We start from the raw sequence: 72089 nt of genomic DNA on the forward strand, positions 1-72089 counted from the left end.
CTGTTCCCCTTACACCAAGTAAGACGCGGAATTCCTGACCCCCACGAAATTTCGTGTGCAGTGCTTAGCTAGGAAGAGCATAACAATATTTTGGGACACACAACTTACGAAATTCATGCCAAACAAGTTGTGCGTAAGTCCTATACCACCAGCATTAGGTCACTGCGAAATCGTATCAAGAAAAAAAGCAGCGGCAAAGTATCGGTTGTGTAAAACGTATAAGCTACAACCAGGGAATGAGAATTCCACGAACAAAATAACCCACCGTGCAATCGAGATCTTGCTTCTGGTGACTATTTCCGGTCTCGAAACCAAAACAAAAGTTTCCGTTGATCAAGAGAACAGTAGTGACTGATTGGTTGAGTAGACAAAGTAGCACTTATATTCTGAGGTGATCCGATACCCTCGAATTAAAATGAAAGTATTTTTCCGGTTTTTTTTTTCTTTTTTCGTTTTCGAGTATGCATCGAGGTTAAAATGGGAATGTTTATAAACTATAAAAGTTAAGATTGTCCTTACATGAGGGTACACCTGTGGTTTGTAAACGTAGATTATCTTTTACTTCAGTCGTGTTTGTACCTTGATATAATGCTATAATATTTTTTAGTCTTTACACATAGTGCTTACTCACATTAGCAAGAAAACTAAATAAAACTAAAGTCTGCAAAAGTAAATAATGTATTCTATTATACTTCATTGCATTGTTACAAATCAGTTCATTTCATTCTCAAGATGATGTACAAAAAATATAACAAACAATTTGATATAAAAAATGAGTCTCATATTTTTATTATTTAGACACGAATATTATTTAGAACAATTATAAGAACGTTCTTTCGTGCAACGTTCAAAATAATTCAACATGCTACGTGTAGAACCAACATTAGCAAGCGAAAGCGAATAATATTGATTGAATGTATTACAAAATCCCTATTAAACCATATCTCATAATTCATACATCGTTACTACCAAGCACCTTCACCAGTTTTAGATGTCTACCTCTGCACTCCATTGGACTAATTTTCTTTATAATTACGTAACCTGTATTAAACAGATTTAATATATTCTGGTTTTTACTTATACGAATGTTATATTACCCATTCTCTGTTGATCATATTCTTTTTTAAATGAACTATTTTCTTCACATGAATAGATGTTAATTAAAGTTTTGTATTTGCTGTTAATTCCAACGTACACTTTTCAATCAAATATTACAACATATCCGTGAATTTTAATACAAGTATGAGAAAAAACATTTTTTTTTTCATATATTTGAGAACTATAACGTTGTACAATATTGCTCAAGAAGATAAGGATGGATATAATGTACATGCTATTGTCAATAATTAAAAAAAAAAAAAAAAAAAGGCAAAATATCTTGATTTTTCATTAGCAATACCAAATAAAATTCTGAGTTAAATATGCACGAAATGTACTTATAAGGACAAGCATGTAGGTGTGGTTTCGTATCTCTTCTTACCTACTGCAACTTTCCGTTACCTTCAACACTGGTTTTACAATACGCGGATACAAATATTATTATTCTATAATTTCTTTGTGAGTTCAGGAACAGCTTTGAATAAGTCTTCGACAAGTCCAAAGTCTGCCACCTGGAAGATGGGTGCTTCTGGATCTTTATTAATCGCTACTATTGTCTTTGAATCCTTCATTCCTGCCAGATGTTGAATAGCTCCCGAAATACCAACAGCAATATACAGTTCCTACAGAAAAATAAAGCATACGCTAGTTATATTTCCAAAGTAATGTATTTAAAAATAAAGTTCCAAAGAGTATATACATATATCTAAATATCACTAATTAATATTCTCATGTATTTTTAATTTTCTTTCTCCTCTTTTATTCATTTCAACTAACGATTCCTTGTTTTCTCCCACATTCTAACCAATCAACCAACCTGCCCTGTGAATCCCCCGAACTGACAACAGAATCATGATACTCTAGAACACTGGTTTCCAACCGGAGTGTCACAACATCATGATATGTCATGCAGTCTCATAGTGTGTGTATCGCGAAATTTTGTAATTTAAAAGTACCATTTAATAACTATTAAACAATTGATATCAGTATTGAAACAGAGTGCATCAACCAACCTCTAGAGATAGCGACAATACTTAGGTACTACATATGGGGTCACACTTTACACAGACTTACAGTCTTACTATTATAATTTACGTTAATAAAAATAATCACGTGACGATGTCGTGGGCGTTCAGAAAAATGTGGTTACTACAAAAAGGTTGGGAACCAATGCTCCAGAAGTCAATTTAGCGCCAAGTTTGACGTTCCTCGGTACCTTCACTTTCCTTTAATACGAATATTTTCTTCTTCCCACATCTTCCTCTTGCTGTCTGATGAAACGAAAACGAAAGAGCTTACAGCATACTTTTATTCATGCCTATATTATAATCCTTCCCGATAAACACCACCTTTACCAAGACACTTCTGTGTCGGGTGGGGAGGATTGCGTGCTACAGTGAAATTTAGAGCTATGTCGGTGGTAGTTCACTACCAGAAAGGCCACCCCTACAGAATTGATTTAAATTGAGTAGCCAGACGAGGAGTGTTCTGGGAGAAGGCAGCAGTTCTCCAGTAGGCAAGATACCGGAAATTACAGTGACTGGTACAGAAATTTGGACACTAGTTCCAGACATGGTCAGAGTGACTTTAACGGCTGGAATACTGCGGGATGGAAGGCATCGAAAAACCACCATAAATAGTTTGCTGACAGCAGAGAGAGAACATAAGTACATTGGTCTTTCACAGATCAAAATATAGTTCCGGAGGTAAAATATCCCCCCATTCGGAGGATGGCTTGGGAAGGATTATTGAACGAGAAAGTAACAAGGTGGAGAAGATAGATAGAAAAAAAAAAGAGCAAAAAGTTTAGGATAGGGACATGGAATATACGCGCCATGTTACAGGAAAGGAAAATAGAAAGAAAATAGAAAATCTTAAAGAATAAATAAACAAAAATCTAGATTTAGTAGGAGTTTGTGAAGTTAGATGAGACGGTAATGGGGTGTTGAATAGCGAAGAATATTGAATGTTTTTACCCGGGTAATGAAAAGGGCGGTCATAACGGTTTAAGGATTTAGTGGTGATACAGGCATATACACCGACAACTTCTCATACAACTGAAAGTAGAGAAAATTATGAGAAAATAGAAAAAAATATAGAGGAAGAAGACAGGCATGTGTAATTGTAATGGGAGATTTCAATGTAGTTGTGGGAGAAAAAGAGGAAGGTACTGTCGTAGGGAAATATGTGAAAGAAATGAAAAGGGAGAGGGACTGGTCAATTTTTGTAGACAGAATTCACTAATAATTGGGAACACGTGGTTCAACCAGCAGAAGAATAGAAGACATAGATGGAAATCCACAATAGACGGTGGAAGACATCAGACAAACTATGTTATGATTCAGAGCAGGTATCAGAATAGTATCTAGAACTTGAAGACCCTTCCCAGTGCTGACATTTTCTCTGATCATAACCCTGTTCTGGCCAAAGTGGATATTCAACTGAAAAATGTAGGCACAAGATGTTGAATGCTGAAAAGTTAAAAAACGAAGAAATCTTTCCATTGGAAAATTCGACGAAAAATACTGAAATGAGGAAAAGGATAGGTGTGAGTAGTAATAGACGGTCGAAGCATATTAAAATTTGCATACAGCAGGCTGCATTAGTAGTAGCAGGATACGATGAACACATAACGGGTAAGTCATGGGTCACAGAACAGATGTTGCAGAAAATAAAGGAAAGGAAGAAGTGGAAACAGTTGATAATGAAGAGGGCAGAAAAATGTACAGGATGTTAAACAACGAGTTGCAAAGGGAAACAGACAGAGCAAGGGAAGAATTTTACAAAAGAAAATGCGAAATCATAAAAAAATTAGAGAAATAAAATTCTCAAAAAATACATCTATGTGTATTAAAATTTTTTGTTATTGAAAATAAAAGCAACAGGATAAGTTTCTACAAAACAAGTAAATTCACTTTCGAGGAAGTGAAATTAGAATAGTCTTCAGCTTATTCAAACCATTAACTATCCTTTAAGTAAATCTTTGATTCAATTATGTAAAGAAACAATATACAGTGCATGAAGGTCTTCCTCCAAGACAGGTTTTAAATTAATTCAATTCATAATTCTGTATTTTGTTCAATTCATGTTTCCTTTTGTGTCATTGCCTTAATTAGAACTCAATGTAACTTAATATCAATAATAACTAGCCGGATCTAACAATCTTTTGTTTTCTACCGAGGATTCTATAACCAATATTTATTTGTTTAGGTCATTCTGGAAACTCTCTTTCAAGAGTAAATGTTCCCGTTGAATATTAACATGGTAATATAAGTAATATCTCTCATCTTTGAATTTTATTCACTATTGTTATTTTAAGATAACGCAAGTAACCCTTCATTTTAAAGTTACGAAACATTACAAAGAGTACAGAAATATTAGAAAATGTACAGTCCGCAGCAAAAAACCTCCAACACGAGCATGTAAGTTTATTTTGAAACTACGCCTAACAGCGCAGGGAATCAACATAACGTCTAAGTGGCACGAATCACGCCAGGAGAAACCTCGACGTCCTCCCCTGCACACTGGGATAGATAAGATACCAATCGAATTCATTAAAAATATGGAAGATAGGGGCAAGAACGAATTGTTCCGACTCTGCAATGAAATATATGAAACAAGAAAATGGTCGAAGGATTCCTGAAGACGATTATGATACTAATGGCTATAGTGTCGAACCCAAAGAGATGTGAGGATTATAGAACTATTATTCTCATATCTCACGAAGCAGAAATTTTCCCTGAATTCTGAACAAAAGTTTGTATAGAAGAATAAATGAAGAAGTTGAGGAGAAACAGTTCAGGAAAGATAAGGGCACAAGAGATGCAATTTGGTTTATAGGCAGGCAAAGGTTTATAGAAAAAAGGAAAGAGGTGTATGTGGTATTTATTGATCTAGAAAAGGCTTTTGATAGCGTGAATTGGGAATTGTTATTGGAAGTTTTGAAAAAGGGTGGATTGAAATGGAAAGATCAAAGACTCATAAGAAACTTATAGGTATATCCTTTAAACGCCTACTGACCCAACCCTGCGTCATGTCTTTAAACCATCATAGCTCAGCCACTAATTAAGGCACGAAGTCAATTTTGGTATCAATGTGTTTGCGAAGGATGAAGCTTTCCACGGATGTGCATTTTATGTATGTGGAGGGTACCAATACGGAGGGAGGGGAGCTTAAAATTAGTTTTTTTTATAAGTTTTTGGGGGCATCCCCCTCCCCTTGGGGTATAGTCATAAAAATTGGCATGTGAAATAATGAAATAATCCACTACATGCTAATACCCTACAAAAGTCTTGTTCGTTATGTGTGTAGAATAGGAGAAGGACATAGCTGACCAATTTTTTTAAGTCATTTTTTTTAATTTTTTCCAGACTTTATGTTTCTTCTTCTTCTACTAATATAGCGGGAATTGCACAAGTGTTACTTCTTTCGAATCTGTGATCCGTAAGGTTTCCAACGATGTATGAATGACGACTCTGTGATTATTAGGGGGAGGGTCACCAGGGCTGACAACGTGAAGGTCTGCAACCGCCCTTCAAAAATGATATACATGGAGTTTTTATTAGGAATTTGGTTCTGAAGTTTTATCTCGCTTTGTATTGCAGTAATGACTACCATTTTTGCATATTATTGTCACAAGTATATTGTCTATACATGAGCTTCATTTTGTCAGTGTACGGTGATTGAAAGGATTGCCAGGGTTTCCCATTTTTTTCATATTCTTTCCGGAATTTTTCACTTTCTTCTTTTTCTGCGAATAGAGTGGCAATTTTAAAGTGTTACGTTGTTGGAATCTGTGATCCATAGGTTTTCCAACGACGTATGAATCATGACTCTGTGATGATCAGGGGGGTCACTAGGGCTCCTAACGTGAAAGTCTACGATTTTATTAAAATCCCTGGCCGGCGTTTACAGGTTAAGAATAAATATATATGAAGTAAGTATTAGAAAAGGGGAGCAAATGACAGAGAGTGCAATTAGAAGGGGAATTCGAAAAGGATGCTGTCTCTCCCCTACATTATTTAATATCTATCTAGAAGAGATAGTGAACAAGACCGTACATAATGAAGACGCATTTCAGTAGGAGGTAGAATAATTAGGTGTATACGGTTTGCAGATGATGTGGTGCTTATTGCGGAATCTCAAAAGAAAATCAATAAGATGTTAGAAACCCTGAGAAAGGGGTGTGAAAAATCATCATCTTTCTCGCCTCAACTATAGGTTAGCGGGCAACATGGAAATTTTAAAACTTTTCTCTCCCTTGGGAGAGCTGTTTTATACTTTGGTAAGGTTTGATTTCCTCTCCTTCGTAACTGCATCTAGATATTCTATTCTTGGTCTTCCTCTTTCCTGTTTTTTTTTTCCTTTCCCTCTATCAACACGATGACGCAATCGGAGTGCCGAATAAGGTAGCCGAGCATGCTGTTTCTTTTTTTCCTATTATCATCATGATCTGTCGTCCTTCATTAGCTTCCTTTAGTACTTCTTCATTCCTTTTCCTTTCGGTCCTGATATGCGCAGCATTCTGCGCCAACACCACAATCCAAATGCTTCCAGCTTGGATATTTCAGCTACTCTCAATCTCCACGTCTCTGATCCGTAAAGCGCCGTGCTAAATACCAGGGTCTTAAACAGTTTTCGAACGTCCAACGACACATTCCTTGATGTTAGCAGTCCTCTTTTTCTATTCAATGCTTGTTTAGCCTGCGCTATTCTTAAACTTACGTCTTTTTCACTTCTTCCGTCCGAGGATATCAGACTTCCTAAACAGGGGAACGTGTGAAGAATATAGGATGAAAATAAATGTGAGAAGGGGAACGTGTGAAGAATATAGGATGAAAATGAATGTGAGAATGACAAAAGCCATTGTAATCAGAACGACGTGAGCGTTGTCAAATACAGAAGTAGGAGGGGAGAAAATTCAACAGGTGTCTAATTTTCGATACCTGGGTAGTATTATTAGTGATATGAAGTGTGAATGTGAAATAACAGCAGGGATAGAAATGGCGAAAGAAGCCTTTAGGAGGAAGAAAAGTCTGTTTTTGTGGCACCCTGAATAAAGAGTTGAGAAAAAGACTAATAAAATGCTTCATGTGGACATGCCAATAATGGAGTATTGTACTGTAAAAGTCAGAAACATGGACATTACCCAAACATGATGAAAAACAACTTGAAGGTTTCGAATGTGGGTGTGAAGAAGAATGGAGAAAATTAGGTGAGTCGAGCGGAAAATGAATGAGAGGGTATTAGAAATGGTGGGGATTAAAAGAACAATTTTAGGCATTATTAAGGAGAGGAAGAGAAGCTGGATGGAACACTGTTTGAGAAGGAACTGTATCATGAGGGACGTGCTAAAGGATATGGTGACAGGAAAGAGTGAGAGGGAGAAGGAGACTACAATTAATGGATGCTAAGAAAACAGAAAAATCGTACGTGAAGACGAAGAGGTTAGCAGAAGACCGTGGAGCATGGAACCTTTTCAGTTGCGGCAAATGACCTGCCAATAATGGCAGAACACACATGATGATTCCTAGTGAAAAGTTACTTTACTGCACATGTTGCCTGCAGAGATACATTGATATTGCAGAAAAAGCAAAAATAATCACATTAACAATAAGTAACGTGATTCCTTACTTTTGCCGTCTTCACATATTAAATAGTATTATTATCTCGGAGTCCTAACAATCTCTCACTGTTTCTACACATTTATTTATAAAATACTGCATTCACCACTTTCTTCTTCCAATATGATCACAATATACAATCATTTAAATAATTGTATGTGCACTTTCATATCAATAAGTAAGGAACAAAATCTGACAGTTGATCTGACTAAGACTCGTTAACAAATTGCTAGCAAATGTATCGTTAGCTAGGGCTTTAGAATTAATGTTCCACAAACAACAGAAACTTATGTCGACAGTAGCTCAATTATCAGATCATCCGTCAGTACGCTAGAAATCTCTCTAGGTGTGTGTCCTCGCCTTCTATTTCAACAATCGCAATATATTTTATAATTTTGTAAGGTTACCACCAATAAAATGCACACTTTTAATGTACTATACAAACGAACTTTTATTATAGCTATAAACAAATGCTTTACACGCTTTTACACAGAATATTTTGAAGATTTGATTTGATTTTAAGTATAGCGTCCCTTTCAGCAGCGAAACTATACGAGACGTGGACCTACAACTTAACGTGGGATTCGGACCACATGAGCTCCTTTTAAAAGTTGACAAGTGAAGAATGGAACCGGTAATCACGAAAAATAAAAGGAAACAATCGTAAAGGCCCTACAAATCTTTAGTGAAGTTGTTATAATTTATATACATAATGGTTCACTATGGTCCTCCTGCCAACAGCATGAGCAGATGTCTTCTCCCGTCAACTGACGACGATAAAATTGATTTTTTTTTTTTTTTAAAGAAGATGATGGAAGAGTCATACCTTATGTTATTTAGGTCACGTAATCGCGGAGGACACTGAATAAAATTGTATGTAATTCTGCCAATACCAAGTCAGTCTACGGAGTCTATTGTTGCGTGGTTTAAATTATCCTGGTTACTAATTTCATCCTTTACTTGACAACTTTTGAAAAAGACTCAGCAAGAGTCTGAAATATACAATCGGCACCTTAAAATGGTAAGAATTTGTTTTCTTTCTCTCTCTCTGTGTGTGCTTTCTTTCCTTTTCTTTGTCGTTACTTCAATCACAAAATAAACTAATCTAATATTATTACTAACCATCTCATTTTACTTATGCGACATAAAAGCTAATATTCAGATAACAAAATATGTTATCATTCAATTTTGTACTTGCCCTTATTTACTTATTTATCGAACTTCCAAATACAGCCTACGGGGTTAATTTACCCTAGAATAATCAACGATTACGAACAATAACAAGAGTGAAAAAGAAAGTGGTGGCTAGCTGGCGGTTTGCCTGATGTAACTGGGGAACTTAAAGTTACCGGATTCGAACACGGAACCTCTCGACTATGAAGTAAAACTGCTAGTCACTAGCCAAAGTATGTTGACATATATTTGATGTGTATAACTATTTAACGATTTCTGTTTTACGCAATATTAGAAAAGTCTCGATTAATCTGCAGTAACCCTATACATTAAAGGAATATGGACTAAGCTTAACAACAGACCAATAATTTTGTATATGAAATACAATTATTACGGAAATATTACGTGAAGCCGAATGTTTAAGGGTTATAGTCTCTGTATCTTCATAACTAGCTAATCTGTAAGGATAGCCACAGCATAGGAAAGCCAATTAACCCTTAAAAAAAAAAAAAAAAAAAAAAAAAAAAAAAAAAAAACCTTATCTCTACTCTATAATCATAATCCATCAATGTATTTTCAAATACTTAATGCTGACCATAACAAAGGAAAATAATAAAAGACACGAAATACAGATACATTATGAAGTGTGACAACTTTATAATGGAATTTAACTAAACTATCTTGTGAATGTTTACTGAAAATGACAGAAATATATATATATATATATATATATATATATATATATATATATATTTTTATTTGAGTCCAGAATAAAGGCTTAAACTATCCTAAATTGTTAAATATGTGCAGGTTGAGCATTGATCAACTTGGTCCAACACGTCCAACAAAATGTACCATTATTTTTGTCGCTGGCATTGAGCTATGAAAGTGGTTTCTTAATAAAATAAAAACGATTCAATACTGCATTACTTAATGAGATTTTAACCTGTTTATTATTTTAAATTCTTGAATAGAATGATATGTGATATTTAAATAATTACAATGCTGAATCTGAGAAATCCATGTACAAGTCTGCACTTCATGTTTTGTCATGACAATTTAACTCTTACTTTTTTCAGAAGTCACCCCAAACTCGTAAGCTGAAGAGAAGATAAATGGTTTCCTCTTTGTGGTGAAATAGTTAATGCGTATAGCCTCGGATTCGGTTCCCACTGGGGGTACTTACCTCGAATACAAACATGAGTAGTGGTATAGTAGAAAAAAAAACAAAGATAGAGAGTTTTCTCTTTTTAGCTACCTATAGTGCAGTACTGGAAGGTAACTTACCGGTGCAACAATCTTTCCTGTTTGTCCAACCTGAAGATCATTTGGAACAAAACCTGCGTCGACTGCTGCCCTTGATGCTCCCACAGCAGCATTCAATTTGTCAGCAAGGTCATAGAGAAGCTTGAAGTTTTCACCGGACTTCATTCCACGACCTATTAATAAAGGATACACATAGAATTCAATATAAAATCTCACAGCAAAGTAGTTTAATAAGAAAAAGCAACCACGATAAACAATTAACCATATCATGATTAAAGTTCGTCGTCCTATTTCAGCACTGAGGTCATACGAGATAGACCTTACTTCTTAAAGTAGAATTCGAACCACTATTTGGGTTTGTACGTATCCAAGACAAGCACTCACATCGGGATCGAACTCGGAACCAAATACACAGAAAATGCACGTATTAGCTACGAAAAAGCACCTATGAAGTTAAAATAGAACATATTCATATTTAACATACATAAACTAAAATTTGTTTGTAAACTAAAACGCGTCTTTTTAAGCAGTCTATTGACATAAATATACTACGTACATGTTCTTCTTTATAATAATTCGTTACAAGTTTAATTTTATAATTTTAAATATAGGAATATATGGATAGTAACAAGGGAAACTAGATCAAATACAATTTTTACGAGACTGAGTTGTGAATACGAAATTACTGGTAATGGTGTAATTTTTTACCTGCCACAGTAGACCAGCTTTCCTATTGATTAAATAAACACAACTGGATGTTAGTGTGCCAAATTATTATTTTTATTTATTTATTTTTATCTTTTTTGAAAGACAATAATAGATCAAAACATTTCTAGTCTACTCTGCCGTTCATACACATTTGGTCTAGTTTGCATTGCTAATATCCATATATCAATGAAACAATTAACTGCTTTAACCAATATGTTTTATACACACAAGTTGTTTTTGCCTAGTAGATACTTATTATTTATTGAGACGCATCAAAAAATAATAAAATGTGTTTAATAAGCAAGCTTAGTCGGAATCGTCGAACATGTAAGTTTATTCTCTAGGTTTCAACGTTAATTTTCTTTCAAGTTTATAAATTTGGCAGAAAATACACACTTCTAACGATTTTCAATGAATCAAAAATGTAAGGATGCATTGAACATATTACAATGATTCGGATTCTACCTTAAACTGTAGGTCCGTGTCTCACATAGCCTCGGTGAAGAAAATGACCTCTAAACTTCAATAAACAACAAAAATGTAAAGAGAAATATGAACACCTAGAATTCGAAATTTGTTATTACCAAAAGAAAACGATCAATTAGTTTTTGAAATATATAGCAGATGATTATATTCACAAATATATGTCTTCAGGAAACATGGAGATGAGTGATGGAAATACAATTTTGGTGATATGTTTTCTACTTCCTAATAAAAATATTTTCTGCATTTCCAGCAGGCATTTATCTTTACTTCTTTATTACAATAATTCCATATTATAATACTAAACTGATCTAAACAATAGCATTCGTTTAGCAGTAACATAACATCTAAGGAAAATTTCACTGACTAGAAAAAGTTCACTACATCAGGTTCCAAATACAATAAAATAAACAAACAAACAAACAAAAAAAAGCTTCTACATAAATTTCGTTGCACTGATTCGCGCATGTAAATAACGAACTATAATAAAAACTTGAGAAGTTAATTAACACAACACACAGTCAACTAAATTTAACTTTGATGAAAATTCTGAATCGAAGAGCTTCTACTACAAAATAACTTGCAAATTTCTGGTTGTACTTCCTAAGTACGAAAGTACCTTTTTATGTACAATCAAGGTAACTGAAAAACTTTTCAAGAATGTTTGGTATCTTAAATAGAAGTGTACAAAGAGAATCTACTACGGTCTTCAGGTTACCGTTCCGGTGCTTTAACCACACCGCTCTTCGATCACATCAAAGCAAATACTTTAAATATTTAGTATATGCTCAAATACGCAAATAACTAATGACTAGAAAGACAAATACAAATGCCATATATTTTAAAATATTAGTACCAGTGGCATACGCAGAATTTCGTCAAACACTAAATTTCATTTCCTTTTAGAATAAGCATGACTCGTATATAAAACACACCTTATATCGTAAATGTTTATTTTTTAACAATGTCTTGCTCAAGGGAAGTTAAACTCCGAGTCATACGCCACTGATTGATATTTTATTTGAATTTCATTTAGCTGCAACGCAGTTTATACATAACATCTGAAGTAACTGAAATGAAACTAGCACGCTGAGCTCTTAAGAAACGCTCGAAGGATAAAAATACATCCTTCAATGTCCACCATAAACTCCAATTTAAGACACCGAAATTAATTTCAATACACAGTAAAACCTAAACGAGCAGCTCTTAATAATAGACACAGCTTCGTACTTTTTCTCTGGAAAAAATGTATGTATTATTACAATTCAGAACTCTTCCCTTTTACGGACACACTTAGGTAAGGATATGGATAGACTACTTTTCTTCAAAATATGATAGTAATCTCTTCATAATGGAGAGGAATCATTCTTCGTTCATACATATTTAGCACAAAAAATCTGTGCACTACGTAAGCTTGTCTTTCCCCTACAAAATGTCTTTGTCAAATCAGTGACCCAGTGAAACACTACACAGAACAGCTGCAAGCTGAACTTGAAATTATTATTTCCTTCGTGAACAACATATTGCTCAGTTTCTTTACTTTTATTATAGTCAGTATGCGAATTAAGGTTTTTTCAGAAAAACGACACGTACTTGTAAAGAAGATTACCACACACGTAATATATATTGAAGTACACGCCCATATAGACATACTTAGCGATAGTTTATTTATAGAGAACGATTTTCCCCTCATCCCCTCATTAATTTTTACACTTGAGTACATTATTTCAAAATATTAGCTTTTATTTACATATATAGATACCTATCATAGGGCTCATAGTGGTCTGGGCTCTTGTAAATAGTTGAAAAGTGACCACAAATACACGAAAAAGTGACCAAAATCTCATCAGGAAGTAACTTTAAACCTTGATGCCAAACTTGGGCATAAGTTGAATTTTACATTTTTTTCAACCAAATGGCTAGATCATGGCTGAAATACGTAGTGTTTTTAACATGTTAAGATTAAAAATTATTTTACTTAAGTTTGTCAACTACTAAAAAAAATTGGATTACTTGTGTTTAGAGGTTCATTATTGAGTTGATTTTAGTTTAGCGTCCCTTTCAGCAGCGAGGCTACATGAGACGTGGACCTACTGATTAACGTCGAATCCGAACCACATGAGCTCCCGCCGGGAAACGAACCCGGGTCTCCCAAGCCAAAGGCGCGTACGCTAACCGCTTAGCCACGGAGGAGCTCAAGAGGTTCATTATTAATTATATACTTTGCACGGTTTTGTATTTCAACTTTAATCTGGATGGGGTAAGGCCAAAATTCTATATTTTCATTATGTCCAATGATACAAAATTAAAGTAATGTAATTAATACATAGCATCTAGATTATCATTAAAAATTTTGTCTTGGTACCACATGATTGGTAAACATGGGTATGGCTTCTACCAACATTCCGCATACAATGAAAAGTAAACTCTAAACAGGTAATATATGCCATTCTCCTTTAACACAATAAGATCAAAGCAAATAATATGGATTACGTTTATACTTTTATTATGAACTTTTAAAATAAATTACAAATGTTAACTAAAAATGCAGTTGCATACAAAATGACATAAAAAGCAGTAACAAGAACGTACGCTAACAGATTTTCATATTTTCACATAAACTTAGTCTTTCTTCATAAAGAAGTGAGTTATTAAGGAGGACTTTTTCTTATCCACCATTTTCTGCAAGTCATCGGTCTGTTTCTGTTCATCTTGCAAATCTTTCCTTACTTTCTTCAACCCCTCCAACATACCTTGCGCAAAGTATACTTCAGTCACGTCCTTTCTCTTCACAGCTGTTTTCAGACGTTCAAAAGCCTGAAACAAAAGTTCATTTTCTGCTTTTCATTTCATATCCTCTTCTTTTTTCTGTTGTAGGATTGATTCCATGTTCTTAATGTCCCTTTTTTCCTTTGTAAATTTCTCCATCACTTCTCTCTTTGTTAATGTTTTGTTTCATCTTTTATTCTTTACTTCTTTTTGAGCTTCCTCCTTTCTTAGGTTTTCTAAGTATGCTTTGTAGTTACGGTATGCAGACTTAGCAGATGTAAGAAGCTTCCGAGTAAGTGGAACCAATTCTGGCCTATTTCCGAATTTCTTTATTCCAGACATTATATTTAACTTAGCATTGAGAGTTCTCAAAGCCATGAAATATTCAAATTCATCACCTACTCTTAAGAAGAACATACAAGAAGCATAACACAAGACAAATATGATGAACCACACAAACACACACACACACAACGTTGAGCGGAGCGTTAACTATTACGAGAGATAACTAAAAGACTATTATGATAGAAGAAAGAATAGACACAGAAGAGTTCTCAACCCCACCTTGAGAGCTTAAGCATCCACCAACCATCCACTCTGCTTTAGAAAGAATAAAAGCTGAAGTGAGAATACAGCTGACTGTTTCACATGTGGCAGCAAGTACTTAAGCTTTCAGAAGAGTAATGAGTAACAAGTTTCTGCCTTTTTCATTTATTTTTATAATATTTTTCTTAGAAAACTGCCAATGCAAAACATAAATCACACGAAAAAGTCATCTTACCTCCAAAAAAGTAACTTTTAGTGACAAATTTGGAAAAAAAAGAAAAAGAAAGTGACTTGCTATGAGCCCTGCTATCAATTTAGTGGAAACATTTGAGAAAAGTGCAACTTGCCAGATTAAATATGGTATTGGTCCACCTATCGCCCTCAAAACAGCTCTGATGTGACGTGGAATGTAGGTCAGCCAAAAACAACAACAAACGTTCAATTACGTTCAGCTCCGGGAATTGGTCGGCCCAGAGGTATTTAACTTAATCCTGATGTTCCTCAAATCATGTCGCAACAGCTCTAAATGTGTGAGTAGGCACATTATCATCCTGAAATATGGTGTGATTGCCCAGAAACAACGTCTGGGCTATAGGTTGCACATGGGCTCCTAAAATGGCGATATACTGAAAAGCAGTGACGCAACCGGTTAGTATCAGTACAGGACGCACAGAAAATCAGGATATTGCAGCTCACAGCATTACAGAACCACCGCCATGTTTCACGGTTGGATGGAGACACTGTGGCTCATACGCTTCTTTGGGCGTTCGCCAGACACAAACATGGTTCGTAGTTTAAAATAAGGTGAACGACGACTCATTTGGCCATATCACACGTTTATAGTCATTAGAGGCCCTTGTTGCATGTACGCAAAACCACAGGTGTCCTTTGAAAACGTTTTTTGTTTTGGTTTGATTTAGTGTAACGTCCCACATTTATACCTACTAGGCTAAAGGAGACGTGGACCTACTGATTCTAGAGGAATCCGAACCACTTCGGTCGTTCAACTGTACCCCCACCGGGAATCGAACCCGGGACCACGCGAACCGAAGTCAAGAATGGTAGCCACTCGACCAAGCGGGGGTTCTCTTTTCAAACGTGATGGTTCCTTAGCGGTTCCGCCCGTACAATCGGACCCCGTATGTACATGTCATGTAACTCGTGGCGGAATGTCACTGACATGGCTGTGCTGCTCGAATTCATCCGTCACTTCCACCGCAATCGCACAACGGTTTTGAGTGACAATCTGCTTCAATACTCGGCAGGACCTGTCACTGAAGGTTTTGTTCCGACCACTTGAGAATGTGATTTTACCACGGATTTTGTAGGCTGTCATCACCTTGGACTCTATTCCTCGCAACAGAGCTAATACACATGCCACCTTCGTCTCGCTCGCATCACATAACTGAGAGACAGAAATCAGTGTGTTTGCCCATTTTATACTATCACCTTCTGCTCAGTTCACTGCACACTGGAGTTTTACTGATCCTTACGTAGTACGGAGTTTGCCCTAATACATTACCAAGAACAGTCCAGCGCCGCGGTCGCCACCTGACCGTTGCCACTCCAGACATCTAATGTGTTTTCATTAAATCTATAAGTATCTGTATAACTACAAGATATTTGCTATATACTTTATACAATTACCATATAAGCTGTGAGTAATCTAAACTCATGTAACCTCTCTGTAAGTCACCTCTCATTAACGGACAAATAATCAGTTCCACTGGTATCCGTTATTCAGAGGTTTTACTATATTTTATTATATCTTATTATATAATTCTTAAACTTTACCATAAAACTTACCTCCACTTATCACTTTCTTAGCACTTGTTAGTTCTGGACGGTCACTTTTACTAAGTTCTTGGCCAATAAATGTTGACAAACTTGATTTATAATCCCCAGCTGGTGCCTGCTCTACAGCAGCGCTACCTCCAGATGTAGCTAAGGCTTCGAAACTTGTGCCTCGCACTGTTACAACTTTTACTGGATCCTTACATTTCAATGTCAACACTGCATTACCTACAAATAAATATCAAGAACCGTGGTAAAATAAGTGTTTTTCTTTACAAATATTTTATCAAATTCGTATTTATTTTCTCAATAGCAATCTGATCCATGTACACTTACTTACTTGGCACTGTGATTTTATTTTAAAAAATACCTCGACTACCGTGCAAAATACGTAACTTGGCTTTAATGTACAACCCAATATTTACTAAGTTCACTAATACATCACACAATGTATGTATTGTGTGATGTATTAACACATTCTAAATATATTAATGTATGTTATTCATCACAGAAACGTTTTGTTTAATAGAGTTACCACAAAATCTAGTATTAGCTTTTCTCTACAATTCGGAAACCTTTCAATATTTTCTTCGAAACTAATGACGTACGATTTACTACACTATTCTTTAATAATAATAATAATAATAATAATAATAATAATAATAATAATAATAATAATAATAATGACGACTTCAAGTGTCAAATTTTACCCATAGACACACTGCTTTAACTTGTAGTTTCTACTGATACTGGCATTTCTTCATGAAGTTATTGATAATTTCTTCCCCAGTTCTTGTCAAGAGTACCCTCATCCATCACTAAATTTGAATGTTTGAACCTCGATGTTTTATATTACATTTTTTTCTACTTATGATAACGATTTCCTAATCATCTTTACCTCTTTTAAGTTGCGTATATTGACGTATTTTGATAGGCCAGAAATCGCAGAAGCTTGATCCTTCACATTTGTGTCCTTTTATTCTTAAGTCTTTTTAGACACCCCAATACAAGAACTATCACGCTGACAAATAGCCTGGCAAACCCTAGCCTGGTACAATGTTAAGAAAGTAATCTTTATAATCCGAAAAAGGCTTTTCAATGATAGGCTCAAACAGGTGATTTGCAGCTAACCTGAAAACTCCAATTTCTTTTCATAACTTTGTTCAAATCAAGTGACAACTTAAGTCAATAAGGAAAAGAGATTCCATTTATTCTTGGACATTGATGCGATTTCATTGTCAGTTATGATGTACCGTACGTCGTAAGCCAATAAGCCAACATGATCATAGAGTAGAGAGCTCGGGCCATAGAGTAGAAGAACGGTCTCGAAAAAAAATGTCATTTTTTTCAACGAAGTATCTTGTACTTCGCAGCGTGACTGTTTTTACTATATACTGAATATCACGTGACATTTATTCTTCATTCCACTCCGGATACATGACAAATTTCTCTCACTTGCTCTTAAATTTTACAAGTTACCCTTAGTTTCCCCTGAACAAAATCAAATTATTTTGCTTTGGATCTTTGTCTAATCCTTCTTAAATAAAGTACACAATTCTATTTTATTGATCCAGGTCAAATAAGTAAAAATCATCAGGAAGATAAAAGGAAGGAAATATTGATATACCAACAACTTGCAAATTCTTAATTTCATGTTACATTTCCTGATTTAAAACCTCAACAATTCGCAAAAGAGCATGTACTATGTAATTAATTGCACATAAATATTATCAATTACCTGCATATATGGTTCGAACAAACGTATCTGCATCTTTAATATCAATTACATCCGAAACTGGTGAAACATCCAACTTCGCTGCAACTCGAGGTAACAAGCTTTTACCAAACGCTGTAGCTCCAGCCAAAATGTGAGTAAATTTAAACTGATTTTGACTTGCTAGAATAAGGGGTGTTAAGCTCTCTGGAGTAAAGCCCTTGAAAGCGTCACTTTCAGCTACTAGAACCTTTGACAATCCAGGAGCTTTAGCCACTTCCTCTGCAATCTAAAATGTCAAGAAAAGAAAAAATATAGTAGTAACTTACATACAACTACAATTTTTTTACAATATATTTCTAATTAAGCGAATAAGTGCATCAATTCAGTAATGCATTGTTTTACGAGGGCTGCTGGAAAAGGTTCTGCTACTACTAACTGTGGCTTTAATGTTCTGTTATTATAAAATTCGGAAGAACAGACATTTCTATGTTTAAATTATCTTTGATGGTATGTTTAAGCCTATTTGTTTAGTATTTTACACAGCAGTTTGCGTGGACACTTTCGGACAATGATTTCTTATGATTTTAAATGTAGTTTAACACCAAATCAATGCATCGAGCAACTTCATTTGGCTTTTGAGGGTGAAGCACCATTCAATAGGAATATGCACAATTGGTTTTCTGAATTCCAATCGGATTACACAATTCTCAATGATGAATTTCATGAACATAGTCCATTCCCGTCTGTTGTTGCCAATAATATTGATGTTGTGTGTGAAATGACAGAGAGTTGGCATGCGATATATATATTGTAAGATTCAGGCACCCTGAACACTGATATGAAAGCAATACATAAGATTTTGCATGGTCACCTGAAGTACGGAAACTTTCAAGCATCTGGATCCCACAAATTTGACCGAAATTTAAAAACAGGCTCGTGTCGTGTAAAGAAATGTTAAAAAACTCACCTGAGATAAATCAAAATTGGTGTTCTAGATCGTTACAGAGGATGGAACGTGGATCTATTCATACGAACCCAAAACTAAATAGCAATTCACTATCTGGGTGTTTCAAAGTGAGATAAAATCAACAAAAGTTGTTCGTTCGAGGAGTGTTGCCAAGCAAATTACTGCTTGTTTCTTCGGTTATATCGGACATGTGGCAATCATAGCTTAGAAAATAGAAGAACTGAATTGTACTTTTGAGTGGTGTACAATTTGTTTGCCAGAGATGATCAATGAACTTGTGTAAAGCAAACCCAAATTGTTGCAACATTCTTCACCATTACGACACCAGTTCCAACTCAGCACACTAAACTGTTGATTTTTTGTCTAGTAAAAATATCAAATTAATAATTCATCGTCCCTACTCACCTCATATATCATCTAATGATTTTTTTTTCTTTGTTGTTGTTGTTTCCACACATGAAAAGTAAGATATGTAGTGAGACACTTGTGTTGTGACTGGCGCACCTGTTACACTCCAAACAGCGATTTCTGAGGTAACAGCCTCAGAGTGGAAAGAAGGCTTTCAAAATTGGTTCAAGCGTATGTGAAACACTATCGATCTTAAAGGTGAATACTTATAAACAATAAAGCCATTTCCAGAATTTCTTATACCTTTTCTCATATTGAGTACAGAAACTTTTCCAGCAGTTCTCATATGCTGTACAATTAATATTGTTACCAACAAGAGAAAATGTACATCTATATCCACCTTTACATTTCGCATAACAATTAGCTCTTCTGCAAATAAGAACATGTGTTACAATAAGTCTGCAACACATTTGTAGAGAGCAAGAAAGTGGATGTGCTGTGTGTGTTTCAAATGGAATAGTTTGCACAATAGATGCACTGCAAATTTGACAGGAGGTGAAATGTTTACTTCGACAAGTATTACGAGGGCTGTTACATAAATTCTAAGCCTAACCAAGAAATATTAGAACTAGACATGTAATACTTTTAAGCCGTATTTACTAAACCTTCCTGTGTCATAACAAGTGCGTATTAATATCGACTTTTATTCTGTTGTTACAGGTCTCAGAAAGACAAGAGTGAGCAAAGTTTGACCAAATGAAGAAACTGAAGACCAGAGCTGTTATTGAATATCTCCACAAGAAGGTTTAAAGCAGCAGGAGATCCATGCCGATATGGTTACCAACTTAGGTGGTAATGCCCCTTCATTGAAGATGACACTCGATCAGGAAGGTCCGTGGAAGTACTAATTCAGAAGAACATTGTCACAGTACATGGAATCTTTATGAATTATCATGAGGTAAATGATCATCAAGCAGATTGCTGAGACAGTGGACTTGTTTACTGTTAGCGTTGACCGAATTATCACTCAGTACCTGGAAATGAGCACGACTTCCGCGAGATAGGTGTCAAAATTTTTGACACCTGACCAAAAGCTCATCAGATGCAGCATTTCAAGGGACAATCTTCACCTCTTCCTGACAAATCCAGATACCATTCGCACTTGATTCATAACAGAAAATGAGTCTTAGGTCCACCATTAAAAACCAGACTCCAACGAAATTCCAAGCAGTGGAAACACCCCTCAATTCCCACCCTCTGAAGAAGACAAAATCAGCATCCTTAGCTGGAAAAGTGATGGCTACAGTTTTCTTGGATTCGGAAGGGATAGTGCTGGTGGATTTTCTTCCAAAGAGGCGAATAGTGACTGGGGAGTACTCTGCAGGTATTCTAGGACAGCTGCGTGATAGTATTCCGCAGAAACCTCGTGGGAAAATGGCAGCAGGTGTGCTTCTCCGTAAGACAACACCCCTACCACAAGTCGGTCATCGCAATGGCAGCAATTCACGGTTGCGGCTATGGATTAGTCCTCCGACCCCCCTTTTTTTTTTTTTTGCCTGATTTGGCACCTTCTGACTTTCATCTTTTTCTAAAGTTCGAAGGTTTGATGACGTCATACATAACGTAGATGAAATTTTACACGCCTTGGATAAATCATTTTTTACTAGCGGCATCAACGCCCTTGAACATCGATGGGCAAAATGTGTTGACTTGTCAGGGGACTATGTTGAAAAGTAACACCATCCATAAACTCTCTGCTGCTCCGTTTATAAGTAGGCTTAGAACTTTTGTAAGAACCCTCGTATTTAGTATAGCTCGTCAAAATTTACTGGATGAAAAAAAAAAAAAACCCTAGATATGCAACACTTACTTAAATGAGTATTTTTTTAAATTAACGATCTTATCAGATTGTTAAAAAAAAAACTGTATACACATTTTTAAAAACATGTTATACACGCGATACGTTTCAATTTGCATTGGCTACAGGTTTAACGTGTAATACCATCATCCAGCAACATCAACAGATGACGTTAGTGTTAATCGATGCACTGCAATACAATCAGCTCAGAAATCGCATAAATGGTATAAATATGGTTGTAAGTAGCGAGCACAATTAGTTTTCTCGCCGTTCACCAAACTCCACTTAGGACAGAATTTGAAACAATATATAAAAATGTTTCCTTTAAATGTGAAATTTGTCGGTTGCGGGGAGAAACGACATTGAAAGCTTTATTACTGTCTTTATACAAGGTATCTCTAAAGTTTTCAACAGATATTAGATTGTTCTAGCTTGCAAACGGTTACTCATATTTGAATAAAATGTATAACATTTAAAAGAGGAAGTGAAGTTCATACACATACACACATATCATCTGATTTCAAAAAGGTTGTATTGGCTTTAAAAAACAATGCAAATTGGTTACAAAATACGAAGTAACTGTAGTTCACAAATTGAATATAGCCTCTTCCAGTCGCATGGCACACATGAAGTTGATAGCTGAACTCTTCTATTTTTAACAGCGACGAGTGTTGGTGAGTCGACTGATAGTAGGCACGAGATGTCACTAGTGTGCGCCGCTCCTTGACATTTCCCGCTAACCAAGCAAAACTTTTAATACTCCCTACTGGCGTTTCATTTAAATACGATTACGCGTGTTCAAGCTGTAACCCTTTAAAATCGGCTGGAGATGTATATTACTTTTGAACAGCCGGATGGATAAGAAAATTAATAAATGAAGAGGGCGTAGGAATCAGAAAATTCAACATACTCATTTGCACGAACTCAGTATGTCTAACACACGAGCAGAGAGCTGGAGCTTCCTTTGAATTAACGGACGAAAAAGACATGATACTTGGTATAAGGAGATTTTGTGTATCAGAAAACACGTTTTGTTATTAACTTTCAAGAATTGAATATAGATCATTTAGGAGACAGGAAGTAAAATATTTACCCAGAGCATCAATATATATATAAGCACGAAAGTACACTTACAGGACCAACTTTAGTACCAGCTACTAGGACAGTAACATCTCCTCCAATTTTCTTAGCCGCTGACAAGGTGTTCAGAGTAATAGGAGTTAATTTTTCATCATTGTGCTCTGCTATGACGAGAGTTCCTTGGAACCTCTTCAGAAGAACAGAAAGCTATAAAACAGAATGTATATTTAATATAAGCGACTACATAGACAAATAATATTATTATTATTATTTCAAAAATGAAAGGAAATCTGCATGACTCAACAAAAACATATTTAATGTCGTAGTTTGAGAATATCAGCACTAAATTATCCTCACGGGCAAAGTACAGCAATGCATATAAACATTTCTAAGTTTCAATAATTACACATATATAAACTAGCAATTTCCTAGTAACGAATAAACACAAACAGTACTATACTATACCTATTCTGTAAGTGACATATTCATATTATCCTACACGCTAAATGTGTCAATATACTAGAAATAATAGCTTAAGATGATATTCGACGCACATTTAAATAGTTAAAAAAAAGAATTACCTATAAGAATCCTATTATCCTACACGCTAAATGAGTCAATATACTAGAAATAATAGCTTAAGATGATATTCGACGCACATTTAAATAGTTTTAAAAAAAATCGAATCACCTATAAGAATTCTATTATCCTACACGCTAAATGAGTCTATATATTAGAAATAATAGCTTAAGATGATATTCGACGCACATTTAGTTTTTTTTTTAAAAAAAAAAAAAAAGAATTACCTATAAGAATCCTATTATCCTACACGCTAAATGAGTCAATATACTAGAAATAATAGCTTAAGATGATATTCGACGCACATTTAAATAGTTTTAAAAAAAAAAAATCGAATTACCTATAAAAACCCTATTATCCTACACGCTAAATGAGTCAATATACTAGAAATAATAGCTTAAGATGATATTCGACGCACATTTAAATAGTTAAAAAAAAAAAAAAAAAAGAATTACCTATAAGAATCCTATTATCCTACACGCTAAATGAGTCAATATACTAGAAATAATAGCTTAAGATGATATTCGACGCACATTTAAATAGTTAAAAAAAAAAAAAAAGAATTACCTATAAGAATCCTATTATCCTACACGCTAAATGAGTCAATATACTAGAAATAATAGCTTAAGATGATATTCTACGCACATTTAAATAGTTTAAAAAAAAAATCGAATTACCTATAAAAACCCTATTATCCTACACGCTAAATGAGTCAATATACTAGAAATAATAGCTTAAGATGATATTCGACGCACATTTAAATAGTTAAAAAAAAAAAAAAAAAGAATTACCTATAAGAATCCTATTATCCTACACGCTAAATGAGTCAATATACTAGAAATAATAGCTTAAGATGATATTCGACGCACATTTAAATAGTTTTAAAAAAAATCGAATTACCTATAAGAATCCTATTATCCTACACGCTAAATCAGTCAATATACTAGGAATAATAGCTTAAGATGATACTGGACGCACATTTAAATAGTTTAAAAAAAAAATTGAGACACCTACAAGAATCCTAAGTATATTTAGAAGAAAAAATATATAATAAATGCAAGATACGAAACACACAAAGAGTGGAAGTGACTGACTGGACAGTAAGTCGAACCCGGGACCTCCGGCATACCACGCCGATGCGTTAACCATTACTCACCGAGTCCGTTTCCCAGAACAGTCTCTCACTCTCGAGGTCGGTGCTCTCATCTCGCACCATGTAGGTTGGACAATCCTGTGTCCATATACGGAGCACATTTTGACGGTTGTGATTTCATATATACTAATGAAAGGAGGGAACAACCAGACACAGGACTGTCCAATCCAGCTGGAGTCTGTGGTACAACCCATGTGACTAAAGATTAGAGCACCGACCTTGAGAGTGCGCGGCTATTCTAGGAAGTGGACTGGGTGGCGTAGTGGTTAACGCATCGGCACGGTTTACCAGAGGTCCTGGGTTGGAGGCCTGGTCCAGTCAGTCACTTGTTCACTCTTTATGTATTATGGAATTCGCACCTATAGAAGATTCCAGTGTGTAGAAACATCGCATGTTTCGTCTTTCATTAGTTCACATTATGTAGTTAAGAAGATTCAAGACGTTTTCTAAATTAAGAAAATATAAAATTCCTTTTACATACATTTGCAAATGTAAAGTTCAGCAAAAACAATCAGTTTTATTTATTGGAGAAATTTGCAAAAAATTCTCACAAATAAGAGGGCCCATTTAAAATATCAATAAGCAAATAACACAAACTGCGATTTTCAGTGTCAAAACTGTTATGAGTTCACGTTATGGTTTCAAGTAACACATGTCCTGTGCTGTAATATTTTTGTCCGCAATTAGTCACTGTACAATGATGATGACTTTTGTTACTTTTTCGTTTGTTTGATGCTTCATTTCGTACAATTCAATCAATTTCCCCGTAAATTTTGTAATTTTGGAGAAACATTTACGGACCTTCATTTCTTCACATGTTCCGGTCTTTCTCCAAAACTAAGTTAATATCACTCGCGCGATATTTTATATATTAAAAAAAAAAATCGGGTAAGCTTCATAGTACACGCTCCAGCTGCGTATCGATAGGACCGCTTTAAAAAGTACACCAGACTAGAGTAGAGCACGGTAGGATTGGGTCGGGTTAGTTCCAGTTTAGGAAATTGTTTGAATCTATTTCGTTAAAGTTAATGGAGCGTAATTTCTCGCTTCTGCAAAAGGATCCTACTGGAACAGCGCTGTAAAGTTTATCCAAAGTCACTTTTGGTGCGTGTTAGCCTATTATTTAGTTACGATATTTCAGCAAAAAGCACGTGCGTAACTAAGACTATACTGTAGATTTTCATAATGTGTCTCAGTTTTCAGTGTAAAAGTTTCATAGTGTGAACCGGTTTTGGTCCAATTTCAGTTTATTTGGATGGCATTTAGTATCTTCCTCAAATCCATCGATGGCCCCAGAGCAAGCACTATGACTTATAGTGAGCCGTTGAAAACGATTACTGAGAATGAAACCTAGCCTAACCTAATGACTACCAAGTGAGACAGAGTCATAACCAAGTGATTTGGGAAGAAACTAAATAATATCCGTTTATCTAAACATAGATTCATAAAATTTAAGTAAGAAATGTGTTATTTTATGTCAGAAGACCAATGTATAAGCACTCAAAATATATTGGGATCGAACTTCTCACGCGTATAAGGCAGAAATATCAGATAACAAGTAGGCTCTTTGTAAGCAACTACGATGAAGTAAAATGTTTTGAAGCTAATGTACGAAGTGAACATGCGTAACCTTAGATGTGTCGCAAAACAGTGTCACTTATTATTTTCTTCTTCGTCATATGAAGTGTATTTCCACTATCCTCGTTTACGTGCATACCCACAGTCGCTCACGCACCTGCTCCTAACGGACGCAAACCCACTCAGAACCCTTGCTTTGTTGCTGCTCGGATAGGTAGCATTGGTGTTCTCTAGTGCCTACCTAGCACAGGTTGGTTCATGTTTCGAGTTGGGCGTCCGTTTCCAACAATTTTTTTTTTTTTTTAATTTATAGGAAAGATAAGGATTATTTGATCGTTTGTATGCTTGATAATATATAAAGGTCTCGAAAAATCTGTTTATTTGTTATATATAAGCGGTTATAAACATGGGACTATACGGCGAGCGGAGGGACTACTTGGCGCAAGGTAACCGAACAGCTGCATTGTGGGAAAGTAACGAGCATTTATGTTATCAACATGGGGAATATACAAGGGCGATGAACTAACAGTTTTACCATTTGTGAGGCAATACGTTGATAACGAGCAAAATCTTTTTAAAGTTTGTGAAGGGCACGGATTAATGAACCTAATAACAAATTGCAGAAAATGTGGGAAGAAGACAACAGCGAAAAAACGTGGCGAAAGCGGACGCCCAACTTCGGAATAAATGCCCATGTTTCTCGCACTGTCGTATTTATGACATGTCCACAAGATGATTTACACTCAAAAATGGGTAAGCTCTACAACTGAATCTACACCTAGCATTCTAACTTCTCCCATAAGAAACACTTCCTAAGGCTTAAACTCCTTATGAAAGAAATTAATCACGAATGTAAGTATGTTTACCTAAAATAGGAGTGCATGCCTGTTTTTCAGTCTGAAAAATCAGGTAATAGTTAAGAACAGCTACTTCTCATCTCCCGTGCAGGAGGATACATCTTACTGTTGCACTACCTAAACACACTAAGTACAAGGGCAAGAACTCAGTCTATTACCTACTTTTTAACATCCTAGATAGTCAATGAATAATTCCTGAAAGTATGGCGTTTCTCGTCCTTCCCTAAATGGGAAGTACGGCTACTTAACTATAACCAAAAATCAAAGAGTGCTACATATTGCAAATCTTTCGAAAAATTAGGAAATTTTCTAGTGAAAGAACTTTTCTTGGCCTATGTTTAGCAGAAGGGGTCCAACTCTTTTCTCTAAAAAATGTTACAATGTTGGTAATTTCTGTTCACATTTTGTTAGTTTAGGGTAGTTATTTTATGTTATATTAGCGTAGGTATCCCGCATAATTTTCCAAAAAATGATAGAATTTCTCTTATTTCTACTATTAGGTTAGTTCAGGTTGCTTAGTTTAGGTTAGATTTGGTTACGTTATGTTACGTCTACGTACTTGCATCATTCATTTCTCCTGTAAATTTTGTGTTTTTTTACGAGCTTCTGGACCCCTTGTACTACACATACTCCCTTTCTTGTTCTGAAGAATTATTTCTCCTGGTGTCTTTTATTCTAACGCACGAAACTGACTGCTAAGTACAAAGGCTATACACAATATGTTTCATCAATGTAAAGGAAATTACCTAAATTATCACACTCGTACTAATGAATGTAACCAGCAAGACAGAATTGCATACTCACCTGGCGAGATTGAGATATTTGCTTTGAGCAAATGGAGAACATTATATGATATATAAACTAGCGTAAACAATCGAAAACCCTCTTACATTAGTATTTCCAGTTACGACCTAGTCAAATACACGTCTTAACAATTTTGTTTGACCCTTGGCACTTCACATCCTTATCTCTCTTGCATTAGTCAGCAGCAGAAGACTTAAGATATCACACTTTTCTTTCCAACTTCTTCTTTTTCTTCTAATCACTATGTTGTAGTAAATGTCCGAAAACTGCAATATGCGTGGAGAATAAACCATTGGGAGAAATTTCGGTGCAAAATGATTCAGAAATTTTCAATAGTTGAGCAGTTTCCTATGTATCGCAATCCAACGAGACCAAGGACTTCCAAGCGGCTTATTTCTTTACGGTTTACGTCGATGCAACTCAAAATCTATTTTTTACTTTGCAATAATAGCATGTTGCAAGTTTTGAGAACGTTACGCTCTGCAATTTTGCGAACGCTATTACGAAATGAACCCTCAAGTTAAATGCAGATGAATACGAAAAAGCTATTAGCAATGAAATTGTTTAACTATTCACCGAGTTATAGACGACACCAGTAGCATACGCAGAAATTCGTAAGGAAGGGAATTCAAGCTTACAAGTAAATAGAACGTGAGGTGTTTGTATACCTATCTTAGTATGGTAAATGTTTTTTCTTCCAAAATAACTTGTTGATGGGGGTTGAATACCCCGAAGTCCCAACTTGTGACACTTCTCCTTGATCTGATACATGACTACCTTGGAACATTATTCCGCACCAGTCTTCTCAAAAACCATCATATAGTAACGCAGTGCAAAAATTGTAAAAATCAATTGTAACTGCTATGCCGATCATCGCAATGAGTTTGGTTTGTCTAAAGATATTCCAAGAAGAAAAGTAATAACGTTAATAGAAGATATCGTTCGATTATTTGGATATAATTTTAAAAAAGTACTATAGCCTAACAACTTTATCAGTATTATTATCTGGAATGGTTATTATTAAGGTCAGGGAGTTTATGTTATAATATATATTTATTTTACAAGGAAACCGGATAATGGGGCGCAATCTTCGCCTGTGTGAAGTTGGCCCCCCAAAAGTTTGGACGACACGAGATATTTATTGGGCCAGAAAGTACTTCATTTGGGCTGTTTGGGCTAGCAACTTTTAGCGTTTGGGCTACTCTGGAAACAAAGTTACAGCCTCACAAAGTTTGAGGGGCCAACTTCACGTTAGCCCCCCAAGTGTTTGGGCCAGACGAGATTTTTATTGGGCTAGGTAGTACTTCGTTTGGGCTGATTGGGTCAGCAACTTTCAGCGTTTGGGCTATTATAGTTTCCGAAATATGGGCTATTAAGCTTTTTGAAAAGTGATTTTCCTGCTACTTTTGTCGGGGCCAACTTCACTAATATGATATTTCTGACAAACATATTTATTGGAATTTACAGTACTTTGTGTCCACTAGTAGTTTAGGAAGTTTCAAGATTTGGGCTGTTTTCGAAACAGAATTAGAGCTTCACAAAGTTTGTGGGGCCAACTTCACATTAGCCCCCAAGTGATTGGAGATTAAACCAGACGAGATTTTTGTTGGGCTGGATAGTACTTCGTTTGGGATGATTGGGTCAGCAACTTTTAGCGTTTGGGCTAATATAGTTTCCGAAATATGGGCTATTAAACTTTTTGAAGTGTGATTTTCCTGCTTCTTTTGTCGGGGTCAACTTCACTAATATGATATTTCTGACAAACATGTTTATTGGAATTTACAGTACTTTTTGTCGACTAGCAATTTAGGAAGTTTCAAAATTTGGGCTGTTTTCGAAACAGAATTAGAGCTTCACAAAATTTGGGGGGCCAACTTCACGTTAGCCCCCAAGTGATTGGGCCAGACGAGATTTTTATTTGGCTGGATAGTACTTTGTTTGGTCTGATTGGGTCAGCAACTTTTAGCGTTTTGGCTATTATAGTTTCCGAAATATGGGCTATTAAACTCTTTGAAAAGTTATTTTCCAGCTTTTCTTTCGGGGCCAAGTTTACTAATATGACATTTCTGACAAATACGTTTACTAGAATTGGCAATACTTTGTGTCGACTAGTAGTGTAGTAAATTTCAAGATTTGGGCTGTAGTTGAAATAGTTGGACCTTCACGAAGTTTGGGGGGGGGCTACGTTCAAGCCCTTCCAAGTGACTGCACCTGACGAAAATTTCATTGGGCTGGATAGAACTTCGTTTGGGGTGATTGGGTGATCAAGTTTTAGTGTTTTGGGCTATTAATATTTGGTCTGTATTTCAAAGAGGTTAGACCTTCAGATATTTTGCTGCCGGAAATTATAGGTTTCAATGTAATAAGTAGGGATTTTTTTTTATCTTATAAACTGTTTGGACTATACATCGGTGGAACACCAAATGGTGAAGAAAGATGCAATGTTCCACACATTATGCAAGAGGTTTTGACACAGAATTTCGTCATAATTAATATCTACGATAGTACTAAATTTACATTTAGCAGAGGTTGGAAGTGGTCACCCAAAACCATTAAAATGATTCCGTGCGATTTCGCACTGTATAGTTTCACACAGTGCTCATTATCGAGCAATTTCGCACCGTCTTCTTTATCGGATTAATCATTCTGCAGGTGTGGTGCATTCTCACACGGTCCACCTGTCAATCATGTGATTCATCCTGAAACCGCTTTCACTATAGGGGCAGGGAGGACAGAAAAATGTCAACTAAATAAGAACAGAAACTGAGCAAACACAATTTAAAAGAAATATGAACAATTGAATTAATACTACCTCAATTGACCCGATGGCTTGAGCAGGCTGGGTTGAAATGAGTGCATCGGCTCGGTTTGACTAGGCTCAACTGAGCCCATGGCTCGAGCCGGCTCGGTTGGATGAGTTGTAAGCTCGGCCAACTTCTCGGTTCAGCTCGATAGTGAATGAGCTGTGACCTGAGCAGCTCGAGCCGTTGACAGCCCTAAATCCGGGCCAAGCATTTTTGAACATGTTTGCCCGATGCCCTATAACATTTAATGATTTTTGGCTCGAGCTCGAATACTTGCTTCTCCGGAACTCAAACCGAAAAGCTCGTAAACGGTGTCATTGCCTCCTAGACTCGCCTTGGATTTTGGTATTCAGATATAAACCGCCTGTCTTTCCTCTTTATATGCTGTGTTGTTAATAATAATAATAATAATAATAATAATAATAATAATAATAATAATAATAATAATAATAATAATAATAATAATAATAATAATAATAATAATAATAATAATAATAATAATATAAAGGAGACTAGTTACAATACTGTATGCTCCTTGAGACTCCATTGGGAATCAAACCTGGAGCTTTTGCATCAAACACAGGTATATATTATTCACGTATTCACGAAAGGCTTACGAATGAATGGATATAAAAATTATTTGGACATAATTCTTCAAGGTTTGACGTAATTCAATTATGTATGTAGTATATATAATTTTCACCAGTGTCTTATTCATAGGTCAGATTACCGTATATAACCAAACAATTGTAAAGTTATTGCTTTTACACTTTATTAAGACAGTAAATTGTTTTCCAGTCTAAATTTAGGAGATTAAAGCTTATAACTACTTACACAAAATTAGCGCTGTCAAAAATTCAGATTCACAAAATTCGGATTTAGAATTTCAACTGAAAGCGAAATCCGAATGTCCCATAATAAAATGTCAGAAACCGAAATTAGAGTTTCGGATAATGAAATGTCAAGAACCGAAAACGGACTTCGGATAATGAAATGACGAAAGCCGAAATCCGGATTTCGTATAATGAAATACTAAAATCTGGATATATGCGTGTTGGGCAGCATTAGGCAAAATCTTATGAAAAACAATTCCAAATTGTATTACATAAAGACGAAGAAAACATCGTATATTTGAGTATATAGTGACTGGTATCATAATCTATCTCAAATTAGTTGGCAAAAGTATAATCTCCATTATAAATAACATTTAAAGAACTAAAAAAAAAAAAAAAAGAGAGAGAGAGAGAAATTGCACTAAGTAGTAAAAGTATTTGTCACAAATATCACATTAGTGAAGATAACCCTGACAAAAGAAGCAGGAAAATCACTTTTCAAACAGTTTAATAGCCCATATTTCGGTAACTATATTAGCCCAAACGCTAAAAGTTGCTGACCCAATCAGCCCAAACGAAGTACTATCCAGCCCAACAAAAATCTCGTCTGGTCCAAACACTTGGGGGACTAACGTGAAGTTGGCCCCCCAAATTTTGTGAAGCTCTAATTCTGTTTCGAAAACAGCCCAAATCTTGAATCTTCCTAAACTACTAGTGGACACAAAGTACTGTAAATTCCAATAAATATGTTTGTCAGAAATATCATATTAGTGAAGTTGACCCCGACAAAAGAAGCAGGAAAATCACATTTCAAAAAGTTTAATAGCCCATATTTCGGAAACTATAATAGTCCAAACGCTAAAAGTTGCTGACCCAATCATCCCAAACGAAGTACTATCCAGCCCAATAAAAATCTCGTCTGGCCCAAACACTTGGGGGGCTAACGTGAAGTTGGCCCCCCAAATTTTGTGAAGCTCTAATTCTGTTTCGAAAACAGCCCAAATCTTGAAACTTCCTAAACTGCTAGTCGACACAAAGTACTGTAAATTCCAATAAACATGTTTGTCAGAAATATCATATTAGTGAAGTTGGCCCCGACAAAAGTAGCAGGAAAATCACTTTTCAAAAAGCTTAATAGCCCATATTTCGGAAACTATAATAGCCCAAACGCTAAAAGTTGCTGACCCAATCAGCCCAAACGAAGTACTACCTAGCCCAATAAAAATCTCGTCTGGCCCAAACACTTGGGGGGCTAACGTGAAGTTGGCCCCTCAAACTTTGTGAGGTTGTAACTTTGTTTCCAGAGTAGCCCAAACGCTAAAAGTTGCTAGCCCAAACAGCCCAAATGAAGTACTTTCTGGCCCAATAAATATCTCGTGTAGCCCAAACTTTTGGGGGGCCAACTTCACACAGGCGAAATCTTCACGTATCAGGTGAAAACCAGCTGAAATAAGCAAAGTTGATAGGACATATTTTGACATATTTTCCACATTTTCCAATTTGGAAACTTTTTTTTTTTTTTTTTTTTTTTACTTTTTTAATGATAGACATATTTCTATATATGTATTTTGGAATATAGTTGCACAAAATTGATAATTTTTAAAACTTTTTCTTATATGCCTTCTGTCAAAGTAATAAAATCCGCGTTCTCGCTGTGGTCGATAGAACTTGCATCAGACTATGCGAAACGCATTTGGCTTTCTACCAGGTTAAAATTTAGTACGGGATAAATAATACCGCCTTGCTGTATAATGCCGAAAATCGCATAAAACAAAAAGCTCTCTGGTCATTGTTGAACGTGCGCACGACAATCACAACTGTTTTTTTCTTCACTTTTTTCCTTCTTAACAAAAACAAACAAATTAGCATTTTGTGCTGAAAAATAGTTATTTTTACCTCAGTGAAAATCAACAGTAGTTTTAGCCAGGCGTGCAGCGGAGCAACAGCAAGTGTAGAGAATGCCTCCTGTGAAGCAATATGTTTCGTTGAAGTTGAGAGCATACGTTGCGGAATTTGGGAGCGATGTGTTCTCTACAGATGACAAGATATTGTTCTGTAAATTTTATGAATCCAGTGTGAGATATTCGAAGAGATCTTCTGTATTGCGACATTTAAATGCGACGAAGCATAAAAGAAATGTGTGTAGGAAGAAAGCGAAATCACAAACGCTACTTCAACATGTGACATCGTCCCAAAGCAGTCGAATATCCCCTTTCTCCAAGGACTTGTGTAAAGCATTTATCGCATCTCTCTGTGGAAGTTGGAAAACACTAATCTTCGTGAGTTTTTGGTGAAGTACTGCGACAAGGAAATCCTTCATGAATCCACACTTAGGAAGGCCTATGTGGAAAATGTCTATAGTGAAACTATGTGTAACATCCGGCACAAAGGAAAAAATAAAAATTTCTGATTATTAGTGGGCGAAACGACAGACTGTTGCGGACGTTATATAGCCAATGTTGTGCTTGGCATTTTAGAACCGGAACAGACTGGAGAAATTTTCCTTGTGCATGTTCAGCAGTTGAAGATGGTTAACCATTCTACAATCGCTGGCTGTATTGGAAACGCAAAGCAGGTGGTTTTTCCAGAAGACGTTCGTTGTGACAGGCTTCTCGTACTTGTAATGGATGCAGCTAGGTATATGGTGAAAGCAGGAAAAGCCTTGAAAGTTCTATATCCAAGGGCGCCGATCCTGGGGAGGTCGAGGGTTCCCGGGCCCCTCAAAGCTCATGTGAGCCTCTAGTGTATTTATGAATATACAATATTTGGCATAATTTGAATGCAATTTGCCTTAACATCCTCATACATATACCTTCTGCGTCTGAGTGCCCCCCCCCCCCAATTTACAGAGTAATCGGCGCCCTTGTCTATATCTCAAAATGATCCACATTACCTGTCTGGCACACTGAGTCCACAGACTATGTGAAAAAAATTAGAGCAAGGTAGATTGCTTTGTGTCAAATATGAAGAAAATTTTCTTGAAGTGTCCATCACTACGCCAGGCCCTAAAGGAGACTGCTCCGGATATTGCTTTGCCATCACAGTCGGTGGTGACACGGTGGGGAACATGGTTTAAAGCAATTCAATATTACTGGGCCAATCTGCCTATTCTTGCCGAAATAGTTGCTGGATTTCAAACTGAAGATGCAGCATGTATTAGTGTTGTTCAGGAATTGCTTAATAATATTAAATTAAAAGATTATGTGTACATTTCTGCAAATTTTGAGTTTCTGGTGTCATCCATTGAGTGATTGGAGACAAATGGTCTCAATGTGCAAGACTGTCTTGAAACCGTAGAAGATGTTAGAACAAAGTTGTCAACAGCAAAGGACATAGCAGATTTGGTGAAAGACAAGTTCACTGCCATCCTGAACAATCATCCTGCATATGGCACTTTCATCAACATCGCCGCTGTTCTGAGTGGTAACGGAGAATTAACTCTCAAAAATGTTGAGGAAGATTTAACACATGCTGACAGTGGCGTAACTGAGAAGCCCGCAGGGACTGCAATGCGGGGAGATCCGCAGGGTTTGGGGGCCCACCGCGAAGCAAATGTCATGAACTACGGGCTACAAAAAGTGAGCTGAGTGCGGAATATCCATTTCCCTGAACAACATTATTTACTTTAGAAAAGAAAAATATGCTCTAGGTGAAAATTCATCCATTCTAGCAACATCAGTTAAAAAACTCATCTTAGCACTCGAAGGTTAAGGGAAAATAAGTTTTGCCTTTTTCGGTGAGTATTCATTTTAATTGTAATTTTATTATATTCCATGGATTTATTAATCATTGTCTTCTACAGTAGGAAGGGGAGTATGGAAAGGGCGACCCAAAAAATAATCCTGCGGGGGGCCCGGCATTTTTGTGTTACGCTACTACCTGCAGATACAGTATGTTTGAGGTTTGCTCCTTTGACTTCGTGCTATATGGAAAGTACTCGTACATTCTCACGCTACAAGTCGCTGCTTGTAGATAATAGGCGAAGTTTCACAGAAGAGAACCTGGAGAAGGTCTTCGTATCACAATGCAATGCTTAAAATTACTTTTGCCTATTGATTTGTCCTATCTTTATTTTTCATTTTCAAGTTATAGCATAGTATGACATTGAAATATATACATTCTCTCCATTTGTATATATATATATATATACTATGCGATCAAAAGTATCCGGACACCTAGCTGAAAATGACTTACAATTTCGTGGCGCCCTCCATCGGTACTGCTGGAATTCAATATGGTGTTGGCCCACCCTTAGCCTTGATGACAGCTTCCACTCTCGCAGGCATACTTTCAATCAGGTGCTGGAAGGATTCTTGGGGAATGGCAGCCCATACTTCACGGAGTGCTGAACTGAGGAGAGGTATCGATGTAGGTCGGTGAGGCCTGGCACGAAGACGGCGTTACAAAACATCCCAAAGGTGTTCTATCCCTTTCCGGCTTTTTGGGCTATTTTTTAGATTTTCAGTCAAGCAGCACACTGCATCGTCATTATTTAACCTAGGATCATGGATTATACCTCATTCTCTTCAGAATAGAGCTGGCTTTCAAATGGTATCATTTGCATGCCCATACCATATACCAGGAGAGGGAAAATTGATGTCGAAGGGAAAATTCTGAAGGGATTTTTTTGTCCAACTTTGGGCCCCCCTGCCCCCCCTGTGTGAACGTAGAGACCTCCAAAAAATCTGATAAATAGTACTTGGTAAACTAAATGCGTGTCCCAAATTTCAAGTTTCTATCTTGAATAGTAAGGGCGAGAGAAATTTTATCAGGAATTCCCACAATGCCCAAAATTACCGCAAAACACCATGATCTCAGGGAAAAAATTTCCTGAGACATCCCTAATTACCCTAGGGTCATGTTTCGCCCATCATTCTCTTCAGAATAGAACTGCCTTTCAAACGGAATGACTCATGTGTCTCTATCATGTATGTAAGGCGGGAAAATCCCGAAGAAAGGGATTTTTTGGCCTAAAAATCCCTTTTTTCAACTTTTGCCCCTCTGGACTCACCCTGTTTTTACGCAGAAATCGGAAAAAATCTGGTAAATACTACTCGGTGGACTGAATGTTTGTGCAAAATTTCAATCTTCTACGTGAAAAATAGGCCCGCCAAAAAAATGTACCGACCATGTCCCATTTTTACCCTATACAGAAGTATATTTTGATAAAAATTCACTGAGACGGCCCTAATTATCCTGGAATAATAACTCGACCGTCATTCTCTTCAGAATGGAACTGCCTTTCAGACGGTATGACTCACGTGTCTCCATCATGTATGTGTGGCGGGAAAATCATGAAAATCGGGATTTTTTGGGTCTAAAATCCCTTTTTTCAACTTTTTTCCCCTCTGGACCCCCAATGTTTTAATGCAGAGATCTGAAAAAATCTGATAAATACTACTAGGTGGGCTGAATGTTTATCAAAATTTCAATCTTCTAGGTGCAAAAATAAGCCCGCCAAAAAAATAAACCGACCTTGTCCCATTTTTCCTTATATAGAAGTATATTTTTAAAAAATTCCCTGAGACATCCCTAATTACCCTAGGATAATAATTCGACCGTCATTCTCTTCAGAATGAAACTGCCTTTCAGACGGTATGACTCACGTGTCTCCATCATGTATGTGAGGCGGGAAAATGACGAAAAACGGGATTTTTGGGGTTAAAATATTCAAATATGTGCAAAATTTCAATCTTCTACGTGAAAAAATAAGCCCGCCAAAAAATAATGAACATAGGCTTCATAAGGGAAAATTTATATTTCAAAATTATGACGTCATCACCTCCTATGTCTGGACGCAGGACGGTCTGAAACCATACGTAATGTCTTCAACAATGTCTGTGGACTTGAAAAACAAAAAAAAGCCGGACGAAAAAGCTCAAATAGAAGAGAAATAACGCAATGTACCATGAAAAACGCGCATGGTACAAATTGTACCATAAGATCCCCAAAGGGCTATAGGATTCAAGTCAGGACTCTGTACTGGCCAGTCCATTAAGGGATGTTATGGTCGTATAACCACTTCGTCACAGGCTGTGCAGTATGAACAGGTGCTCGATCGTGTTGAAAGATGCAATCGCTATCCCCGAATTGCTCTTCAACAGTGGGAAACAAGAAGATACTTAAAACATCAATGTAGGCCTGCGCTGTGAGAGTGCCATGCAAAACAACAAGGGGTGCAAGCCCCCTCCAAGAAAAACTCGACCACACCATAACACTACCAGCTCCGAATTATACTATTGGCACTACACACGCTGACAGTTGACATTCAACGGGCATTCGCCATACCCACACCCTGCCATCGGATCGCCACATTGTGTACCGTGATTCGTCACTCCATACAACGTTTATCGACTGTTCAATCGTCCATTGTTTACGCTCCTAACACCAAGCGAGGCGTCGTTTGGCATTTACCTGCGTGATGTGTAGCTTATGAGTAGCCGCTCGACCATGAAATCCAAGTATTCTCACCTCACCCCTAACTGTCATAGTACTTGGAGTGGATCCTGATGCAGTTTGGAATTCCTGTGTAATGGTCTGGATAGATGTTTGCCTATTACACTTTACGACTCTCTTCAACTGTCGGCGGTCTCTGTCAGTCAACAGACGAGGTCGGTGTGTACGCTTTGGTGCTGTACGTGTCCCTTCACGTTTTCAATTCAATATCACATCAGACACAGTGGACCTAGAGATGTTTAGGAGTGTGGAAATCTCGCGTACAGACTTCTGACACAAGTGACACCCAATCATCTGACCACGTTCGAAGTCCGTGAGTCCCGCGGAGCGCCCCATTCTGTTTTCTCACGACGTCTAATGGCTACCGAGGTCGCTGATGAGTACCTGGCAGTAGGTGCAGCACAATGCACCTAATATGAAAAAGGTATGTTTTGGGGGTTTCCGTTTACTTTTGATCACATAGTGTATATATATATATATATATATATATATATATATATATATATATATATATATATATATATATATATATATACAGGGTGGTAGGTAACTCCAACGACAAACTTTGGGAGGCGATTCCTTATACGAAATGAAAGAAAAAAGTTCTAATAAACATGGGCCGGAAAATGCCTCCTTTCAGAGCTATGATCCATTGAAAATTCGAAAAATCATTTTTCGAAACTCCCTAGCTTAGAAACTATAGGACCTATCCCAAGCGGTTTAAGGAATTACACAGGAACTGGTATACGCTCTATCTAAATATCGATGATTCAGAAGTTACCAGTATCAGCGAAACGAACGCACCAGTTGTACTTAGAAGAGTATTCCTATACTTCAACTTCCTTTTTACAGTTCCTTTCACCGACAACGAAGGATGGTAAAACATGGATATTCAGATAGAGAACATACTAGTTCCTGTGTAACAATTCCTTAAAACGCTTGGGATAGGTCCTATAGTTGCTAAGTTATGGAGTTTTGAAAAATGATTTTTCGAATTTTCAATGGAGGCATTGGAGACTCTAAAAGAAGGCATTGTTCGACGTATGTTTATTAGAACTTTTTTCTTTCATTTCGTATAAGGAATCGCCTCCCAAAGTTTGTCGGTGGAGTTTCCTACTACCCTGTATATATATATATATATATATATATATATATATATATATATATATATATATATATATATATATATATGTATATGTATGTGTGTGTGTGTGTGTGTTCAACTAAAAGAAACTGAAATCACAAGTTTAGAGATTCGTTACAAGCTGTTCAAATTAACAAGAAAAACCTTCTATAATTGTTTTATTGAAAAATGTTCCTTTTGTAACCGTAAGCTAAGTAAAATAAAACACTAAAAAAATACGATAGAAGTTTCCTTTTAAAATATGTTTAGAAATACAACTAGAAAATATTCCTTTTGTAGCTGTCAACTAAGTTCAAATAAAACATTTTTAAAAAACACCAAAAAATCAAACCACAAAATGTTCCCTAAAAATGAGTTTGTAAATTAAGCACTCATATTCTAATTTTTTTCTCTGTTTTAGGGAGATGACATTTTTGACTTGTTGTAAATTTTCGTGACATTTTTTCAAGTTTTTATTACATATTTACATACATTTTTACAGTTTTATATGGCATAAAGCCCCGGGCTCTAGTTATTATAGTGTAATTACTTATTGGTATTACTATGTGCACCATTTTGTGTTATTATATTTATTTCTGTCACTGTTTATTTAGTCATAATAACATCTTTAGCAACAGGAAGTGCTTTAATAACCAGTTTATACAAATTTAACATTAACAAGAAGAGGAATGAACATAAAACTATTGTTATTTTAGAGAACAATTGAAAATAATAGTAATATTAAATGGAAATATTGATTAAGAATATTTTTAAAATACTGTGAAAAAATAAACAAACATTTACAAAATTTGCTCTATAAAAATAATTGAAATACGGAAATGGAAAATCATTACCTGATGACATACGATGTCTTATTATAGGCTCTTATTAATAATTAATTACTTTCAAATATACCGAATAAACCTTTGTTCATAACTTAATATAAAAACTAATATTAATTTTGGAGTATGTTTAGTACAAGGGGTCCAGAAGCACGTAAAAAAACAAAATTTACAGGAGAAATGAATTATGCAAGTACTTAGACGTAACATAACGTAACCAGCTCTAACCTAACCTAACATAACTTAACCTAAGCTAACCTGAACTACCCTAAACTAACTGAATGTGAACAGAAATTACCAAAATTGTAACATTTTTTGGAGAAAAGAGCTGGACCCCTTCTACTAAACATAGGCCTTAATTTTCAGTGCCAATTAATTAGATATTTATAGCATCCCTAGAAGGTAATGTGTACACAATAAATACAGTATAGATCATGGGCGCCCACAGAGGGGGACAAGAGGGGGCAATTGCCCCTCCATGGATTTTCGAAAAAGGTTAACATTTATAGGTTCTTCTGGTGACAATAGTATACTTTTAAAATCAACATTCACTAAATGATTAGAGTAACAAAATTTAGCCAAACCCATCCCCAAGATTTTAATCTACTTCTCTCCCCCATGTGATGTTTCATATTTTTTCAGTAATAATTATATTCAGTCTGATGCTGCATGCAATGCTAAGTATTTTGAATGATGGTATCCGTCACTTGAGTTGAAAAGATAATTTTGCTCTTTGTTGTTTCTTTTGCTGACGTGGTGCTGATAGCAATGAAGTTCTGTTTTGTTGGGTTTCATTCTAGCAATTGTGTGTGTGTGTCTTGCCCCCCTTTGGAAAATATCCTGGTATAGATCCATCTGTCTGAAACGCTGGGTTTTGGAACAGCTAATATATTTACTGAGTCATTGTTTTTATTAAATAAAAAGTTTTGTTGATCACTGGCGAATAATATTATCAGTATTAGAACTTAAATGACTTGTTTCCACCTTATGAATTGGGTGTTAGTAACCATATAGAGTATATATATTAAAAGAACACAGTGGCACTGCTCCAATTTTCGCGTTCTTTCGTTCATTCACCTAGTTATTTAACACTACTGCTGTGTTATCTTTCCACTGCAAAATTAACACAGTCTCCTTAATTCAACACTAATTAATACCGGTTTTGTGTCAAACCGGTAATACCGAGCCTGTGTTAACCGTAACACACCACAATCTTTTTGTTGAAATAACACATTAAAGTGGTATTTATGCTGGGACCATTGGCCTGTGTAAAAATTGAGTTGTATTATTATAATCAGTTTCTGTTGTGTTTGAAGTGTATTAGAGGATCTGAAACGAGAAGTGACTGTCACTTGTCTTCATTCGAAAAAGTCCTGTCACGGAAAAGTCCTTTCGAGTAGAGGTCGAAAGAAGATTGGCCATAGATGATGAATGGGGGTGAGGGAACCTACACAACACAAGCGACCACCACGACTGCCATCTTGAAATCTTCCATTTTGAATATTACGTTAATTTTGTAAGTTGGAAGGTAGGCGTGCGGCACTTTGAACAGAAAAGCAATGCTGTTGTCCATTTTGTCATATGACTAACCGTTGATGAATTATCTCCTGTTTTATCGTTGTAGATTCCAGTGACTGACCAATGGTGTTGACGACCCATGAATGTATTGCGATCATCCTGATGTGTGGAAATCGCACCTCGAGTGTGGTGACTGCGGAGTTTAATGCGCCACACCCCAAAAAGGAGCCCATATCCCACAATGGTGCAGCCAAACTCATCAGCAGATTCCGGAAAACAGGTTCTGTGGTGAAAGAGATCGTAGTGATCGTTCAAAAACGTCTATAGATGAGGAAACCACAGTCGCTGTCCTCGCATCCTTCAGTAAAAGCCCTCAACGTAGCACATGGCGCTTATCCCAGGAATGTGTAATTAGTCGAATTTCGGAGGATACTTTCTATTAACATGTGGCAACCATACGAACTACAGCTTCATCAGCATCTCACAGAGAACGATTCGGACCGCCGGGTGTAGTTTGCAGAATGTGCAACAGCACAACTGGCAACCAATCCAGCTTACCCTTTGACCGTGCTGTTCTGCGACGAGGTGAATTTTTACATCAACAGAGAAATAAACAAACAAAACTACCGCAACTGCAGTGACAATAACCCTCATTGGAGTGATGCATCAGGAATGGTTGGGGGTCAGTAGGTTATAGTATGGTGTAATATTTTTGGCACGATGGTCATTGGCCCATTCTTCATCTACGGCAGTCTGAAAGCCAACCAATATCTATAGCTGCTGGACGAACATATCATGCTATCAGTGTTGTCGAAGGACGGTTCTTGTAGCAAGATGGAGCCCCTCCCCATTATGGACATCGTGCGGAGAGTACCTGGATCAACACTTCCCTGGGAGATGAAACGGTCGTCATGGACCGGTGGAGTGGCCACCACGTTCTCCGGATCTCGACTTCTTTCTGTTGGGTCACCTTCAGTCCAAGTATACTCCGTCAAAATTCGGAGTTTACCACATCTCGTGCAGAGGATTGAAGATGCATGTGCTTCTGTGCGTCCAAAGACATTGCTGGCTGTGTATGATGCATGTGGGACACACCATTGTTGCACAGGGTGGTGAGGAGGTCATTTCGAGCATGTGTTGTGATAGTATCCAAAGGGATAAAACAGGTCATAATTCATCAACAGTTAGTGAAATGACAAATTGGACAGCAACATTGCATTCCTAATCAAAACACAGTCTTAACACATGTGCCGTATGCCTACCTTTCCATTTCAAAAAATATCACAGATTTCAAAATGGCGGCGGAGGTTTGTGATCTACTCTGCCCATTCTTCTTTTGCCAATATGTAAAACTACCACCGTTTGGATTGTCTATCTTTCACTATTTTTATGATTCAACAATTTATTTGGTGTATTTCTATAACATAGCATAGCCCTTCTCCTATCAACTTTGATCCCCTCCCCAGTGTTCGAAGTGGAAAAAAGCAGAGGCGGTATGTTTTATTATGATTTTGACTCAACATACCGGATATATAAATATTGTCTTGATTACTGAAAAACCAGAGGCGGTATGGCATATCACTGCATACCGTCTCACTTTGACCACTGTCCTCCCCCTTCGTTTCTTATGGCACTCAACCGCTGTAACTTTGCACATTCACATATATTCACATCCTCTATCAGGCGTACTACATGTATGTCTCATCCCGCAACTTGATTCATCCATGGGGCCGCGGTGGCTCAGTAGTAGAGAGTTCACCTCTGGTGCAGGGGGTCCCTGGTTCGATCCCAGCTCGCGCCAAATTAACTTTGTGGTGGACAAGCACCGTGTGCGTGGTATTCCTCGGGGTTCTCCCATTTTCTCCCACTTTATTCATTCCACTCTTTCATTCATTTCTCATCATCACCGTCTCCTTTAGATTAGTCTGTAAAACGTGGGACGTAAAAGTAAAAGATTTCATTCATCCATTTGGACCCTTTACTTGTCAACCACATCCAATCGACACAAATTGCTTCGTGTGTATGGGGATGAGACATTGGGTCGCAACAATATTCAGTAATGGGTACAAAAGTTCCACAGTGGTGATTTCAGTCTGCTGGACTAACACGGTACAGCACACCATCAACTGCAGTGAACAACGTTAACAAAGACCACGTTGACAAACGACAGCTTGTTGAAGCAATTGAGTCATCTGTGGGCAGTATTCTAACATTAATATAGTATTTAGGTCCACACCTCCTCAAAAGTAAACAAAAATAAATCCACTCTGCCAATTACAGCAGAAAATCAGAAGTATGGGATGGGAAGTGATTCCTCAACCCCCATATAGTCCGAATCTGGCCCCATCTGGTTTCTTTCTGTTTGATCGTCTGAAGGCCAAATACAATTTGCCTTAACCAAGAACTCATTGTGTGTGTGAAACAATGATGCAATTTTCAGCGTCCGAGGCTTTACCAAAGTACATTTACGGCACTGAAAGAACAGTGGGCTAAATGTGTCACAGCGGATGGAGGATGCAATGAGTAACGTGCGTATGTACCGTACATAAAGAACACAAGTACACGCACTATGGTTCTCATGCAGCTACTAAAAACGTTATGGCCCGTTGTGCAAAACTTTTTGAATGCTCTGTATACATAACAATGAATTTTATTCCGACTCACTTCCCCCCCGCTCAAAAATATGTAACTTTTCATTCTTGTCACTGAGAGAAGTTTGTTCCTAAATAGGGAGATACAATTTTGTTTCAGAAGAAAGGACACTACTTTTCCTGTACTCAGTAGCGGCTCTTTAGGAAAATTACTTCGATATCGCTACAAACAAATTGAAGAAACCTTTACTAATATATTAATTCCTGTATGCAACTTTCTGAAGCTTTCTTTTGTTACGTTACAGTCATAATTTTTTACGATGTGACTTCCCTGAAAAGCTGCCACTGCTTTTTTTTTTTTTTTTTTTTTAAACTGGTGTTTAGGTAGACCAATACTGCTCAACAGCGCCGACTTTCCAAAATTTATGTGGGTGCATATCAATGACGGAACGTGTTAGTATATATGTTTTCAATATGTTTTCAGGAAAGTCTCAATATTGGATTCATTTATTTTTAGTTAAATTCTTTTATGAACACTGTCATAAAGGACTGTGCTGTGATAAAGTATAATATACCAGTAGCATAAGAGTAAGCTGGGGTTGCCCTAGCTCAGTTGGCAACACGGCAGACTTAAACGCAAGAGAAATGGGTTCAAATCCGGATCCAGACTAAAAATCTTGCGGGTGCGCCACACCGACAAGATTATTTGTGTGGGTGCCGGAGCCCCGGAGCATCCACGTAGTCGACGCGCATGATACTGCTAATACTTGAAAAAAAAATCACATTTTTGTTTAGAAAAGTTTATTTTGCTAGTTATAATAGTTTTTTTTATTTATTTTATATATAAAAAAGTCTCACTATAATGAGGTACTTATCATTACAAACAGATTGTCGTTCATACTGTGAAATGATTGAACACTTAATAACATGTTTCTACTTTTGATATTACATAAATTCAATTAAATTCGATATAATAAGGAGTCCACATCTGTTTTATAAGTAAAGTTTATCAAGGTGACTTATATTACAGTTCCTCTTAACAAAAATAGTTGATGTAATGCTTCAATTCCAAACAACTTAAAAGAGTTCTCATACTTTCACTAATAGTACGTTAAGATTACCTTTTTTTTTTTACAGGATTCTGCCCTATATACAAAATATTATTAAGCCCTAACTGTCCTGCTCTTGAACTGTACTTTATATTTTCAAAGTTTGCAGACATTAGACAGTAGCGGGTCTATGTTCAGGCCGAAGTATATCCTTAGATAAGATAGTGCCGGAGTTCATGTATGTAACACTTTCACACTACGTTTAAAATTTCGTGAATCCATGTTAGTACACACGATTTTCAAAAGGATTTTTTTTTCTGGAAAGTATACTGTGTTGGTAGGTCTACATTATTAATACAGCTATGTACAAAATTTTAGTTTAAAAAATGTCTTAATTTTCCTACATGTCTTTGAAAGATACAAATTCTTTGTGCAAATTACATGTTTTGTGTTTAGCACATTCCAGAAGTTATATTGATAACACAAACAGTAATAAAGATTACAAGTATGTAATTTGCATATCATACATTTAAAAATAATATACACTGCATTCCTGCGTTTATACCGTCTCTTTTTTAAATCAAGAAAAATGTCGTATGTATATAATGTTCATTTTTCGTGTTTTTAAGATCTTTTCGTCACATCGAAAGTTGAACTTCGTAATTGTAACTCAACTTTTTTTTTTTCGATTCCGGAAGCAGATATGACTTGGCTACCTTCTATTTTTTCATTACGATTGTTCACCCAAATGAGCCTCCGCCACTAAAACCACCCCCTCCTGAGGCCCCACCACCAAATCCTCCGCCTCCGCCGCCAAATCCGCTACCACCACCACCACCTGCTCCACCACCACCACCACCTCCTCCACCAGCTGCGCCACCACCTGCTGCTCCACCACCTCCAGCGAAAAATCCTGCCCCTGCTGCACCACCTCCACCTCCTCCGGCACCGCCACCGGGAGAAGAAAATCCTGCAGCTGCGTAATTTGATCCAGCGTAGTTGGCGTCCGGGTAATTGTAGTCGTCATCAGGGTTTGGGTAGTAAGGCTGTGTAGGGACAAATCCTGCAGGAGCTAGTCCAGTACCGGCACTAACACCTGCGGCGTAATTCCCTGCACCATAGGTGTCTCCACCAAAGTTTTCTTCAGTGTAGTGGGACTCGTAGGTTGTTTCTTGAAAATTGGCTGCAGGAATAGAACCTACAGTGGCTGTAGTAGAAGCAGTGCTAACACCAGCGCTACCAGCTCCACTTACTCGATTTCCTTGCTTTTTATTACCACCACGATTTCCTCCACCATAATAACCTCCCCTATAAGGATATCTCGGGGGATAATAAGGTGGTGGAGGTGGTGGAGGTGGAGGAGGAGGTGGTGGTGGTGGAGGTGGAGGGGGTAATATGGGAGGTTCTGCATACACAGGAACACCAATAATTGGTATAGCTACAGCTGTTGCTGTAGTGGTTGCTGTTTGTGCATTCTGAACATTTTGATAACCAAACGATCCTCCAGATAACGTTATCGGAACTTGAAAAGCGAATTGAGATGAGCCTCCAGCACCACTTTCGATAAAAGCAGTTGTCATACCAGTCCCACCAGCTTGAATAAATGCAGTGGGTTTCAATATAGCCGTTGCTGCTGACGACCCTTCATTAGCAATTCCAGCTTCAAAAGATATTGCCGCTGGAGACGTCTGTATGAGAGATCCATCCTTTTTGGCGAGACCAGCTTCAATGGTGAGAAACTCGGGAACTGCCTGAAGTAACGTAGCACCAGCAGCTGAAGTAAGACCTGCTTCAAGAGCAACTTTAGTTGCAGATGAGGAAGTCTTCTTTCCTGATGATCCCCGATGGATGGTCACTTTTTGGGCATGTGATCCAGATGAGGATGGTGTAACTGTGAGGGACTTAGGCGAAATCGCAATAATTTTTCTTGTAAGAGCTGTTAATGTCTTTTTACCTGGATTCAGTGACAAGGTATAAGTCTTTGGAGATGCTAGTGTGAAAGTACCAGGTTGAAGAAATGATGATATTGCAAAAGGAGACACAATTTGAATGTTGGATCCGCTAAAGTAACTTGGAGTACTTATGTGCGAAGCGTCCAGAACTGCTATTGAAGCCCATAGAATAATTGAAATCTGGAACAAAAGAGATAATTGCTTCAATAGTAACGTTAAATATATTTCGCACAAACATTTACAAATATTAATAGTTAGAAAGTGCAGAAAAATATATGCATTTACTTCAGCAAAGTACAAAATAAACTTTTCTCTTGATTCGATATAAGAAACACGTTGACCAAATTTGTTTGTTGATAGTCACAGTAAATCAAATGTGGTGCCATTATCACGAAACTGCGTAAAAGTGCCTGTATCTTCGAAACTGGACACTTCTCAGCAAAGTATAAAATAAATTTTCTCTTGTTTCGACGTAAGAAGCACGTTAACCGAGGTTGTTTGTTAATTGTCGCAATGAAATCAATGTGAGGGCATTATCACTAAACTATCCGTACCCCTGAAACTAGGCACTTCTCAGCAAAGTATAAAATAAACCTTTATCTTGTTTTGATATGAGGAATAAATGTATGTGTGCGAAGTTTCTTCTTTTCCTTCCGATACACCCTGTATAAACTCCCAGAAAATAAATATTATGAAAGAGAATTAATCTTAGGCTCGTTATATATTCATCCGGAACTCTGCGCTTTAGCGCTATGGATGACAAAATTGTTACATTGTCTCTTATGGGAGTTTACACATACACGCTGAGACATACACGCGCGAAGGAGCCTCGCAAGTCCCCCTCCAAGCTACACCCTGTGGAAGGAAGATAGAGCCATTGAACAAATGATGTTTACACAGTTTCGCGTAGCTCTCTGTTCGTAATTTAAGAAGCAAAATTGATAATAGCAAAACCAAAATGGAGATTGATCCAGAAAGACTTATTATGGAGGTCGAATTAATACCATGCTTATGGAATTTCTCTTGCCAAAAATACAAAAACCATGACATTGTGCACAGGCATGGAATTTTGTCTTCCTACGAGGATATGGACAGTGACATTAAAAAAAAAATAAAATAAAAAAGGAAAAGAAAAATGGGAGAGTAATTTATCTATATTTATTATAGTCTATCAAAATTAAACCTTAGGTGCAATGACCCTGGCTCGAAGGGAATTATGTAATATCGCATCTTCATTCAGAACGAAGGGCAGCATTGGAGTAATTAGAATTACTCTCCTTCTTGTTGTAAAAAAAGAACTTTTATATACTTTAACTCTACAGTGTGAATTAACATGGATCAGTGAAATTTTATTATATCAGATATTTGTTCAAAATTATGTATTGGAGTATTATTCCCTACGTTCTTTTGCTACTAAGCATCTAAAAAGACTATTCTATGTTGATGGCAGAAAACCGTAATCTATATTACTGTTTTACACACAATTTACAAGTGATTTTGCGTCAACTGAAGTAAGCTCAGTATCTCCTCGTATTCTTCCAGTTAACAATAATAATAATAATAATAATAATAATAATAATAATAATAATAATAATAATAATAATAATAATAATAATAATAATAATAATAATAATAATAATAATGAAAAGATCCCTTCAAATGTCTTTGAGTAACCAAGGGTTGAATCTGGAACCGTCTATTTTTCTGTATTCTTCGGTTCTCTTACAGAGATAATAAATAACTAGCCACTATTATCATTTCAAATTTGTTCACGCTGACTCGCAACACTGAGAATCCTGCGCGTCAGTGATTTATCCAGAATTTTGAACTTAGGAGAGTGTTCAAAAATTCTGGGGGGTGCAATCTTGCATTATTATTATTATTATTATTATTATTATTATTATTATTATTATTATTATTATTATTATTATTATTACAAATTTTAAAATTCGTTGATACAACAAACGATTGCATTGGATTTCCTTTCTCAGACAGAGCCAATTAGCGTCGGCTTTCTCATGCTTGGTGTGACGTCGAAACGAAATCGTTAGCAATAGATTGATCAAACGTTGTTGTGACTATTACAGCCGTGTAAAGGTTGATTTCCATTCAATCTTGTGTTGCGTGCTTTGCTTGAAAATTTATCTTGTTGAAAGTAACTTGTTTTATTCTATTGGCACTTAAAAACAAGAATTCAAAATCTTTAAAATCCAAAATAGTAAGATTTTTAATGGTGTCTTCTCGTTCTGACACCATTTAATTTTTCGAGACAAGGAATTCTATCCAGGGAGGGATTTCTTCAAGAGAATTTTTCTTTAGTAATTGTAACAGATTCTAGATTCTGTAAGAAGAATAACTTTTTCTTTAAGTTTTATCATAAATTTTAGATGTTATTCTACTTGTGGTTCTCGGAAAAATGACTAGATACAGTTCTGCTATTACCAGCGTTATTCACATATATTTCAGTAAAAATGAATGTGATTTTAAAAAATAATATTTAAAAAAATCTACCTGTAGAGAAATGGAAAATTGATTGATTCAGTTGCATGAAAGCCGTTTGACATTGTAGCTGAAACGAAGATAAAACAAACTTTGGTCTAGTATAAAGTCATTTCACAACAAATTTTTAATAAGTTTTTCAGTAGTTCACCTCCAGCATGCTAAGGCTCGCAGTCTTTAGGATTTTAATTTTGGATAGGCCCGCTCCCTCGCGTATGGATACATTTGATTGGTTAATGATAATAGGAAATTACTTTTACAGTAGTGGTTGATGCTATTTATTAAATAATTATTAACAATTAGTATAAAAGGTGGAAAATATATTTACTCTTTATTGTATCTTTTAGTGTTTATATAGTTCTCAAAATTTTTGGGTAGGCCCGTGCCTACCCGGCTTGCCCGCTAAAACCACTACTGCTCGCAGTACGTAAAATGTACCACAGTTCACATCCTCAAGACATGTTTGGCCATATATTAAGCAAACAATGCAAAAGGATGCGTAAGACGGCCCTTATCCTCGATTATCTGACCTTTTGATTTGATTGAAACTACAAGAAAACATACAGGTATTACAATATCGATATTGATATTTTGTATTGCTGTTATTTACATTGACAATACAAATATGAAAATGCAAGTATATATGATACTATTGCATATTGCATAGAATTATGTATATAAGACAAATCAGCTGATAAGGTGATGCCGAAAAAGGAGTTGTGATGTAGAACACTAACGTTCTTTTTTAACAGTCGCCTTATGCATCCTCTTGCATTGTTTACGTAATATATGGCCAAACATGTCTTGAGGATGTGAACTGTGACACCTTTTACGTACTGCAACTCTTAGCACGTTAAAGATGAACTACTGAAAATATGAGTAAAATCTTAATGTGAAATAATTTGATATTATACCGAATTAAGTTTATTTATGTTCGTTTCAGTTACAATGTCGAACGGCTTTCTTGCAACTGAGTCAATCAATTTTCCACTTGCCCGCAGGTATTTTTTTTTTTTTTTAACATTCATCTTTACCAAAGTAAATGTGAATAACACTACTGATAAAGAACTGTATCCTCGTCATTTTTCCGAGAACAAGAAGAATAATATCTAAAATTTATGATGAAATTTGGAGAAATAGTTACTCTTCTTACAGCCTCTGTTAGAATTACCAAACAGATTATTACGAATGCAGGACAAAATTCAAGAGAACAAACCCCAAGGAAAACTCAGACAAAACGGACCAAATTCAAGCGACAGAATCATAGGCGTAGATTAATAAAAGAATGTTTTTTTTTTTTTTTTTTCTTCAACTGTTATGCATCTAAAATGTTATCTGAAATTCTTCACTTTACGGAAATAACATTTTTTTAAATGCTCACAACTCAACAAAAGACGTGAGTTATAGTAAGTATATATTTCACATTTTGATATATTTGCTTAAAAAATCTTGATCAGTATTTGAGAACTAAAATATTTATATATTACTCAAAATAAAAGGCTGTTATATGCTACCACACAAGAACGACTTTTTTGAGACCAAATAGCATCACAGTTACTTTTCGTAATTAAAATGAATGATCTTACTGTAATATGCTAAACGTATTTCAAATGTATTAAAGGTATAATAAATAGGAATACCCTGAACTTTTCATATGGGTATGTATGAAAGTAATTAAAGCTAATCTGCTCTTTTATTATAACATTTTTACGTTTTATTAAGTTTGCAGCATTTTAAAAAGAAGAAAAAAGTTATTTCAGTTGAAAAAATACAGATAACATTTTGGAATATATAACAATTGAAGGGGAAAATAATCATATAGGGCGTGCACTGGTATATCCAATATAAATTCCTGTGATTTTGCCCTATGGATTATGTCCTTGTCAGAATTTTCCTTGCATTTTGACCGCTTGGATTTAGATCCCATCCTCGTTCCTACAGCCATTTTATACATGAGTTCCGATCTACATACAAACACACTAGGAGTAAGCTTTTGGTGTTGCATTTCCGTAAAAATTTCCTCCTCGCATAGAATCCCCTGTCTCCAAAGATTAGGCAGAACGGGAATTGCTAAAGACAAGGGCGATTCTTAGCGTTACGCACTAGATATTTGTACACAAAAACTGCTTTTTTAAACAAAAATATGTTTTCGAATAAAATAAAGAGTATGTCAAAATAAGGGGGAAATTATTAGTGCATAGATAAATAAAATGATACACTCAAAACAATTGCAAATTTGAGTTATAAGCCAAAATTAAGCATTACGCACGGGACTCAGACGAAAAGCTCATTTGACAACCTCTATTTCATTGAATATTCTCTGTGATTTATGGCAGCATTTTAATTTGATATGTCATCACTTATGTTCTACATTCATTCTCCTTACTCTGCATTATGTTTTTAAATTGGAAAATAGAATTTAGTTAGCGTCACATTGTGTTTTCTGTTTTGACTCATCGTTACGCACGGGACAGAAAAGTAACCATGCAATTGTTTGGTTGTTCTAAGACTGTTATTATGCAATATCCTGACTAAAGAGATTGATATTTTAAGATTACATTTGAACATTAACAATCATAAAAAGTTTGCATCCATAATTTAATTTAAATAAATTAAATTACATTCCAAAGTATCAAAATCGACTTGCTTTGCTAGGCAACTCGCTTAGTGTTATTACCATGTCTTTGGGCTACTTGTCTGAGCGCTGATCGGTGGCGTTCAAACCACATAATGTTGTACAACTGTTGAGCTGCTCGATTCTCTGTGCTACCTACCAGCCAAACGTTGAGTCGTTTGAACGCTGCCATTATCAAATGGAAAGCGGGAAAGTGAATTGGAGGGAAACAGTTGGTTTTTGGTTACTTGGTATGATTGTTACTTCACAGTGAAGATTTGCTTTAAGGTTGGTTTAAAGTGACAAGTTTTGCCGATAGATGGCACTACAGTTTTCATATCTCTCCCATGTATGTTTTGCCATTCACAAAAAATCACGATTTCTCTTACAAATTTCAACATTTTCAACCTACAGACTTCAAACTTTTAGAAAGGGAACTTCATAATCTATTGAAGGCAATAACCCGTGCCGGTTTTTTATTTAGAATTTTCTTCATTGTTGAAATAGCTCGATTGTTGAAATGGATATCCAAACATTTAACAATGGAACTGTTTCAACAATGAAGAAAATTCTAAATAAAAAATCGGTACGGATTGTTCTCTTTAATAGGTTATGAAGTTCCTTCTCTAAAAATTTAAAGTCTCTGGGTTGAAATTTGTAAGAGAAATTGTAAATTTTCGTGAAAGGAAAAAATACATGGGAGAGATACGAAGACTGTAGTGCCATCTATCGGCAAAACTTGTTCCTTTACACTAACCTTAATGAGAGTTATTTTTTTAAAATAAGTAATATGGATTCACAGGCAAGTAACTCTGTTTCCAAGAAATATTGCCAGTGATGAACTGAATCGATCAACAAAAGCAATGAGTGGCGCAGAAAGGGCTAGAAAATTTAGACTTAAACATAAGGACAAGGTGAGACTGAAAAATAAAGTGAGAATGTGGCGTTATAGGCTAACTCTTTTCCTCTCTCGTTTCCTTTTGCAAAACTCATTCCGCATTGTTTCATTGTTGGCCATTTAGAAGAGGAAAACACTCTAAAATCTGAAGAAGAACAAGGTAATTCAAGTTAGATTGGTTCAAGGAAAAGAGTGCCAGTGTACAGAATGATATATTCATCAAGTGAAGACAGCGACATTAATTCAGAAAACAACTTTGAAGACGATTTTCATGATGATATTCCAACCCTCCAACCCTCGAGCTTAGAGTGGACAATATTAGAGCAGGTGTATTTCTCCTAGTAAAATTTGATTGTGGTTCTTCCAGAAATAGGATAAAATATCGGTATGTATGTGTGTCTGTAAGTGATGTAGAAGAAGATGGTGACATTAGAGTAACAATTCTGAAATACATGGACAACAGTTGTACAAAGTCTTGTTTTGATGAAAAGAACGGATCTATTTTGTCTCATTTGATCAAGTTTAAAATATACCGGTACTTCCAAGCACCTATTTACTGATAAAGGGTGAAAGAATGAACTATAAATTTCCAGAACCAATAGACGTTTTTGAAAGAACTAAAGTTGTTTTGGAGCGAATCCATTTTTGCCCTATAAGACTGTCAAACCAACTTAGATGTCTACCTTCGTAGTGAAAAGAAAAAAGTGTGATTTATCATAATAGTTTGTTTCTAAGCCTCTTGGTAAATGTTTCTATGTAACTTAACGTAGACGTTTTTTGTAGTTACGTTTAGTTATGTTTCGTTTAGTTTCTCTCAGCAAATTCATGTTTCTTTGAGTTAATATAAAAGTTTATTCTTCATTTTTTAACCTCAATAAAAATAAACACGCATTGAAATCTTAATAACTTGATTTTATTCACTTTCTTGCATAAATCTGTAATGTCCCGTGCGTAATACCTCATGAAATGAATAAGGAGAATAATAAAAAATAATAATAATAAATACCACTAACAGGCTAATAATAATTCTACTTTGGGGCAAAAGTTTGAGTACTTTAACTTCTACAATTGCAAAAGAAAGATGAAAAATAGTCTACATGTTTTCCGTTACGCACGGGACAGCAAAACATGACATGATAAAACTATGATATTTGCCTACCAGAATCAAATATTAATAAAACAAAATTGTCAAGTTTTTGCCAAACACCCCCTTCATATTTTTTTGCTATTGTTCATATAATTACAGATTTAGAATTTAGTTTGAAAATTATTTGGAAATTAGGATGCGTGAAAAGCATTAAGCATGGTGCAGAATCAAAACCTAACAAATATATTTTACAAAAAGATTTTGCATGTCTCAGTATATAGTTACACTATTTCTTAATAGAAAAACATAAACATCACAGTTTCAAATAAATTTTGAAAATTTACTGACAATGGACCACTTGTTAGAGAATCGCCCATAAGATCATTTAAAATATCTTCTACAAATTCCTATTGGGCTTTAGGCAGAACGAGAATGAATACCCCCTAGTTGGGAGGTGTAAGGAATTTATTTCCGAGGGGTGTCCGAAAATTTTAGGGGGTGCTGGGAGTGTAGATAAATCACTGCTGCGAGTACGGTAACTATAGTTAACTGTGTAAGCATATGCACATAAGCGTAAAGCGAGGCGCAGAGCTCCGGATGACTATATAACGGGTCATTATGCTGAGTTACAGAATTAAATTTTATTTTAATTTAATTTCGTAATAAGCAATCAACAACATACAATGTTGCTCGTATGTTAAATTAGTTTACCTCTCTTCCGCTAGATGTCAAATTCTACATGTCTAACCTCACAATACAGTGGCTCCTCTAGTGGACAAATTTCTTAACTGCTCACGTCGTTTTTTTTTTTGTTTTTTTTTGTTTTTTTTTCGATCAAAACTGAATGACAACCTGAAACGAGTCTTGAGGTACTCGTTTAGTCTTCTTCAAGAAGCTTGCTCACTCTTTAGGAGCCTGTACACTTACAACGATATGTAGTGTAGTTTAGCATTTTAAATAAAACTAAAGGCTTAGACAATCAGAGCCGAGGGGCGCCGTCGCCCAGGCGCTTATAGCAAGATGGCTCCGAACGAGCAAGAAGAAATGGTGAGTTGGAAATGAAAAAAATTAAATCTTTGAGTTTTACGTCCCACAGTTATGCCGGTTAGGCTAAAGGAGACGGTGATTATGAGAAACGGGTGAAATGGTGGAATGAAGAAAGTGGGAGGAAACAGGAGAACCCCGAGAAAACCCACGAGCACGTTGTTTGTCCAGCACAAAGTCCACACGGCGCGAGCTGGAATCGAACCAGGGACCCCAAGCACAGGATGTGAACGCTCTACCACTGAGCCACCGAAGACCTTCGAATGTGTACCAGAGTCACCTAACCTCTATCCAATGGACCAATCATTTCCAACTGACCGGTGTGTGAAGCAGGAGAGGGTTATTTCTAGGATCAGAGCCAGAACAGAAAAAATAAATTGAACAGAAAGGGGGAGGGAACAAAATAGGCAGAATGGAATTAATCAAGTGTTGGCAGTGTACGTTTAGCCATGAATCCACGAATGGTGTATCTGCAAAAACCATAAACTATGCGTTGTTTACCTGTCACTACTGTCTTCTATCAACGCTAGGTTTATTGTCTCCTTTTTGTTCTCTCTCTCTCTCTGCAGCAAACTACGAACTCAGAGCATTTAGTTTGAAATTTCTGTAATGTACTTTTGGCATATGTAGAATTTAGAAGTCAGTAAAGGTTAGTATTGCCCACGAGACAAGACAAGGCTTTCTCATTTCGTCTTGTAAATCTTGTAGAATATTCGTCTCATCTCAATCCTAGAAAAGCATTTTCCCGTCTCGTTTCGAAAATGTTCTCGTCTTCTTTTGTTAATTTATACCCTATTTTTTCTTAATGTAATCTAGCAGTTACGAGAATATTTCAAAGGTACGAGAATTCCACGAATGGTGTGATATAACAACGACAGATTTTTTATAACTTTTAGTTTTAATAGAGGATTAAAACTGAGATGAAATCTATTCTAGGAACTATAAATTCATATCATAAAATCGGTTCTTGCTACTTACTGCAGTCTTCGCTCTATAGGGATCAATATTGGAACTGGAAGTAGTAGTTAATTTATACCACTTCGGGTTTAAATACAGAATTTAGGGCCGAAATAGCCCCTGTTCTTTGAAGGATGAATTCATATATAAATCGATTATTGCTATCGCCTACTGTTCTTCATCTACTGCGACCAATGTTTGAAACTAGAAATGCGAAACTCCATCCACTTCCGGCTAAAATAAAAGGGGTAGAGCCGAAATGGAATCTTCTGGAACAACAAATTCACTTCAAAGGACATTGTTTGCAGTTTCTTGCTGTTCTTCCTCTGATACCTGTCGAAAGACAGAAAGGCAGATGGACGGGCATAGCTGCTCTACAAGAATTCCTGTACTTACACATAGCATAGTTTGAAATAATAATAATATTAATATTATTATTATTATTAATAATAATAATAATAATAATAATAATAATAATAATAATAATAATAATTTGAGCTTTTGTGTTATGTGTCCTTATGCAATACCGACCTTATGAAGGGGGGATCTATTATTAACGTTGGTTACAAATTGGCTTGGCTTGAATCCAATGCAATTGGCGTCTGCAGAGACCATCATTCAAGATCAACCTTCAAACTTTAAAGCCATTGCTTCTCAACCGGTGTGTCGTGAGGCACTGTTTTGTCGCGCGGACCCATAAAGTGTGTCGGGAAATTTCAGAATTTCAAAAACCTTACGGATTTAATAATAAATTAAAATCAATTTTGAGACAACCTACGAGTCAACGCCTCCAACGGCAGCAACAATGTGTACATAGTAACTACTTTATAGAATCTTATATGCTTGCACCAATGGAACACGCAAAATTTCAACGGGGTATAAGCATTCAATTTCATAACCTTTCAGGACAGTCATGTTTTACTTCTATATATATATCTTATTATTTATAGTATTTTTTCATAATATCTTACCAAAGGGGGAGGGTTAAAGCACAAACTCGTTTGCATACGCCACTGGCTCATACTATTACAATTTATATTATTATTGATTTAAAAAATCAAACAAGTGATGTTGTGAATGTTAAGTAAAGTGTATCGTCATTGGTAAAAGGTTGGGGATCACTTCAATAATCCGTTACCCATTACACTGTCTTATTTCCAAGAAAGTTAGATTATAGGAGCACACTATCGGCATCGATTAATACTTCTAACAATAGAGTACTACATCCTTGTAATACCTGTACGGATAGTCTTGCATCCTAAAGGCATTTTGCTGGTGATTGCAAGACCTGCCTGTTGTAGGTTCTGCTCAAAGTATATGTATTGTACTCTCACTATGATCATGCTAGTGGATCTTATGAACTAAGATCGTAATGTTAGTATGTCTGTCCGTTACTCCATATAGCATATTTTTGAATTGTTTTTTCAAGTTGGAGTAAAACCGTTATTATCTTCACAGGTAATGGTGGCTTTAACGGTGTCGTGTGGAGTATTGTACTGTATGGGACAGAAACAAGGACATTGCACAATAAAGATGAAAGATGATTGAAAACTTTCGAAATGTGGATGTGGAGAAGAATGAAGGAAATTAGCTGTTTCGAGTCGAAAACAAATTAGAGGGTTTTAGAAATACTCCGGGGGAGAAGAGAACAACTTTAGATACGATTGAAAAGAAAAAGAGAAACTAGTTGTGACATTGAGTAAGAAGGAACTGTATCATGATGGTCGTGCTAGAGGGTATGGTGGCAGCAAGGTGAGGGAGGAGACGAAGAAGACTACAATTACTGGACGATATCAAAGCAAAAAAAAAATCGTACGTAAAGAGGAAGAGGATAGCGGAAGACTGGAGCATAGAAGCTTTTCAGTTTCGGCAAGTGACCTGCCAATGATGGCAGAACACCTATGATGATGATTATGATGATGATCCAAACCTTATATCTCATACACGGAGTACTGACTGCTTCAATTACTAGCATAGATACTTTACTCGAAAGATAAGTTTTGTGAGATACTCTTTACTGACCTTAGCAAAGTTTATTTATTTATTATTATTCATTTCTAATTGTTTTGCTTTGGCAGTGCAGACTCAAAGAAAAACCTACTGCTTGATGTTTCTTTCTTAATAATAATGAAAAATGAAATTAAATCTTTCAGTTTAACGTCCCACAATTATGTTCTTTGGGCTAAGGGAGACGATGATTAAAGCAAATGAATGATGATGGAACAATTAGTGGAATGAGAATGCGGGAAAAACGGAAGCACCACGCACATGATATTGTCCACCAGGGATCGAACCAGGTACCCCACGCTCCAGAGGTAAGCGCTCTACTTCTTTTAATAATAATAATAGTTTAGAATACCAATTCAGTATAGAATTACTACAATATTATTGTTCGAGTAACCATAGTCATAGTTTAACAGAACAAGTTGGTTTGAGGAACATTTCTCACTGCTGAGCTAATGTGTAATTTTTACTGAAAAATGTTAACTCTTCTGTTGAAATTCTGCGACACCCCTTAATAACAACTTTCTGCCCATCCACATCTGTGTTAAAGTACTCGCAATTATCCATAAAAGTTAACAATAAATTTAATTCACTCCAGTTTACACATTATGATTCAAGATGAACGTTATGTACTAGAAATAATTGAGGATAGTAAGTTCTGATGTATGTAACTACAGAAGAAATGTTTCTTACCTTCATTTCGAATGTAAGAGGTACCTACGTCAGGTACCTTGTTGCCTGTGGGGTTTTGCGGTGTCGAATCAGTACTAAATCATCTTCACATAGCTTATATACTAGTTTTCTTTAACAAGCTTTCCCCTACACAATAATAATAACAACAACAATAATAAAACAACTTTTAATGTCTTTATCCTAAGCAGATGGTCATTGCTTGAAAATCTTCGACCTTTCCCATACAACGTGTGCAGGTCATGAAGACCTATGATACCCAAAATTCGTGTCAATAATGTCATCAATGTCAGACAAAACATTGTTACAGATATATAATCTGCAATTGGGATAAAAGGACACAGAAGTTTGGAAGACGACGGGCATTGTTGGTGGTCATTGTTAATATGAGTTTGGTCAATGTCTTTTTCATTTTTTTAGAGTTTACAATGCAAATCAGAGCAATAAAATGTTAATCCTTGAGCACGGCATGGTCTTTTCTTAGTTTAACGTTAAGAACTGTAAAGAGCCAGAGAATCAGTAAAAAAGAAACACGAAGATTGTTTTATTGTTGAAACACACAAATTTTTATTATAGATGCGTGCGTACAGAAAATACGATTTTTAAAGTGTAAAAATTTCACTTCATACCTTGAACTACAAATGGACAATTAAATGGAGATAAAATGAAAAAGAAGGTAAGAAAAAAAGATCTTGAATAAAATATAGGGAAATGAAGAAGGTTTTTGATAAATAATAAAACAAGGATAGGTAATTTAAATATTTAATTTTACAGACAATGACCACACAGTAATATCTTATTGTAAATGTCTATACATATAAATGTTTCCGTATTAATTCAATTTATATTATACAGTTACGTGTGAATTAAATGACAAGGAATTAAACGATATATTAAGATTGACATAGTTTTTTTTAGTGATTCTCAAGCAGTGCTCAAGCTGAATAATTTTACAAAATGGCGTACTTGAAATAAAAGCAAGAGCATAATATTGTAATGTAAGAATATGATTAAAGTGAATTAGCAAGACGTAGCTATGGCATAATCCTGTATTTTATACTTTGAGCTGCATTCTCGATCTCCCTCTTCAGAGCATAACCAGCAAGCATTGTTCTTTGGTGTGAAATATTCGAACTTTAATTCCAGTAGGACACATTTCGAATTCTATATGTTAAGCTGATCGATCAGCAGCTATGTGTAGTTTCTGTCTTCACAACTAACTAATCCAGGGATGCAAATAAGTAACAAAATTTTACTAGCCCTAGAAAAAAGCTACTAACCTACATCGCACAAGAGAAATCACTTACCTTCGGAATGATATTAAATACTCGCCCGCACCGATGATCCATTCGCCCCGTGCGAGTGGTTATTTGCATGCCTGAACTAATCTATATATTAAATTTTACAGTTATAACCAATTGTAAACCCCAAACACTCGGGAGTTTAGGAAACAAAAATTAGAGTTTCAGAAGTACTATACATCTCGCTTGCTTGTTATCATATACTGTGTATTGAAATTCAATTTTTTCACATTCAAAATTAAAAATCTTTTATGTTTAAGCTTATACTATTCTTGGCAAATGTGAGACGTAAAGTCGATCGTGTGCTATATTCAGAAAAAAATGTCGACCATACAGAAAAAAAGTGTGATGCCTCTAGTATCACAACTCAACATTATACAAGTCAAGAACCATCTACCGTATTAAATAACAATAATGTAAGAGGACAAAATCGGGTAAACTGTATAAGAAATATGACTAGACTGAGAAATTGTGTAATTATATATTTTAAACAATATCACTTGTAACTATTTGATTTTTAATGTTTTCTTTTTTTATTATTTACATCTATGTGTTGTGTTGCAAACAAAAGACCAAAAGTTCCTACGGTAAGTATTTTCAGGATTGGAATATAGTACGCTAGATGTTTTATTATATATATCCTAGTAGAGTTAACTTTTTCCCGCTCTAGATTTAATTTCGAATGGTCGTGCAGATAGAAACAGGAAACAAGTTTTATTTTGTGTAGCCAAACTAATAAATAAATAAATAAATAAATAATGCACTTTTATTTGAGTTAAAACAGTTTATGAAACATCTCACTTCAAACCCTTTTGAGTTCCTTTGTAACGGACATTTATTTCTTAAAATATTTACCTATTCATGCGGAAAAAACATTCTTCTTCCCACAAGATTATTTCGTATATACATAAAGTGTGAAAGATGACTAGGTGTATATATGGGTGAAAGTAATCCCCATTAGGTAAATATTCAATTCGCTCACTGGGTTCAACAACGCAGAAATGAAGTTCCACTATTAAATCTTGTCCTGTGCTCTATCTAACTCAATTAGACTTTGCCGTATAATATCCTTGATACGAGAAAAAATGATAATAAAAAATAAACATTATTTTAAGTTGATTCTAGTTATAACATGACAATTATTGATTTTCAACAAGTAAACATATTTAAATAGCTAGATAATGATTTAAACTACAGGGTTTGTATGATAAGTAATGAGACCAGGTCTGGAAACATTGTTTTATTGATCTGATCTGTACAGGGACTTAAAAGCTTTCGAAGTACTCTCCTCTTGCGTCGATGCACTTCTGCAATCGATGTTTCCACGCTGCAAACGCCCCCTGGAAGTCAGCAGCCGGCATGTCCTTTAGAAATGTGGTCACGGCTGCTTGGATGGCTGTGACGTCTGCAAAACGGGTTCCTTTCAAGCGTGGCTTCAGCTTCGGGAAGAGGAAGAAGTCGGCCGGGCTCACATCTGGGCTGTAGGGTGGTTGTGGAAGGACTTCCACCCCAATCCGGGTCAAAAAGGAGGTCACTAAGAAGGCGGTGTGGGCAGGGGCATTGTCGTGATGCAACTTCCACCGGCTAGCGATCGCCGGTCTTTTCCGCTTGACGCTCCTGTGCAGTCTCTCAAGGACTTGTTTGTAGAAGGCGGCGTTGACGGCTTGTCCTTGGGGTACAAACTCCTTGTGGACCACCCCCACATTGTCAAAAAAAACAATCAACATTGTTTTCACCTTTGACTTCGACATTCTGGCCTTCTTGGGGCGCGGGGACGCAGGAGTGTGCCACTCCGCGCTTTGACGTTTCGTTTCAGGGTCGTACTGGAACACCCACGACTCGTCACCTGTTATGACGTCATCTTCAAAGTTAGGGTCACTGTTCATGAGGTTCAACAGTTCCTGACAACAATCAACACGTCGTTGCTTTTGTTCGTCAGTCAACACTCGCGGCACCAGTTTCGCACAGATTTTTCTCATTCCCAATTGTTCCGTCACAATCTTGTGCACTGTTGTGTGGTTCATATCGAGTTCATCAGCAATCAATCTCAACGATAATCGACGGTCTGAGTTCAGGAGATCCCTCACTTTTGCCACAGTTTCGTCCGTAGTCACTGTTGTCGGGCGTCCAGCCCTCTCCAGATCCTCAACGCTTTCCCGGCCGTTCCGGAACGCACTGTGCCAACGAAACACCTGGGCTTTGGATAGGGCTTCCTCTTTGTAGGCCTCCGTGATGAGAGAAAGCGTCTGAGTAGCCGTTTTCCCCAGGCGAACGCAAAATTTGATCGCATAACGCTGTTCGATGGAACCCTCCATGTTTGTTGATTTTCCGCCGTGACAAGAATGTTCACAAGGGCTTTGTCCAAGGCTTGTCCGCGCTCCACTAAGGCTCGGAGCCAACTGACGCGCGGTGCGTTGATTTGCTCGGACCCCCCCCTACATCCTCCATCACCGACAAACCCGCTCCAGCGACACGCGCGCCGCGGCGCGGCGAGTCTCATTACTTATCATACAGACCTTGTATTTCCACGCTAGAGGCTTTATGATTGTCTATTTGATTCCTAACGTAATAGCTTTTTAAGATCAGCAATCCTCAGTACAGCAGGCAAATGCCGGATGGTACCTATCATACAGGTCGCAGGCCAATTCCTTCCTTCACCATTTCTTTCTTCTCTCCCCGAATAGGTTATAGGCTTAAGCTGTTAGATGCTGGTTATACCCAGAAATATTGTATATAAGTTTAAAAAATGGTAAATAAGCAATTGTGTATTTTCCTTATTTCCTAGATTTACAGTTTAAAATGTACTGGAGCACGAGATTGTATTTAGTTCTATATTATTTATTTCTTATAGACTAAACATACAAATGGCAAATCTACGTAATAATTAATTGTAAGATATCCAAGTCGACCTCGAAAATGTAAACATTCAACAGTCGCCGAGAAAGGGATTTGAGCTCAGTAACCATTACATATTTGAAAGCAGTAACACTGTCAACATTGCAGTAGTGCACTATCTTACTTCTTCTAATTCAAAGGACGGGTTCAATTCCCGGTGGGAGCACTTGATCGAAAAAGTGTCAAAAGCTTTTACAGGTCAGCCATCCTGAATGAAGTTTTCTTGGGTTTTCCTTCATTGACACCAGACAAATGCCGGGGTGGTACCTAACTTATAGATCCAAGGCCGTTTCCTTCATCCCCCAATCACTTCTTCTTTCCCTTTTCCTGCGTAGTGTGCTTGCCGAGGGCCGTCATCGCTCATACGTGACGGGTTAAATGACCATAGATGCTGCAAGCCCAGAAATCTAAATCCTAAATCTAATTCAAAGAAAACAGTTTAACACTATTACCACTTAAAATTTTTGTTATATTTTATGAATTCTAATCCTAATATTATAATCTAAAATTACTTTCATCTTTCTTGAAAATCGAAAAGTATAGCCTACATACCTAAATATTTTATATTGTGGACATTCCAAAACAAGCAGTCGATTTGTCTCTTAGTGCAGCATTCTTACATATCATTAAGGTTTTTGCTCTTGTTTGCTATACAGTGCTTTTTTTCTTTTTCTTCTTGAAAATATGAGTTATACTTTTAGAATTAATACACAGAAAATAATTTTGAAATGTACACTCATGTCCAAAATTATTGTCGCATGTCTATAAAAAAGTTGTTGTAGGAATATAATTTGATAACGAATTCACCTGGTATTTTTTATAATGTTAATATGTGTATAATCTGCAAAGACATGCATGTGGCAAATTGCATGACAAAAGAGGAGTAAATAAGAACAATAAAATGAAAATAAAACTTTCTTGTCCATTTAGCAACATTTTGTTTTACTCATTCTAATATTCGTATTTATAATTCTTTTCCTATGAAATTTACCACAAATATGCATTTCCCGATTATGCACAGAGTATCAGTATTAAAAGTACCGTGCAAAATCATTATCAAATTATATTCTTACAAGAAGACAGTTATAGGTATGCGACAATCATTTTGGACACGAGTGTACATTTTCGGTATTTTCAAATATTTCGGTGGTAGAGCGCTCACCTTTGCTGCGTAGAGTCCCTGATTCAAACTTATCTCGCGTCAAGTGGGCTTTCTGGTAGACAAACACTGTGTGTACGAGCTTTCTCGGGATTCTCCCTTTCCTCCCACTTTCTTCATTCGACCATTTCATTCATTCTAATAATTACCGTCTCTCTCAACCTCAATCTATGAACTCATGGAACGTTAAACTCAAAATAATAATAATAATAATAATAATAATAATAATAATAATAATAATAATAATAATAATAATAATAATAATAATAATAATAATAATAATAATAATAATAATAACTGTTGTTGTGTCTAAATCTATTCACATCGTCATGGTTAATGATACATTGTAACAACAGCAAATATCTTGTAAACAAAAGCGATTATTTTACTAAAAATATATTACTCGTAAAAAATGTAATATTTTTCTACTGTTTGAAGTGAAAAAATTTTGATTGAACGAAATGAATGAAAGTGAATGACAATAATTGGAAATAAGTGATGAAATATTTTTTTCAATGAAATAAGAACGCTTCCAAAGAAATTTAGATACACAATGTATGGGATCACTTCAATTAGAAGATAATACGTGCCAATCGTGTAGTCCTATATAAGGTTAATTCACTACCCTAACCGAAAGAAAAAAAAAGAGAGAGAGAGAAACTCGAGACTTTTTCGATAAATATACAAGCAGAAGATTTAATTTTCAGCATAAATATAACAACACAAATTAGTTTTCTTATTTACAAATATTTTATCATGTCCTATAACGGATCCGATCCAGTATTTGTTCACTATAAGAAAATCTACATGGTTTGACTAGGTTTCAAACTCGTGAATTGTCCTCTAGAGACAAAAATTCTATAGGCCTACTGAACAATAGTGATCTAAAAAGAAATATATTAAATGTAATGTTTGGTAAAATTTTGGAAGTAATTTTATGTATTTATTAAGTGTTCTACGAACTGTGGTTCTACGAACGTAGACCTAACCTAGGTAAAGGAATCAACAAACGTCCAGCACTAAAGCACTTGATATTCCCATGCGAGAGCTATAAGGTTGTACACTGCGATAATGTTCAGATAGTAGTAGGCTCATTAACATACCGTTTTGAACGGAACAATACAATTTTCATCTTATTTCCCAGTCATCCCGTCGTTTTAATAAAAATGTGAATTCCATTCCATTTTCAATATTGGTTAATACCTCTAACTCATAACCTACATTCGTGTATCAATAACGAATACAAATAATTTGTATATCCATAGAGTCACATTGTTTGAGATACTATGCATCAATATCTGCAGTGATTGTTTTTAAAGAAAACAAAAAAACTGCATGTTGACGACACTTGTGCATTTTATATCCGACGTCTCATACAGTAAAGCTGTTTTGTTTGTCATACTATGCCCCAAAGCTTTCATGCAAAACGACTGCCTGTTGACGTTGATACAGAAAACGTATGAACCAATATCTCATTTTTGTCTCAAAGAAATATAGTCAAGTTAGTAAACAGTGATATTTAAATCGAAACTTCCAAATTCTTCTTACGTAACTTCTTATAGGTATTAATACACAAACATATTCCAAACTAACTACACAAATAGTGTGGAGAGAAAGTTTGCGAAACAAATTAAATAAAATAATGGGAATAGATTTTTGTGCGGCGTACATTATATATGTATATAATGTCAATGAAATCCACTGAAATGTAATACTAAAGAACCACTCCCTTTACCTGGTTCATGGATTTGCTTACCCTGACCACATTTTTTTTTAAATCCTTACCCTTGAACTAAATTATAAGTTTGATAGAAGTTTAAGAGTTGATTTTTATGGGTGCGTGATTATGTCTTAGTTTTGGAGCGATGATGTTACAAAGCTATTAAATAACGAATGAAACAGTAACAAAATAAAAAGAAAGGAAAAAGGAGATAGAGAGATTTAGGAAAAATTATTAAAAATCGTCTTAAGTATTAAGCTAAATTTATACTTTGGCAAAATTAGGACAGTTTTGATTGGCTGAGTTAAAAAAAAAAGAAACAGTTGTGTCACATTAAGTATTTAATATGAAAGAAAGGCTTTAAACCAATTTTACAACCTTTTTATAAGTTTAATGGAAAATCTTTAAAAGAAATCTGCCCAATAACTGAAATGACCTACAAAGAAAGACTCTTCAAATTAAACAATACTAACTTGTCATTCATACATACCCTTAAATGGTGGTCAACCAATGATAAAATTTAGAGAAGACAACATAACGTATTACATATGTCGCAACCATAACCATACTTAAATGATTCATTAGAAGGTCATAGTACGATACAAATGTAGTAATTCTCTCTCTCTCTCTCTCCTTCTCTCTTTCTCTCTCATTGTTTTGTCCCTATAATTGAAATTTCTCATTCATATTCCAAGTGATGCTACTCTGGTATCCTTGGATAGTGTTAAGATAGTATCATACAACGGTATACAACGTCACTTACATAAAAGCCATATTATATCTATTGGCTGACATAATCATGCATAAATTTCAAACTTTTTGTTTGATTCTCTTGTATAATTGCAGTTTCAAAGAATTTAAGTGTTTGTACACACATGAAGACTTTAATATGTCTTTTGATTATTTTGTCGCAAGAAATTAGAACCAATTATATGAATATGCTAGGCGAAATTTCTGGTCTTCGCATAGGGAAAATAAGATTTATCCAAAATATTTAAAAATGAAGAAATGAGTGAAGTAAATAATAAAGAACAACGAACTATCAATTCCCAGGCCAGCTGGCTCACCTCTTGTTGTCTAAACGTAGGTTTAAATGTCATATAGATTGTCACCTATCATCTTAGCAACCCTAAAAACTCTCAGCCACCATAGCAATGGGGTCTGACTTAGAAAAAAAAAAAGGATGAATGAAATAAATAACAAAGGGCAACGACTTTGGTGTTGCTATCCGTGTTGATTTCCATGTTATATTTGTCCATTGTCAATGGTTGGACAGTATCTGACCTGTAATTCTAAGCACTTTATTGGTTACCGATGATTTCATTGCTGAAATATTGTATTTCTATGATCATCTTCTTGTAGTTTCGCATGAAGAATAAATGATTGGCTTTCTTTTTCTTATTATTACATTTATTTTAAATCTGAAAGTTATTATTATTATTATTATTATTATTATTATTATTATTATTATTATTATTATTATTATTATTATTATTATTATTATTACAGATCCACTAAGGATACGCCTACTTAGCTGCAGAGATATGGGAGAGAAGATCGATCTAGCAACTTAACTTGGAGAAAGAGTCACTAATGATGAGACTCCTTTTGCATTTTCTTTACTAATAACTTTCGTTCTCTGACCCGGACAAAAGAAAGTACCATTCCAAGACTCTGGTTTATTCATGACAAATGTATCCTTTCAAAAGAAATTCTTCATTTCAGTGATTATACATTTCATGTTAGAACATGTGAAGACGGAATAAATGATAAAAAAAGAAAATATAGAAACAAGAAAAAGAAAAAAAAGAATTTATACAGTTGAAACACTACATTTCAAGCACATTGTAACTTTCTCTTTCAGACTGATTCAAATTAGTGTGTAATAACAATAGGAAGGATTATCATGTCAAGCTTTAAGTTACCTATTCGTGTTCTCTTAGTTTTTGAAGCTTAGTTTGCAATTCCTCACGTCAACAATGCCGACTTTCCAAAATTTATGTAGGTGCATATCAATGACGGGACGTGTTAACATATATGTTTTTAGGGAAGTCTCGATATTTAGTTGATTTATTTTTAGTTAAAAACTTCTATGAACACTGTCATAAAGGGCAGTGGTGTGATAAAGTAAAATATAGCGGTACTATAAGGATAAGTTGGGCCTGCCCTAGCTCAGTCGGTAACACGGCTGACTTAAACACAAGAGGAATGGATTCAAACCCGGGTTCAAATTAAAAATCTTGTGGGTGCGGCGCACCCACAAGATTATTTGTGTGGGTGCCGGAACCCCAGAGCACCCACGCAGTCGGCGTTCATGCCTCAAGTTCCAGTTGCTTGCCATTCTTGAACGAAGTCATAAAGAAAGATTGATGCTAAATTATCATACAAAATGCCCCTGCTGCTTTGTTTTTTTTCTTCATCCATGTTTCGTATGTCTAGGTGCATCATACCGAGTCTAGTAGTAACAGAGTCAGTCCTGAGTACCACGTCACTTAATTTTCATGATCTTATATGTTTGCAGTAACAAGAATGAACAAAAAAGTATGTGTATGAAAGGTACTGTCCGGTGTTTTCTGATATGATCGAGTAAAGAATTTTCTAGATATTTATTGAAGGAGGTAAACATAAATCTTTGGAGATAGATGACGCTTCCCAATATTTAAGGTTAAAATCTTTCAGTTACGAAAAATTACGTTTACGCTCTCAAAAAGTATGTTTCACGATACTATAATCGAAAAAAAAAATTCGATTTTGGAGCAATATGATGCTTATTTTGTTAGGTTTAGGAATTAGCTGTCTGGGTTTTCGGCATTTATATCCATACGTGCCTTGACAATCACACTACTCGGGAAATTGAGGAGCTGGAAAGAAAAAGACAGAGAAGGAAGCGGCTTCTGACAAATGTGTTAGGTATCATCCCAGCATTTACCTGGTGTCAATGAAGAAAACCCAGAAAACTTCACTCAGGATGGCTGACCTGAAAGAGCTTTTACATTTTTTTTTTTACCGAATGTCCTTCCGGGAATTGAGCACAAGGCGACTCGGACCAAAGATGAGAACACTAGCAACTACACTACGCTACACCACTGACGCTTAATTTGTTTAATGCTTCCCAATCCTCTCCACTGTATGGAGTTATAATCATTAGAGAATCAAGATACGGATTTACTAGTCCTCATTCCTTTAGTAAAATTTATTAGATTTTGATACAATATAACAATATTATGTACAGTATATTTCCTTTGGACTTTCCCATAATCCCCGCTTTGAGATTAAAGTGAGCGAAGAATGAGCTGTAAATTTATCTTCTCAATATGGTATATATGAACCAACAAGTAAGTGTTAGAATAGGGGAAGAAATGACACAGGAGAGTGCAGTTGGAAGGGGGGTTCGAAGGGATGCTGTCTCTCGCCTACATTATCTATTTAACATCTATCTAGAACAGAAATGAAAACAGTATACATAATGAACACGGCATTTCGGTAGGAGATAGAATGATTTGGTGTATATAGTTTGCAGATGATATAGCGTTTGTTGCGAAATCTAAAGAGAAAAACAAATAAAATTTGAGGAATATTAGAAAACTTGAAGAAAGGCTGTGAAGAACATGTGAAGAAAATAAATGTTAGAAAGACAGAAACCATTGTGATTGGAACTAATATCTATACAAGTAGGAGCGGAAATAATAGAACAGATGACTAGTTCTCGATACCTAGGTAGTATTATTAGTGATTATATGAAGTGTGAACGTGAAATAAAGCACGGATAGGAATGGCGAAAGAAGCCTTTAGGAGAAAGAAAAGTCTATTTTGTAGGACCTTAAATAAAGAATTGAGTAAAAGACTCATAAAATGTTTCGTGTGGAATATTGTATTGTATGGGTCAGAAACATGCACATAACGCAAAAATTATATAAAACGACTCGAAGCATTCGAAATGTGGATATGGAGACGAATTGAGAGAATTAGCTGGGTTGCACGGAAAACGAATAAGAGGGTGTTAGAATGGTGGTAGAGAAAATCTACCACCATTTGGCTAAGAAGAAATTGTATCATGAGGGACATGCTAAGAGTGTGGTGGCAGGAAGGAGAGGAGAGGGAAAAGTGAAAGAGGCTACAATTATTGGGCGATATCAAAACAGAAATCGTACGTGAAGACGAAGAGATTAGCTGAAGACCGTGGACCATGGAAACTTCTCTATTGTGGCAAGTGACCTGCCAATAATGGCAGAATGCCAGTGATGATGATGTGATATGTGAGGTGTGATTGATTGGATTAGAATTTAGCATCCCTTTCAGCACCGAGGGTATATGAAACATGGATGTGCGACTTAAATGAAATCTGAACCACTACGTACTGCATTCAAAATTTTCAGGGATCTTCTGCCGAGAATGGAACCCGGGACAAATGAAGCAGGATCGCGCTTACCACTAGACCAGCCAGATGGACATGAAACGTATGAATTACCCTCTCCCCCGCTTTTAAAAGAATATGTTCCACGATACTATTCATTAAAAAGTATTAGGTTTTGATACAATATAATCCATGTTTTTGTAAGTCTCCTACTCTTCCCAATGTCTCGCATTACCTGCGTCCGGACTACCCGGACTGCTCAATCGAGGATAAGGTACCCTTTCCTTTTCTTCTCTTTTCCTCTGGATTTCAAAACTATACCATGTATACCACGATAATAAAACTATTTGATTTTAACACTGTATGGTCCTTCTTTGAGGTACGTTCTTTGAGGCTTACCAATAAATTGCATTGCTGGGAACTGAAGTCAGGCAAGAATGAGCACTTATTTTCCTCTTCTCTCTTCATTATTTTATTACTGATAAGAATATGATCAATAGTAACTTTCAAAGAAAAGAAAAGAACAGTCGATTTCGGTGCAAACTTGTTGCAATCAGTCCCACTACCTTGAGTTACAAGTATTCGTTAATGAGTAGACATCGGATTTTTATGCAAATGCATATTTTGTTTGCTTATATGCGTCTCTGTTAAACTTGGTAGGGGTTTCTAACAGCACAATAAACCTTGAATTTGAAATGTTATGGTGCATGTAAATGCACATTTCAAAGGTTAGAGCATATATTAGTGCTTAAGAACATATTGAGCATATTCTATATGTTTTTATTTCATATGTATGCGTACAGCATGGAATGTATTTTCAATGCATTTACCTGTCTGTGCAACAAAGCGGCATTTTGCTTGAAAGGATGGAAGAATGCCTAGTTCATGGAGGACCAATAATGTTAGCAACCGGCCAGAAGAGCAAAGACGCTTACAATTGCCAAGAAATTAAGATAAACCTCATAATGATAAAGACATTGTAATACCATGTCGGCATCAATTCAAAATCAAGAAACTCGAGGAATGTTGCTCAGTGCATGCTTAGCTCTAGTTGAAGTTCGACACGGGCTTCAGTCAGTTCTTGAAAATTTCGGCGCTCTGTGGAAAAGAAATTGATGGATGTTATTGCTCTGACTACAAAACAATTGAAGCCATGGGAAAATATCTTTAAATGTTAAATTTCAACTTGTCGGAAAATATAGATACTAAATTTGCTTCTCTCTATAAATAGAAAAATATTGTCCAGTAACATCTACTTATATTAATGTCATTTTCTGGGTACAAATGTCGCAAACTGACACCAACAATTGAAAAGAAACATCTTGTGGTATACTGTAAGGCTAATTACAGGAAGGAGTACCTAGGTAAATCCTTAAAAACTTTTTTTTAGTGTAAACTAGTAGAAAAGTTATACTCGTGTAAAGTGAATGCACTCTAAAATACGAATGTAAAGAAAAATTAGAAATCGTGTTCTCATATTTTATTTTAATCTTATAATTTCTGTGTGTTTTAAAAAGTTAGGAGTATATAACGTATAACTGTCATAAATTCCGAAGAGAAGTCCCTGAAAGCTAAAGCACAATGTCAATGTTATATTTCACCTACAAAACTTTGTCACAATTGCTTTGCTGAATGTTTGAAAATGCTCTTTTATTGCATTCTTAGTACACATTAAGTGCATGTCTTAACACATTTAACAGCATAGTTGCACGAATATTTCATTAATTTTAAGTGCATAAAAATCCAATGTCTATTAATGAATGAGCGAGTCTTCTTCTTTCCGGTCGATTAAAAAATGTTTTGCGACAATTTCGTATATTGTAAAAGTTTCTTGGAGAAATCATTCCAATATTTAGCCTCTACTAAGTTAACATATTTCAAACAAAATTTATTAAAGAAGAAAATTACGACGCAAGAGAAAATTTAAATCCATCTTGGTTCTTGGCTAAACAGTGGATTCTGAATTAACTAGAAAGAAGAGAAGCAACAAGACCTTGGCCACCTTCCGGATTTCAACACCAGATGGTTGCCATCGTTAAGTTGCAACAGCATCCATCCAAAGTAGCCTAACTCCTTTTAATTAGCAAAAATTACAATGAGAATTTAGAATAAAGAAAAATTATAACGTATCAATACTGACTAAAATGAACAAAAGACTGAACAGAGCATATAAAAGGATCGACTAAGTGTTACAGGAAACATTAGAATAATAAGGAGATTCAATACCAAGGTTATGAATAAGAGTAAATATATATTAGTAAAAGTAAGTAACATTGGGATGAAAATCGGAGCGTCACA

General features: G+C 35.9%; 1 protein-coding gene across 1 annotated transcript; it reads right to left on the reverse strand.

Annotated features, from left to right (window-relative positions):
- Positions 1-662: 662 nt before the first annotated feature.
- wal (electron transfer flavoprotein subunit alpha wal) lies at positions 663-27628 on the reverse strand. Its single transcript, XM_081747515.1, has 6 exons — positions 27402-27628; positions 22485-22637; positions 18199-18463; positions 16473-16688; positions 10182-10333; positions 663-1721 (listed from the first exon to the last, which is right to left on the reverse strand). The coding sequence occupies exons 1-6, from the start codon at positions 27441-27443 to the stop codon at positions 1545-1547; spliced, it is 1005 nt and encodes a 334-aa protein (XP_081603641.1). The 5' UTR covers positions 27444-27628; the 3' UTR covers positions 663-1544.
- Between the last annotated feature and the right edge of the window lie 44461 nt (positions 27629-72089).

This window comes from Thermobia domestica, chromosome 2, assembly GCF_964235325.1.
Source record: "Thermobia domestica chromosome 2, izTheDome1.hap1.1, whole genome shotgun sequence".
Lineage (NCBI taxonomy): Eukaryota > Metazoa > Arthropoda > Insecta > Zygentoma > Lepismatidae > Thermobia > Thermobia domestica.

Excerpts from the sequence above, each read along its gene's own strand:
- wal (XM_081747515.1), bottom strand. The coding sequence starts at position 27,443 with ATGTTCTCCATTTGCTCAAAGCAAATATCTCAATCTCGCCAG. Across the intron at positions 16,689-18,198 it reads TGTTCGAACCATATATGCAG|GTAATGCAGTGTTGACATTG; the intron begins GTAATTGATAAT and ends ATTTATTTGTAG. Across the intron at positions 10,334-16,472 it reads TAAGAAAGTGATAAGTGGAG|GTCGTGGAATGAAGTCCGGT; the intron begins GTAAGTTTTATG and ends CTTTATTAATAG.